Here is a 58931-nt window from a genome sequence, read left to right as displayed (position 1 = left end):
AACTATTGGAGCGACAAATAAAAACGAAAGTTTATAGTCTCTCTGTTTCAATTTATTTGAGCATTTTTATTAATGTAGTGACAAAAAGAATACATTTTTACATGTTTGGAAGCAATTTACCTTTATGCAATGATTTATAGCCGCATAAAATATATGTGACTCATTTTACACCACAAATTTAAAAGTTTTCTCTACTTTTTTAAACTCTGTGTCTAGTCAAATGGGTTCACATAAATTAAAACGGAGGGAGTATTACTTACTAATTTATAATTAAGTGATAAAAGTTTATAAAGAGGAGACATTTACATTCATTTATAATGGTGAATCCAACTATGAATTTGGAAGCATGTGATAGCTTTGTATGTGGGAAAAAGCAAACATTCATGTAATATTAGAAAGGCAAAGCGGCTAATGAACAGATGCATTGATGGCGTCGACTTTCACTTCGACAAGAGCGGCAAAGTGTTTTTTTGTTCATTTAGACACCCCAGGTTGGCAATACCTTCGATTAGACAATTTTTGCAGGTTGGCGTATCCCGCGTGTTATCGGTAAAAAAAACGCGCGTGTTTTTTTTAATCTATGTGGCGACCGACATTTTATTACTCACCACTTTTATATATATCATCTTCCCCACTTCAAAATTAAATCCAATTTACAGCTTTTTTAGCCCCTTTTCACGATCAATTTTTTTCCTAAATTCAAGCTAATATTTTGCTGCTATTGCTAATATTTTACGGTTCATCACGTTCGTTCTTCCATTGTTGTTACTATTATGTGAGATTATCCTACCTTTCATGGAGTTTTTTGATGAACATGCCCGATATTGTAGATGTGGTAATGAAGCATTATTGAAGACTCGACCCACTAAACCCGAATTCGCGATTTTATGTTGTAAAATACCAAAGGTAAACTTATATCTTCATTCATTCCTTATTTAATTATTTATTAGATGATTAATTGTTGGGTTGAAAATTGGTTTTGTAGAAAATGGGTGGTTGTGATTATTTTTTTGGATGGAAGATAGGCACCTACTTGTGACAAATAGGGTGATGCGGGGTTTGTTGAAGAAAGTGAAGGCTTTTGAAGAAAAGAATTGAGCAAGAAATATGCTCATTATGCCGCCATTGTTGTTGGTTTTGTGATGCTCGGGATATGGAAAATCAAGCCAAATTGTTAGATGGGCATGCAATACGTGCTTTCCTTAAGTAGTTGCCTTTTGCTAAGTTGTGTAGTTGTAATATTGTTAGGATTCTTGGAATGTAATTTGTTCTTGCATTGTTGTGACAATTTTGTATTTTAGCATGGTGAACTTTGGCCAACGATCATAGTGTAAACCGGCATTTTGAATGAAATGAAATGAAATGTTGTTTTGTCTATCCGTATTTTAACAATGCTGTTTTGAGCTACACGATTACCTGGCTTGCTTACACTTCCAATAAGTTTTATGCTACATATTATTCCTAACAAGGTAGGCTAATGTTATTTAACACCGACGACTATAATCACATTAGCACCTGTTGTTTAAACACTAACAACAGTAACGAAATAGTAGCTAATATATTAACATGCTCGAAAATGAGCTCGAAAGTTAGCATACGAGTAGCCAAAAGCAAACATTAAAAAATACGCAAATTGTTTTTTGCTAAATACAGTATCAGTGCCAAAATAACCATCGAAAAAAGAAATTGTTTGGTGCCATATTACATTGCCAATTAAGTACTACATCCCATCCCTAATCGCAGGTTCTTCTTCTTCTTGTTTGCCATACACTTGATTTGGGCACGATGGGACTCCTTGTTTTTCATCTCAATCCTCTGCTTTATAACCAAGGTCTATGCATTGGACTTGCGTCCTGTAAATTTGAACCGATTTCTAGAATCCTTTGGCTTGATGTTCTGGTTTGCATTTTAGCGAGAAAAAATGAAGCATAGTCGGTTTGTTACATGTAGTTGTGTTTTAGAGACAAAGTTAGAATTGACTTACATTTAGTATTTGAGTTCCACTTGTACTTGTGTATATGCCAAATCCGACATCGGTACTGCCTCTTGTGTCCCCTAACGTAGGTTCCTCTCTAGTTGCAACCTTAGCTCTCTTGTCCAAGAACTTGTCTTGTTCTGGAGGTAGTTGACTTGTTATTCCTCTTTGTAATAGGAATACTTGTGTATCCGTAGGCGGAAATTTTGGTGGCTTGAGCTTCTTAACTCTTTTGATTGGACCACCCTCTAACTCTAGTTGTATCATCACAAACTGCTGCGAAGGTGTGGTGCGCTTAAGCTTGTAGGTGCGGTTTGGCTGGTGTACGAAAGTGCTTGTAAACTTTGGCTAGGTGTCGCTGCTTTCGGCACTGCATATTTAAAGCAGTAACCAACTTAAAAACCCAAAATACATGATAAACAAGTTAACCAACGCAAAGAAAACTATTTTACCTTGCAATATTTCTTGTTATGTCCTTGTTGATGACACTTTGAACAAGTTATTTTCCCCCCTTTTCTGGACACTTTTCCATACCTCATCTTTTTTGGTTCATCTTTGCCTTTTGTTCTTTTCTTGGCTGCGGTGTTAGTTTAGGTGCGGAGGCTCAATCTTTGGATTGTTTGTTTCACATCTTCATATTTGGAATTGGTTGGATGAAATGACTATATGCCTTTAAGAATGTATCCTTCCTATACCAATGCTCCACAAAGTGTTGGCTCTAGTTCTACATGTGGTAGTATGCACAAAAAGCATGTTGGCATGGAATTCCTCTCGGTTGCCAAGTTCTACAACTACAACTCTTAGTACTTATGTTAGCGTATGCCTATACTCACCCTCTCCAATCTCAAATCCAACATCAGCATTCCAAAGAACACATGACCCCCTAGCCATTTCCTTATTATCCTCTAAGGTAAGTCTAGCCATAGGTGAAATCTCAGATATCCAAGTGTTGGCAAACTTAATCATATCACATTGTCTAGTCATTATCTTTCTCCTAATTTCCTCCAACATGGTTATAATTGATTTGTGTCTACAAGACAAGATTCATGAATTGAAGGTTTCACACATGTTATTCTCAACAACATCACACTTAGAATGCTCTTTTAAAGTATGCCCTCACCCATGATTTTTTACGGATAATGCAATAAATCAGCACAAATATCTTTACCAAGTTTGCTCATTTTATCAAGCTCGACTCTGAATTTCACTTCAAGGCGGCCTTAGAACATCTCCAAAATTGTTTTCTTCTCTCTTCGCCCTTCCATTCTTGATGCCAATTGGACCTGATGTGTCTTGCACGTCTCACATATGCTCGACGTCGGGTAACAATTCTTCTACAGACATGAAAACCCTTCAAAGAAAAGAAATTATTAAATAAACACTCAACGAAGAAAACGGTGAGAAATTAAACAAGTTACTATGTACATTACCTTTTGCGTATACCGCCGTCACAGAAGACCTTCTCCGGTACCCTTGTTGTAGATCCTCTTTTCAAGTAATTAATGAAAAAACTCCAACTATGCTTAGTTTCTGAGTCAACAACTGCCCAGGCTATAGGAAACATCGATTGTTTCCATTCGCCAAGCTAACACTAGCGATTCACCTTCTACAACACGCCTTTAGAAAACACCCATCAAAACCTATTATTCTCCTGCAACCTTCCATCACCCCTTCTTGATGCATCAGCCGGACATAGAAGTACACAAACAAATTCTTACTGGGACAACTTTCTCTGTCCATCCTCACCCCAAAGAACTACCGATTTGTCTGTTTTATCATAATGAATAGTCACACAATCTTGCAAACTCTAAATTCCAATCACCCATAGACTCTCTTAGTATCTGCGATTTTAGCTCGTAGCAAATTGTCCTACCAACATAAAGTCCTAACTTATCCCCGCACATGTCTTGTATTTCCCGTATTCTCGAATGGCCGCTTAATTATTTCATCCTTAAATCTAGCGACAAGCCATTTGGTGTTGCACATTTTGTTCTTGTTAGAAGTTGTACACTTGTGTACGGGATGGTAGCTCTTAATCATAAAGTCACCGAGAATCTCTATCTTGCGGCATAACACAACCACTTGCACTTTGTTTGTTTACCCTTACACCCAGCCCCTTACTTTACCGGAGTTGATTAGGCCTTAACTTAAGACTAACTTTGTATTCTGTGCATAATCGACCAATGCTTTCCTAAATACTTTTCATTTTCAAAAACCATACCAAGTTCAAAAATAGCAACTACACAAAGTTCGGATCATATACGACCTTTGTGCTCTTCCCTTTTCTTCCGTGGGTATTTCCACCCTGCGTAATCGCATCTAACTCATCATTACCGTCATCACTACCACAATACGGAATCCGTCAATATAATCCTCATCTCCACCTAATCTTCCCACATACCTAGCATTTATTTCTACCAATATCTTCAAAGCCTCTATCAACACCAACTTCACCTAATGGTATTTCTCATGTTAGTTATTTTTTTCTTTCTAGGATTGGGGTTCCTTTTACTCCTCTTTTCAGCTCTAAGGTTTCTCAATTCTTCATCAACATCTGAATCATCAAGATCTGGAAAATCTGATTCAGAACTACTAGCAACATCTGATTGATCCCCATTTGTTGCAGCCCCATTCAGATCTGTTTCAGACCATTCGGATCCGTTTCACCCCATTCAAATTTGTTTCACCCCATTTGGAATCTGTTTCACCCCTATTTAGATCTGTTTCACCCCTATTTGGATCTGTTTCAACCACATTTGGGTGGAAATGAGTTCACCCTCCTTTCGAGGTGTTTCAAAATTTCTCCTTTGGAAAATGTTTCACCTATGCCGGGAACATTTACATCGCATTTATACCCCTCCCACCCACGTGTGTTGCTTTAGCTTAACTGCCTACATGGGTCATTAATACAAATCATCACCCTGCGGCTCTACCAACAAACCAATTGGTTGTGGCAACTCATCCACCCTCATCAACGCCATGGACCACAAACACATCAAACTCATCCCCATGTTTTAAATCATTCACAAGCCATAGTAATTGTCTATCGAAGTAAGTCGAACAAAGGCACTATCATCAACCTTTTTGCGGTAGAATCCAAGGACGTTTCGTGTACCCAAGATCTCTATTTTGTATGCTTCCAACTCAACAAGACTAAAATGGTCTTTGTCGATAGCGACACAAGACCTCTAATTCCACTTTGTGCGTGGGACCCCTTTACGGTGGTCTTCCACCACCGTACCCCAGAAAACAAGTAAGAATATAGTCGTCCATTTTATTCCCTGACAACCCACAACACACAAGCAAGGGAAATACCCAAAAAAACCCTAACTTTGACACGAAATTCCCAAATAAACCTAGTAAACAAATAAAGTGATAACAACCGAGTTTGCATTCAAAACACCCTAATTTAAACACAATATAGCATACAAATACGAGAAAAGTTCGGTAGAACCTTAAATTTCTCAATCTACTTAAAATGAAGTTGAAACGAACAAAGTCCAAAAAAAGGTCGATTTCGACTAAACACCTGCAAATAAATGAAAATAATACCTTATGAGTGATTATTAACTAAGAATTAGCGAAAATGGAGAAGATATTGAGACGAAATCGACGAAAATTTTACCTCGATTTTCGTGGAAATCGCGATCGTTGCACACAGAAGTGTGCGTATGGAAATGGGTAATTTTGAGCCCTAATTTGGTCTTTAGTTGATTTGCCCGCGTGTGCGTGATGTGGCCAATTAAAATGAGTTGGCATATGAGTTGGCACATCATTAATTGAGTTGGCAAATGAGTTGGGGATGTAAATTGAGTTGGCAAAAATTTAAATGATTTGGCACAATGTAATTGGTCACTTAATCCACTTAGGATACAACTGATATACACGCGCTTGGGATTTAAAAAAATGCGGTGCAAAAATTGTCTAATTTGGAACGATTATTGCCAACCTGGGGTGTCTAAATGAAACAAGCTCCACTTTAGGTGCTCAAGTGAAAGAAGTGGACGACCACAGATGTCTGCCGATGGGTTTGGCCTATTAGAAACCATGAGAGTTATATGGGTGAATACTTACCCTTACTGAGATTTACACCAAAATATTGATGTCAGTCCTAGCAGTTAAAAGATTAAAGTGAAAAAATCATATCATTTAATCATGGTTAAGTGATAAATATGTATATATAAGAGTAAAAGGAGCATGTTTTGCGTTTCTGCTTTGGTGTGAACACCCGAAACGAATATGTTTATCCAAGCTATACGTGTTAAAACGTCAAAGAAGATTTGCATAGTTCTTTCTTGCACTAAAATAATTTGCAACAAGTATGGACAGGAAAATGGAACAAAAAAACCTGTTTTTAGAGGAAAGAGTGAGCCAGTGAGGCAACGAAAAAAAAAAAAAAAGGAAGAGCGAGGCAACCTAAAAATGGAAGTTGTCAAGTTACATAAAAAGGTTTGTTCGCCGTTGCCGGATCGAACCCGGGTTATCAGGTGAAGCGGAAATACTTACCACTATACTACAACGACATTCTTGCTGGGCATTCTCACAAGTGAGAGAAAACTGTAATCTAAATGTCAATCAATGGCGAAGCTAGAATTTCTACTGAGGGCGTTCAAAAATATAAAGAAGCAAACACACAAAGAAGCCAAGGGGGTTCAACATAGTATTATACATGCATAAAAAAATAATTTTAACATTATATATACAGTGTAATTTTTCACTGAAGGGGCTCCGGATAAACCCCTGGCCCCTTATTGGCTCCGCCCCTGATGCCAATGCGAAGCAACTTTTTACTACAGTAATTACGCACACGTTGATCTGAACTATTAGAGCAAATTCAGATTTCGTTGAATCAAATACGCCACTAGAATGCCACTTTTGGGAGAAGCGATAGGGGGCAAACAATGCCATTATAATGCAAACTGTCTTCTCCTGGATGGCTGTGATTGAGTTAATTAGACTTTGTAAGGACCCTAATATTTAATCGTCCAGTAGAAAGCTTTTCTTTCTTAGTGCAATTATAGAGAACCAAAATATGATGCAGACATCGAGTTTCTCAAACCATAACAAGTGACATAAATTCCTCTTTCCATAGTCCATGCTGATTTGAATGTGGAAAAGATACAAAGAAAATTACAGAATAAATACTCAAATATTTATGGGTCTCTCTCTTATGATTTAAGTTGTAATATCTACCAAGAATTGTATTTGAATCAGAAAAGGCTGGTGAAAAACATAATGGCCATGCCAAAAACAAATTGAATCTTGGAGAATGAAATGATTGAAGCTGTACTATCTTTGTTGTCAGATGTAAGATTAGACGTTGCAAATCCTCCTGAGAAAAGAAATAAGATATTTATTGAATTTCCTAGTTAGTTCCAACAAACAAACAAAAAAACTCAATATAAACACAAATAATTTTTCATCATGCGAATTTGTAAAATAACTCAAAAATTATTCACGCCACAAAACTATAGAACAACTATTGTAAAATGTAACTCTGTTCTTTTGACTTAGCATAACTATCTGTATTCTTCCTACTTAAGCTCGATAAAATACAAAATTCAGCATGTTTGGGAATCACAAATATTAGTTACTCTTGTTGTGTTAGAAACGTTTTTTTTCCTAGTTGAAAATACTTGACAAAATCTATAGTACTTCTAATTTTTCTCGAGTAATGTTTGCTTGTAAACAATTCTAAATGACATAGGGTATGAGTTGAGATAGTAAGTTCTTAAATGTATATTATACTTGTTGTTGTGTTATTTTTTTTTTTTTTTGGTGTGTGTGTTTATGTATAAATCTATTTATAATCATACAGATCGCTAAGCAGCTAAGGGAAAGTTTTGAAATTTAAGCATTAATTGGATTGATTGAAAACTCCATGGTTAATCCCACTTGTCACCTGCTTTTATTTAGATTTAAGTACTAAATACATTCTAGGGAGTGCTTTCTTCAATAATGAGTCTTACACAATGCGAATTCGAATTTTAAAATGGATACTAATCACTTGGTGAGAATTCAAGAGTTTACCAGGTGATGGAGCAGGACCCTCCTCACTTGCTAATGGAGCTCCCACTGGGACGCCGAGATCTTTAAAAAAAGGGGAAGGAAAAAAAAAAGGCAATTCATCATTTCCATTGTTCCATACTGGATATGATATTAAAAGGAAAACGTTAAATTAGAGACTCACAGAAAATTAAACGCGTCAAGTATATCACTTCATGACAGGTAAAATAGTGCTCTCCCAATTTCACTTTATTTGATCCATTTTTCGGTTTAGGTTTATATTTCCAAAATAGATATTCCACATCAGTAGGTTTCAGTATCTAACTTTGTTAGTCAAAACTTCTAATAAATCTTTCATTAAGCAATCTGGTTAAAGGCAACTCCAATCTAAAAAGTAGATCCCCCAAATTTCCCCAAATTAAATATAAGAAACAGAGAGTTAAAAATGGTACCTGAGCAAGTGCTAGCTGGTGGAAACTGCAACTTACAAGCAGAAGGTAGTTTAAGTGCCTTATCAACATCAATATTAAACCCAATTTTAGCACCAGATTGAGCTCTACCAAGCATATGACACAAACAAATAGGGTTACTATCTAACAATCCAGCAATTTCAGGACAACATCCTTTATCAGGTTTACTCAAATTACTTCCTCTTTCTACAAATGTTAAACAATCAGACATATTTACTAATACTCTCAAGCAATCTACTCCAGGACTTGGTGCTGGAGCTGATGGTGCTGGTGGTGACTCTTGTGCTTTGGAGAATAGTGAGAGAATGAGAAATGTGGTGGCTATTGTTGTGGTGATTGTGGTGGATGTGGCCATTGTTGTGAATTTGAAATTTGAGATGAATGTGTTAGCAGTGTGAAGTGGGAAAGTGAGTGAGTAGAGTTGTGAAAACAAAGGTATGATTGGTACAATAGAGGTAAAAGTGATGGCTTGCTTTTGGTAGCCCAAAAGTAAATTTGCCAACCTTTCTTCCATTGTATATACTAATATTATTTTCTTTTTAGTCTATTTAAAAAGTAATGATTCTTTTTTATACTTGGAAATAGTTTTAATTTTAATTTTTAAAATTATCATTTTATTTGTAATGACATGATCATATAGGCACATAAATGTCATAACGCATTTAATAACACAAAAATTTATAATCTCAAAATATCATGACATATTTTTAAAATCAAATAGTTATTCCAAAAGTCATGTACTCCCTCCATTTCAAAATACCCCTTAAGAAATTGCTCATTTCTAGAAAATTAGAAGTGTTTTTACCAACCTACCCCTAATTAATGCTTAGAAAAAGAAAAGTTATTTAATGATTCTTGATAATAAATAAGGGTAAGTTTGGAAGAATAAAATTAATTTTTTCTTGAAATCTTAAAGTGTCACTTATTTTGGAACAAAATAAAAAACCTAAAGGACACTTATTTTGGAATGGAGGGAGTATTATTTATTTCCTAATCTCTGTCTTCTATCACAAATTCACATAAAAAGAAACATAGGGAATGGAAGGGTGGATTTGAAAGAAAAAAAAGATCTCTTGTTTTTCTAAAGTGATGTATATTTTTGACTATTGCCAGAGTTAGAGGAGGAAGAGTATTCATTCGAAAATCTTTTGCCGAAAAGGTACGTTATATATAAGATTTTTTTTTATGTATATAAAGTAGATGATGTGAAACAACCCCTCTACTTTGAAAGGTACAAGGTAGAGGTAAGGTCCGGATATTCTTTATTCTCTCCAGATACCCACATTGTGGGATTTCACGTTGTTGTTGTATATATAGTAGATAATGTACCCAAAAAAAGTTTTCCCTTGTTTAATTTGTTTTGGACCTTCTTTTCTTTTTTTGCTAAATGATTCATTAAAGGATCAGAAGAAGTATTACGTAACTCTTAATGTTTGTCTTTTTCCATTTTCAATATCCCCGTGAGAGACAATATAAAAAGGCACTTGTTCACTTTCACACGTTTACTTAATTTCAGGCTGTTGTTTTCTTTCCGGGAAAGAATTCTTTAACTGAGAGTTTTATGTGGCATTCCGATTTGATTTTGGTTTAATTTTAAGAGAGAAAAAAAAAATACAACAAAAATAATTTTGGAGAAAAGCTAGACGTTTGAGTATGCTTTTGTGGATATAGACCCTTTTGAAGTGTATGTTTCCTATTTCAGTTTAACCTATAGACTATAGTTATGATTCTCTCTTTATAATACGTATAGTTAGCACTCTTTAAGTTTCTTCTGAATGCACACCTCTGCCTCGTTAAGGCATCATAAATTAATGTTACAACACCCTAGGAATTTTTTTTAAACTAAGGTTGGATCCGATTTTGAAAGGTGCTAGACGTAAAAGCTTTAGTCGTTAGCAAAGCAGCATCAGGTTCACTCTATTTACTTAGAAAACAGACTCTTGGTTTTTGCAAAGTGTTCATCAGTTACATAGTTTTATCTGCTAATACAAGAAATATTTCAGCCAATTTACCTAGGAAGCACTGCGGTGACTGGTGACTTTATAGATGTAAATCATCCGTTGCACTACACTTTGCTATGTGACATGAGAGATGTTGTTAGAAATTTGTGGTATCTCAAAAGGTACAACCTGATGACAAATTCTTCTATTCAATAGCCATTCAATTTTTCATTAGTAATGAATTTTAAATTCCATTGATTAGTCTTAAATGGGAGTTAATGAGAAAATTTTATCATTGTCTCTAACGTTTCCTCTAATTATTTTCATTTATTCCTTTCTCTTTATTGGCATTTGTCCGTTGTATCATTTAGTAGATTCGACCTCTCATTATATGGTTTCTCATCTATAAAATCCTATGGTGCTTTTTCACTTCTGAGACAGAGAAAAATATAGAGCCAACCATACTTCCTCTCATATATTATGTGTGCTGGTTTTTTTTTATTAAATCTTTGTTAGATTGTGGCTTCTAGTTTTGTACCAGAAGAGCTTGTTGAATCCTGAGATACACTCATACCGGATGAAATATCCTTAAAGATAGTGTCCTTGGACATGCCTCAAGCTTTCAAGAATTCCATCCAGTATTCGTGATCAAGTATTTTCCGTGGTCCAATAGATTCTGTTTTGTGTTTGCAAAGTTATCTAATTGAGCATCCATGTTGATCCTTCCACCCTTACCAATGTTTAGGAAATAAACATATTAATGAAATCCACGTAAATACAGAAAAAGAAAATCTCTAAACACTTTGGGGTCGTTTAGTGGCTTTAATTCTATATTAAAGCTGCATAACTAGTACTAACATGTTTGGTAGCATTTTAGTTGCCATTTATAAAATGCAGCAAACAGGTATAGCGTTTAGTTACTGATTTACAATCTTGCATAATTAATAAATGTATAAATTATGAGAGAATTTATGTGTATTATTTATAGAAGATGGAATGACTAATACATGTTATTTGCATCAGTAACATCAATACAATCACAACATACACATAACCACAAACCTTTAGAAAGCTCAAATCCTTAGAATCAACAACATCCAGCTTCAAAGCAGTACCATTATCCAAAAACCTCTAAAAGTTAATCATATGGTTTCTTCATCAATACTAACATCAATAAAGTAAAGCATAAACAGAACCACCCAAATAAACAAATGGTATTACTGCAGATATAACGAAAACAAAAGATAAATTATAGTGGTTACTAGTAAAGTTTAAGTGTGATATCGACTTTTGGGGTATAATTGAGGGGTCAATCTATGTCTTTTGCCTTTTATCTTTACTGACGTGATTATATACCCATACAAATGTCATGACATATTTAAAATCACAAGTTTTAAAAAGTTTATAGTCACACAAATATTCTAATATGTCTAAGATCATATTCACTCCGTTCATTGTCACTTGTTCACTATATGAAAAATAAATTTTCACTTTTACTTGTCCTCTTTAACAATTTTTTTTCTTATTTTATCCTTAACATTAATTACTCATTTCCAAATATTTCTTTTAGTCTATTGTGATTATAAATCAATTAATATGAGTATTATGGTACAATATATGATAAGAGGCGTACAAAATCAAAAGTAAATAAGTAAAAGTGAACGACATGAGTATTATGGTACAATATATGATAAGAGGCGTACAAAATCAAAAGTAAATAAGTAAAAGTGAACGACGGGAGTAAGTTTCAAAAGAAATTCTTTATTTATTTTCTAATCTCCATATTCAATCAGAACAGAGGGGGTATTGAAAGCTACCCCAATCCGTTTTATGTTCTTTCTTTATTATTACTATTATTTTGACACACTTTATGGAGTAGCAAAGGTGGATTTGAGAAAACCAATACTCGTAATATCTTTTTGGTTTTCTAAAGTGATAGTATATACTTTGAACCATTTTTTTGGCTGCTAGAATGACATATAAAAAGGATTAGAAGAAGTATTATGCAACTCTAGTGTTTGTTTTCCCATTTCGATATCCCCGTGAGAGACAAAACAAAACAGCACTTGTTCACTTTCACACATTAGCTTAATTTCAGACTCTTTTTTCTTTCCGGGAAAACAATAGTTTAACTAAGAATTTTATGTGGCATTCCGGTTTGATTTTGGTTTAATTTTTTGAAAAAAAAGAAAATCTATAGAAAAACAATTTTGGAGAAAAGCTATACCTTTGAGTATGCTTTTGTGAAAATATTTTTGAAGTGATCATATATATGTTTCCTATTTCAAGTCAACCTATAGTTATGATTCTCCCTAATAACATGTACTTGTACTCCAACTTTCCTTTTAAAAAAAATCACAACTCCGGCCTCGTTAAGGCATCATAAATTAATGTTACAACACCATTGGAATTTTCTTTAAACTAAGATTGGATCCGATTTTTAAGCTTAGTAATACAATTAAACCATCTTTAATTTAAAAAGTCCTTGAAATAAAAGCTTTAGTTTTTAGCAAAGCAACATCAGATTCTCTCTATTCACTTAGAAAGCACTGTATTGATTTTATAAATGTGTTCATCCATTACATAGTTTTATCTGGTAGTACAAGAAATATTTCAGCCAATTTACATAGGAAGCACTGTTGTGACTTTATAAATGTAATCATCCGTTGCACTGCTTTTTTGCTAGAAGATTCGAATCAAAGCTTTACTTGCCTGGGCATGAGTTTGAATGAATATATACATAGCATACAAATTATTAAATGTCCTTCTATGCCTGAATAAGCAACAAGAAGTTGGATGGGTGGTAAGCAGTCTTCATCATCATCGAGTCTTCTTTGATGTCCTCTGCGATAGGCTGTTTAAACTCGATGAGAAAAAGCCATGAAATTCTGAGATTATAGTGATCATTGGGTTGTTGATGATAACACAATGGTTAACTAGAATTCCCAATTGAATTAATTCCGGGGGGGGGGGGGGTGTATACTACCCATGTTGGTGTCTTGTGCATATGCAGGCAAGCTTCTTGCACACAAGGTGGCAGTGCTCGACCAATTGTCCAAGTGATCATTTGGCCTCATAGTCCATTCTGCTTGCCCCAATTAAGATATATCTAAAAATTAGTGAGCGAGAATCTAGAGAAGCCTGGAAGTTGAAGAGAAATGAGCCAAATAGTAGTTGAGATTCAAGAAATTGAAAAATGGCCTTTTAAAATCCGATCACATGTTGTTGTCTTAGTATAGGAAAATGTATTTTTCCATTTTTGCGATGTAATAGATTTTGGCATGAATGAACATGTAGTGTATGTTTGCTTTCAATTTGTTGAGAAGTTGGCTTTAAAGCTTATAATATTGTGGATGGTGCAAATATGCTATACATTCTAAAGATGAAGTATTACCCACGAGCAATATAATCTGAAGATGAAATATACATTCTAAAGATGAAGTATTACGCATGAGCAATTTGTTAAGAAGTTGGCTTTAGAGCTTTTAATATTGTAGATGGGGCCAAAAAAATATTGTAGATGGGGCAAATATGCTATACATTCTAAAGATGACATATTGAGCATTGAGCAATATAGTCTGAAGATGAAATATACATATCTTCATTAAGATATAAATAAAACTAAAGCTAGTTCGGACAAAATATATTTCATGATAAGTATTTCAATTCACAAAGAGTCAAGTCTCTTGAATCACCCCAAAGAAATTTCCACATTCACCAGCACCAAAAAATCAGCATTACTCAGATTTGCACCGGAACAGCACGAAAATTGCACCAAAACTGTAGCAGAAAAGCACCGAAACAGCACCAAAGCTGCATGAAAACAGCACCGGAAATGCACCAAAACAGTACTAGGAAAGCACCAAAACTGCACCGGAATTGTGTTTTAACTGATTGATTCAAAGCGTGGACAGTAGGCGTTCACTGATTGATGCAATCTCTTGCCGAGCTGCAATCTTCCGCTGTTCAATTTCCTTCTTCACTGTTTCAGCTGCCTCTACTTGGGTAGCAAGTTTTACTATCTCGGCTTGTGCACTCTTAAGGTACGCTTCACAATTTTTTTCATAGCGCTTCAAACGCTCTACATCATATTCAATACTAGCAACCACTTGTTTCTTCCTACGAATCTCTTCTTCTGCCTCATCAATTTCTCTCTTCAGAGGTTCCATTTTCTCCTTTCCCCTTTTCAGTTTTCGTAGGATAAGTTTGATATCCTGTTGAAGTTGATCAGCACGAATAACAGCCTCTTCATATTTGTTCTCTAATTCTGGAAAAGACGACATGTCTCCTTTTTTCTCTTCAATTTGCAAATTGTGTTTCTTAGAAATCAAATCCTTCACATCTCTGTAGAAACAACCGTAATCAGCACTGAGACATTTCAACATAGTGAAAGCGCCAATGGCAAGGTTAACCATATCCTCCACGTTAGCAGTGGTCTTAGAAGTGAGACGAGACACCAAAAAAGACTTGACACCAGTGATCATATTCTTTGATTGTTCGTTCATTTGGGGATAAGATTCATTGCTACTAGCAGTATGTGTTGGTTTTAGTGCCTCCAGTCTTGATAAAGGATTTAAGTTTAGTTTTCTTTCTCTCTCTTCTTCCTCTTCATCACCAGGAATTTCCAAGGGCCTATCACTGCTTGATCCCGGTGGTACTACAGTAGGTGGGGGAACTTGTTCCGGAGCAATTGTGGGAGCTGCTGGAGCTTTTGTTGAAGCTGTCACATTAACAACATAAGCACTTTAGTCTAGATACTGAAAGAAACAAACAGGGAAGATCAATGTATTTGAAGAAAAACTTACTGCAGACTTCCGGAGCAATTGTGCTCGTCGAAACTTGCCCAGGAGAATTTCCATTTAACACCCTTGGTGACACAAGAGGCGACGGAACTGCTGGATCTTTTCTGGGAGCTGTCACATTAACAACATAAGCACTCCAGTTAAAATTTCGAAGCAAACAAACAGGGAAGATGAATGTATATGAATAAAAACTTATTGCAGACTTCCAAACAGGGAAGAAAATAATGTTTGCAGTACATACATTAAGCAGTCTCATCCCAAAAAAGATGAGTACATTTGGATCCCTCAATCAATGGTATTTTTAGCACTAAATCTGGTTATTGCTTCCCTATCTGGAAAACAACTTTAACTGTATTCGGCGGCCTCGAACTTTGAATAAGATTAAGACCTTTATGTGGCTTCGAACATGTCACATTGTACCTGATGATGTTCGCAAAATATGCAATACAAGAGAAGAATCTGTTCTCCAAGTCCTAACACAACGTAAGAACGCAAAAGATTTCTTGAACAAGGTAAATATAACCACTAAGACAGTCTCCTTATTGACTATGGGAATAACCTTGACTCATATTATTGGATTAAGACTGAATGTGCTAGGGAAAACTGTGTTGAGGGTCTATCGGAAACAGCCTCTCCACCCCACAAAGGTATGGTTAAGGTCCACGTATGTCCTACCCTCCCCAGACCCCACTTGTGGGATTGCACTGAGTATGTTGTTGTTGCTGTTTGCTAGGGAAAATTGTGTTAATAATATTCTGAAATGGAAGGAACTCTTTCCTTTGGCAATCTGGCACTTGTTAGCTAGAAATGATAATACTTTCAACAGAATCAATGGACCTGCTACTTTAGATGTAGTAATTACTAGGGCTATTGAATTTAAAACGATGTATCACTTCAATACTGATAATTGTATGACTTCAATTAGATACAGTAAATGGGAGCCTCCTGATAAAAGATTCTATAAATTCATTACAGTTGGGGCCTCAATGGGAAATCCAGAAAGAGAGGCATTGGTAGAATTCATCAGAAGTGTAAAGAACAAACAATCTTCTAACTGACCAAGATGAAATAGTATAGTACCTAGAGAAGCCAAAGACAAACAAAAACGCTTACCACAAGAACGTTCTTTTTATTGGGGCAATAGCTCTGAAAAGTGAAAAGACAAATTGCCAATCTTTTCTTTCATCTCGGGACAAATACGACCGGGAGGAGCTAATTCAAACCCCTCCGGTTTAAAGATAGATCATAATCGTAACTGGATTATTGGATTTAACCAGACAATTCATCAGTATTTGTGACTTTAAATTAGTATTAAACTACTAGTATCTTTTCTATCCAAAAAAAAAAAAACTACTGCAAATCACTGAGACTTCCGAACAGGAGAAGAAAATGTATGTATTTGTAGGAAAACTTACTGCAAATCACACAGGCTTTCTTACCATATTTCTACTTTTTCTTCAACCCTCCAATTCTTTATTTTCTTTCTTTCTATTGTATTTTAGTAGTATGTGAGGACTGAGAGTTGATTTCAAAATAGGAATATTGTACACTTAATGGGATCAATTGCATAAAATATTTTCTTTTAACTTGTCATGCCACCTTGTTTTTCCTTTTCTTTTCTGTTTTCCTTTTCTTATTTTTACTTGCCATGCATACCAACGTAAGCACTTTAGTTTATATACTGAAAGAAACAAACAGGGAAGATCAATTTATTAGAAGAAAAACTTACTGCAGACTTCCGAAGCAATTGTGCTCGTCGAAACTTGCCCAGGAGAATTTCCATTTAACACCCTTGGTGACTCAAGAGGCGACGGAACTGCTGGATCTTTTCTGGGAGCTGTCACATTAACAACATAAGCACTCCAGTTAAAATTTCGAAGCAAAACAAACCGGGAAGATCAATGTATATGAATAAAAACTTACTGCAGACTTCCAAACAGGGAAGAAAATAATGTTTGCAGTACATATATTAAGCAATCTCATCCTAAAAAAGATATATGAATACATCTGGATCCCTCAATCAATGGTATTTTTAGCACTAAATCTGGTTATTGCAACTTTAACTATATTTGGAGATTTAGAACATTGAATAAGATTAAAACCTTTATGTGGCTTCGAACATGTCATAATAGATTATACCTATAAGCTCCTTCCCTTTTAAAAGAACACATTATACCTGATGATGTTTGCAAAATATGCACGCGAAAGATTTCTGGAAAAAGGTATAAAATAACCACTAGACAGTCTCCTATTAACTATGTGAATAACCCTGACTCATATTATTGGATTAAGATTGAATGTGCTAGGGAAAACTGTGTTTATAATATTCTGAAATGGGAGGAAATCTTTCCTTTTGCAATCTGCCACTAGAAATGTAAGCACATGAAAGATTTCATTTTGTTTAAGGGGGGGTCTCTTATATGAAAATGTTACCAATCTCAAAAAAAAAAAAATGAAAATGGGCATACTAAGGACCCTCTTGGCCATGAGAATTTTTCACTTTTTTTTGGATTTTTTTTTTCATTTTATTTGGAAAACACCTAAAACCTTGTTTTCACTTTTTTCACTTTCACTACATTCAAACAACCAAATATTTTTTGTAAAAACTATAACCAAACACAACTCCATCTTCAACTCCAACTTCAAAATTCCAAAAAAAGTGAAAAATATTTGGTTTTCATGGCCAAATGCCTACTAAGTTGGAAAAACCTACTGCAAAGGCCACAAGCTTTCAAGGAAGTCCTTTTCTTGTAATGACATTTGAATGTTGGAGATAATAAGCTTGTAGCTGGTTGTTGTAGTTGTAGAGAATTTCTTCTAGCCAAACTTAACCTTGTTGCTACCATCTTTCTCTTCCTAAAACTCTTTCTTTCTAGTTGTTTTGTAATTGTGAGATATGAGTGAAGACTATTTCAAAACCATAGTTAATGAACTCTACTTGAAACATAGAAAAGGCTGAGGCTCTAGGCTGCAAAAGCTTCATTTTGCCAATTTAGGCAAATATTTTGTCTTATTTGAATCAAATATGCTAGTACTAATTTTGTGAAAAAAACAGCTTTTCATCAGTGTGACAGAAAAGAGAACGTTATGATGGTAAAATTGCATTTGATTTCCTCTGCTTTGGTGATTACTCTATTGACAAACTTTTTTTTTTTTTTTTTTTTTTTGTAAAGAAATATAGGTTCTTAACAATATTTTCATGGATTCTACAGTAGGGATTTTAAGAGTCATTGTTCATGTGGTGACAACTAATGGGCTTTACATTATTAATAAGACATAGTTGTAGAAAGTACTGAAATTGGGAGAAGAATATCATAACATGTTTACGACCACAATATCATAACATGTTTAAAACCACAAATTTAAAAAAAATTATAATCGTACAAATATCATGACATATTTAAAAATATAATTTTCAAAGTCTTTCTTCTTTATTTTGTAATCTTCGTGTTCAGTCAAACATATTCATATAAGATGGAATGGAGCAAGTAATAGAAAGCTACTCCATTCCCTTTTATTGTTCTTTTTCTTTTTTTAATGTTTGACACACCATATGGAGTAGTAAAAGTGGATTTGACCAAAAAGAAAAACCTTTTGGTTTTCTAAAGTGATATAGGAGTATACTGTATATTCTAGATCAATTTTTTTCTGCTAAAATGACATATAAAAAGGATCAAAAATTTATTGTGTGAGTCTAGTGTTAGTTTTTTCCATTTTCAGTATCCCCGTGAGAGACAAAAAATAAGGCACTTGTTCACTTTCACATATTTGCTTAATTTCAGACTGTTGTTTTCTTTTTGGGGAAACAATACTTTAAAGAGTTTTATGTGACATTCCGATTTGATTTTAATTTAATTTTTAGAAAAGATCTTTTAAGAAGAAAAATAATTTTGGAGGAAAGCTATACGTTTGAGTATGCTTTTGTGGAAATATTTTTGAAGCGATCACATATGTGTTTCCTATTGCTCTACGGCATCAAATGAATATCCAAGCAATTCCAACGCCCGTTCATTTTTCACCCTTGCCATATTCAAACTGCACTTCTGCAAGCTAAAATAAAATATAAAGAAAGAATTAAAAATTGAAAAAAACCGTCTCTATCTATCAATTATCAATCATAAAACTATTAGAAGCATCAATGTTTTCAAAGATGTGATGGACAGGAGAATCTTAAGCAATAGTACAATCAATAAGTTTCAGTTTTTAGCAAAGCAAAACATCAGGTTCACTCTATTCAGTCAGAAAATACTGTTGAATTTATAAATGTGCTCATCAGTTACATATTTTTATCTGCTAATACAAGAAATATTCCAGTCAATTATATAGGAAGCACTGGGGTGACTCCATAAACGTAATCATCGGTTGCACGGTTCTTTGCTCTGTGAGATGAGATGTGTATGGTCCAATATGTTCTGTTTTGAATTTCAATCACAAGTTTAAACAAAAAGATTTGCTGCTTTCTGATAGCTGGAAATCATACATATATTTTAGGAGATTTGAGTGGACTTCCTTGTATCTGTAATGGTCTATTAACACCAGAAGCTACTTATGTAATAAAGCTACTAATACAGGCTCAATTCCAGTTTAATAATTGTCCGTGATGTTACTGTGCTGGGGAGGTAGCAGGTGTCCCATGGAATTCAAATGTGTGCAATTAGTCCGGACGCCATTGATAATAATCGGTCATGACGTTGTTGTGAGTGGTGATAGGATTTGGAAGAAGTTTCAACGGGACAAAGTTCAGTTTTCTACATGTAATATCTGTGCTGGTTGCATGATAGATCCAAAGTAAACACTTTTCAGTTTTCAGCATCACTTAATCAAATATCCAACACCAGTAACTGAATGTTTGTCGACTGAAAGAAGTTAAGGCAGATTAAAAGAAAAGGGGGGATGAGGACTGTCAATGCAGAATTTGATGAAATGTAATGTCACAAGAAGGAGCTCAAAATTCGACAGTAATATAAAAGCAATGAAACCTAGTTATGAGTCTTGCAGACTGCTCGGGATATATTTCGAGCAGACTGTAAGACATGGGTGTACCCCTATCTTGCCTGTCTTTATCAAATCTGTAAATTTACAGCAAAAAAATAACTGTGCTCATTTAGGGGGAAAATCCACAAAACAACTTCTCTGCCTTGGTTCATCAAATCAGAACTAGCATTTACGAAATCATGGTGTTAAAGCAACACTAGATTCTGCATCCCCTATAAATTCCTGAAATAGCATTTCAAGTCAAATTCGGCAAGATACTAATCATCTACTTTCTCAATATGCCAGCACAACTTTGAAATCAAAATCTGATAGCCAACATCAGTTTTTTTAAAACAAGTAAAACTTTTGACAGCCAACATCAGAAAATTAACAGAAATACTGTTATGTCCTAAATCGATCAGAAATTAAAAGTAGACAAGCCTTTGTAGTGCCAGACTAAAGAGATCAAATAAGAGAAATGAGCGAAAGAGTTGTAAAGGATACAGGCTGTACCTTCAATTTTAATGTCAATATAAATGAGAAAGAGGAGAAATGACGGTCTATGGAAGCTTTGAACAACAACAAAAAAGGGTATTTCATACATGATTAGGTATTGCCAAAATAGAATTACTCTGAGGATCAATGACAAACTGCAGTCACTTCTAGGCCTTCACCCTCCAAGTCATCTTACGCCTGTTGTACCAGCTGTTTCTATCACCATCCGTTTGGTTCTTCTTTTCTTCAAATGAGCACTGATCACCACGTCTGCCTTTACCATTACGCCTTCTCATTCTATTCTCTAACCTTAAACCTCTTAGATCTTGGACTCGCCGCTCGATCTCCAAAGCTTGAGAGAAGTTCCAGATCCTGACAATACCTTCTTCACCAGCACACACAATACGGTTAGATCCAACATCCACCGCAAACAAATTAGTCCCAAACCCATGCAGCATTCTTTGTGGTGGTTCGACGTTGTTAACTAGATTGTCAGCTTTAGAATAATTATTCAGCGTGGAATTCCGGTTTGTTCTCAACAGCTTTCTCACATCAATAAGGGAAAGTTTTCCATCACTTGAAGCTGAAACAAGCCAAGGGAACTCAAATGCAAGAGAATAAACAGAACTTGAGTGAGGATTCCAAGTTGCAACCCGCCTGACATGATACCTAGTATTTTCAAAGATCTCAAACATGTGAATGGCTCCATCTTCCCCACCAGTGAATAGAAGCTTCCCGGTGTGGCTTCGCGCCAAAGAGTAAGTATAACCAGCATGAGCATTGTTGATGACAGCAAGTTTTGACCCATGATTCGTATCCCAAATATAAAGATCCGAGCCTGCTGTGCTCGCCACTGTTGTATCATGGGGGGCCAGATTCCAAACCCAGTCATTGTGTATCAAAACTTTCAAACACTCCAAAGAAGATCGATCCCAAACACGAACACTCATGTCCCATGAACCACTATACATCCTATTGAAATCCAACGCAAGGCATGTTATCGGCCCTTCATGTTCCCAAACTTCGAATTCCATATTCTGGTTCTGCGGTGGTGCTCTAAGATCAAACAAATGAGGATTTCCTTCATTCGCTTTCCAACCATGTATGAATCCACTAGTACCCCCAGCCACTAATAGCCTAGAATCAGCTGCAACTGCACGGATAGTGCAGCCAAGAGGTCGAGATGATGTAATCGACAACCCTTCTTCCAAGTCCCACATTCTCACTATTTGATCATACCCTGAAGTAAACACAAGTTTCTTCGAAGATAAAACAAAAACTGCTCTAACATCCTCAGTATGACCATACAACGTATCAATAGTATAACGTCCCATGAACGTTTTACTACGAAACTCTTTCTCCACAAAAAGCTCCTTCCATGACTTCTCGTCCGAATGCTCAGCCTGCAATATTGGCTGGCCCCACCTCTCACAATAGAACTCCTTCCACACATGGTGTTCAGACGCAATACGATACAATAACGTACTAGCACACGAAATAATACCTAGCTCTTTCGGTTCTAAACAATTAAGTATCTCCGAAATCAATGCCGGTGGAAGATCATTGATCGACCGACAATCCGGAAAAACCTCATTAACGGTAACCAGCTCTTCGTATTTCGAATTCACAATACTACCTTTAACATCTAATTTATACAAATAATTTCCTTTCTCGGATACTAATGTCGAATTATCTCGATTCTTAGAGGGTTCAATTGAACAATTTTTCAAATTCTCAGTAACTTTTTGGCATTCAAATGCCATAAAAATGGTTCCCTAAAACTATAAACTGAAGAGTAGTGCCCTAAAGCAACTATAAATGCAAACTACTTGTTTCAAGGCAACCTAAAACTCAACAATACTGTAATTAAGCTCAAATAGCAAAAACCTAAAAACAATTGAACTCAAAAAAAAAAAAAACGAATTGTCATTCAAAAACTGAAAATTGGAGAAAGACCCAAAAATTCAAATACAAACCCTAATTAAATTTCACCAACAGATGAAAAAAAAAATGTTCTCTATAATCCGAAAAGGAAATAAAAAAAAGTATCTGAAGAGATAGCAAAAAGAAGATAAAGGGGAAAATAAATGAAGAATTGAATAGAGTATATACCTAAGTTGTTATACAGTACCTAAAGAAGAGCGATTCGTTTTGCAAATTGGTATGTATGAATTTAGGGATTTGAATATTTGGGGAGAGACTTACGAAATGATTGTTGAGGAAGAGAGTGACACAGACATCGAGATCTACGGTGTCTGAGTCACTGAGGGTGACAAGAACTAGGGAAACGGACGGTGGAGATGACTCGGTGAATGGTTATGAGAGTGCGTGATAGTTTTGTCGGTTAAATTTCACACCTAATCACATACGTAGATTTTTTTACATCTATTTTATCACTTGAAAATCACGACACTAGTAGTACTATGGTAACCAAATAGTCACAACATTAAAAAAATAGTATAAATTTTTATGGGCTTTTTATTATTTTTTTCACCTTTTTTAAACAAATAACCATAAAAAATTTGACAAAAAAAGATTCACCAATAAGCTTTTGACACTTTACTATCATTTTTTGAAGGGGTGGCAAAACCAAACCCATCTCGTCCAACCCGTCCGGTGTTTCTACGAGTTGAGTAATGACCCGTTTGTTGAGTTGACCCAACGGATTGAACCCAAAATAAACCTTCAATCAATTGGATTAAAACAGGACAAAGTTGTGTAACCAGCCGGATCAAAATGTAACCCAACCTAAACAAGCAAGAATATTTTTTAAAAAAAATTGTACGTTTGAAATCCAATAGAAGAATATTGATATTAATATTATAAAAATATTAAATTGGTCTGTAACAACGCATATGTTACGACATTACTTGAGCAAATATTCTGGAATGACTGAAGCAGGTTTAACTTATCATGATTTGATTTTTCTAACTATAACCACAAGCTGAGCTGAACTGTGGGGTACTGGGTAGGCATGGTACTGTATATACCGAATAACATATCGAAATAGAAATTTTTAATATCGCGGTTTCGATATTACGGTATTTGGTATTGTATTTGCTATGCATTTTAATATTATTTGATATTCGGTATTTATAAAAAGAATACCGAGATACCGTACCAAAGTTTATACTACATGTACAATTCATATATATTATACTTAATACTATTAAATACATAGACTAGTTTTTTTTCAAAAAAACACATCTCATTCAAGTTAGATTTTGGATGTCACTTTGAATGGAATTTTTGTGTAAAATTGTACAAGACTAAGGATTATCTTAATTTTGTTTAACTTTGTAACTTGTTTCTATCGTGATTCAAATGTTATTTTTGTGTAATTGAATAACGAAGAAAATTGCTTGTACTTTCTTTTGAATATGTCTACATGTGTAAGGTGTTAGTTTAATATAATTGAGACGTTACTTGAAAAGTCGAAGTCATAATCCTTTATTATATGAGTATATATGTGAGTTGAAGTCAAACAAACTATGGTTACCGGATTACCGTACTGAAAAATACCGAAATCGAACTTCGAAATACCGAACCATACCGTATTATTTTGATATGATAGTAGTATAGTATTTTTAGAAACCAAAAATCGAAGTTACCGAACCGAAGTTTCAAATGTCGTACGATACCGCATCATATCCACCCCTATGTTGAAGTCTAGAGTTTGATGTTAGTAAAAATAGGACATCTATATTTAATTAAAAGACCAGATATCTGTGCTAATATATACATTAAAACCCGTCTATTAAACGGCCTCTTTCCTTATTCTATTTAATGTTTTCTTCACCTTTTTTTTTTTTTTCCCTTTATAATGGGGAAGACATAGCAGACAAATACTTTTCAGCTATATTGCACCTTAGAGTGCCATTTATAAAAGTTGTGATATGTTTAAGGAGAGGAGAGGTTGGATAATGAATCATTATTTGGCCTATCTTGATCCAACCCATTCTGACCCAAGCAAATGTGGACGGGTTGGGTCTTGACCCAATAATTAATGTGACTTGTTTTAACCCGCCCATTTGTCACCCCTTATTTTTCTACATTACTTCTTTTATAAACTTTGTTTGGCTGTAAAATCGTAATGTTCAAAAAAATATACACCTAATATATAGAAAATACTCTAATTGGGCCATAAGTTCTTATATTTAGGATATCATTATTATATAGTACTATTAATATAACTCTTTCATCACCAAAGATTGCGGTGGATTATGATAATTATCCCTCCGTCTTTAGTCAAACGTCTTAGATTCGAGCTCTCAACATAGAGTTGTCTAATAGAGAACGTTCGCCCAAAGGTAGACTTATAACTTTTTGATAGCTTTTAATTATTTTTTTGTCACTAATAATTTTATTAAGGACAAAGGAGCAAATATACCCTTTGCGATTTAGAACAAATATACCTCTCGTTACAAAAGTGGTATATATACTCCTGTCATTACAAAATGGTGCAAATATACCCTTTTCGCTGACGGGATTTTTTTTTTTAAATCATTTAGATTATTGTTAATTAAATATAATGCCACGTGACTTTAAAAAAAAGTCTAACCATTTTTTTTTTAGTAGACATACTTTTCTAAAGCCACATAGTAATTTTTTTCCTCATGGGTCGGGTCTGATTCGTTTAAAAAAATGGGTAGCTTATTTTTTTAAAGTCACAGAGATATTTTTTAAACGAACCGGACCCGACTCACCAGAAAAAAATTACTATGTGGCTTTAGAAAAATATGTCTACTAAAAAAAAAATAGATAGACTTTTTTTTTAAAGTCACATGGCATTTTTTTAAAATTAAAAAATAACCTAAATGATTTTTTTTAAAAGCCCTTTAGCGAAAAGGATATATTTGCACCATTTTGTAACGGCAGGGGTATATATACATCACTTTTATAATGAGGGGTATATTTGCTCTAAATCGCAAAGTTGAGAAGTATATTTGCACCTTTGCCCTTCTATTAATCACCAATAGAGAAAAGAATACAAAACCTTAGCCCAGCTGGCTAATAGAGGGTAAGTCTCAAAGAGCAAAAACGGTTAATCCAAAGCTATGCTAATTAAACACTATACATAGCATAACATCAAAACATGCAATGTGGCTTGGGACTAAATTCCTAATTCCAAGTGAAGCTCGAATGTTGCACATATAGGTAACCTCTCTTGCAATGCAGTCCCATCCAGTAGCTCATTTGTCATAGATTTTCTTGTTTCTTTCCAGCCAGATCCTATATACAACTTCAGCATACAACAATCTAAACACTCTAGTTGTCTAGGATTTTTCTTTAGCATTTCCAACAGCCCATTGCAGGTGGAGAGCCCAATTTCCAGATTGGAAATTACCTCTCTGTGCCCAACTAATAACTTTTGTCCGCATCTTCTTGCATACTGACATTCAACAAAGAGGTGATCTCTAAATTCAGGAGAGTTTTGGCATAAAGTGCAAGTAGGATCCATGTCTAAACCCCACTTGGCCAATTTATCAGTAGTCAGCAGTTTGCATTGCTGCTATGTGACGAGGAGGTTAGGGGTTCAAGTTGTGCAAACAACCTCTTGCAGAAATGCAGGGCAAGGTTGCGTACAATAAAACCTTATGGTCCAGCGCTTCCCCAGACCTCGCGCATAGCGAAAGCTTAGTGCACCGATTGCCAGCAGTTTGCATTGTAGAATAAGCCACATAGTGAACCTGGGTTTTGGCCTTGCATCATTCCTGAATATAGCTTTTACTTTAGAATCGCTACTTTTTGATATTGATTGCTTAGCTAATATCTTTGTAATATGTTATTACTAATTTTAAATACAAAAGGCTGGGTAAGACACAAAGGGTGCTTGAGCAATGAGCACCCAGTGCCTCAGTTTATATCCGTTGTTATATTCGACACAATTCTGGATTGATCTAGTTCAAAATAGATTGAGTTAAACAATCCAAGAAAGTGGCATTCTTTCAGGTAAATATTTGCACAAAAAGCCCAACTCACCTACAAATTGTGCTAGAAAATCAGGATTTCCAAGTACGAAGTTTTACTTGGGTTTATCTAACTTGTGCCTTGTCATATTTACCGGGAGTTTAGTTATCACTCTACATAGGAATTTAATACTACTTTCAACCAAAAAAAAATTAATACAACTAGTAGAAATTTGCTTTTCTAATTTCAAGAGACGACTGAAAAGGAGGGTCACCTCCATACGCTAGTTTCGCCCCATAAGGCACACGCTAGCTTTTTCTATATTTAGCAAATATACAGAAAATGACACAGTATACGTGGGTAAAGGGAGTCAGACAAATCACAAATAGCATCTGATCCTCTTCATTGTGGAGACAAGTCATGGAGTCTTCTACCCAGAAATGAAGCTAATATTTGAATTTTATGAATTCTGAGTATCAAAAGTTTTAATATAATTCATTCGAATCAATCGTTCGTGCTTTTTTAATGAATTTTAAATATTTATACCAAATTCAAGCTAAAATTATTAGGTTCACACTCTATATATCTGCTTGTGTTTCTAGAATATTACTTTTTAATGTTTGTGATTTGTTTTAAATATACCCATCGTTAACTTATTGACTCAAAATATGACTTGAATTCATGGACATATTTTAATGATCATCTCCTTCCATTATTAGTATTATCGTAATGTACGTAATAAAAAATATATAACAGCCTAAAATATACAAAGGGGCAGAAGACTGCTCAATTTTTCAACTGAATATAACGTTAGGACGATATACAAATTTCCATACCAAATTAAATAATTAGAAACCTAAAATATTCGGCAACTTCAAATTTCAAATTTTCGTACCAATTCAAATATAATTAGTAACCTAAATTATTCGGTGACTTCAAATTTCAATTTTTCAAACTTCAGTTCACAATATTTCACACATTCTAAACGTGTCTATATGTCTGCCGTATACATAATTAATCAAATTAATTTACTGTATCATAATAGATGTTTACCGAGTAAATTAATCAATTTAATTATGAGAATTACAAATTAAAGTGAGAATATATATCATTTAATCATGTTAACTAATGAAAATTTATATGCAAGTTTATATGTTTTGTATTCATTTTACTTGATGTAAATATCATGTGCAGATTAAAAAAATCCCCCTAAAAAGTCTTTAATGTAACATTTTAAATAATGCAGCATGGGAGAAGGTCTTAAGTATATCCCGCGAATTTACAAATCGTTGCAAAGATGGTCTCAATAAATTTTTTCTTTCTTTCTTTTTGGACTATTTCTTTGATTAAAAAATAAGTTTTCTTCCACCCACTCCAAATGGTCTTTCACGTAAGATGACCATACTACTTTGTTCGTTTTCACATTGAACATCTTTTTTCTCCCACTACTTATTATATTTAAAAAAAAAAAAAAAAAAAAAAACAGGATTTCAAAATTTTGTTCCTTTAAAGGGAAGTATCTAAAGACTTCTAACTTTTAGTGTTAGGATAGAATAGAAAAAGAATATCCAAAAAAAAGGTAAAAAGGGTCCCTAAAAGTTTCTATTTTGCCTAATGCATGATTTTTTTTCTTTTCCAAATAGTTAGAACAATATGCTCTTGGGAGACATGAACCACAATCAACCTCTCTTTTAAGACTTCTAACATGGTCGATTCTAGATAGAGCACGTAGAGGGTTTTTTTTTGCCCCAACCTTCCCCGTTACTCCCTCGCTCCGCCGTTGCGACAACCGTCCAAATCATTTGATAGCCTTTTCCTTAGACAGTGGCCGAACGCCCCTCTCCTTTTTTGGACTCGGAGTCTCAAAGCAGAACCTTCCCTTTTCTTCTCTACCAAATAAAAAGAAAGTTGATATTGAGACTCCTATATGTGATATGTCCCTCTAAAATTGTTGCTTTGCATTAAAAAAAAGGATAGAGTCTGGTGCCTGAAGAATACCGTATTTATGTTGGGCTCGAGAAAGAGTCATACCTCTTGGAATTGTGATGCAAACAAGTATCCTAAAACAAAAATTAGTCATTAATTTTAAGACTCGAACCATAACTTAGAGGTCATGCGGAGATAAACTTTGCTCCATAGCTCCAGTCTAATTGTTCTGCAAAAAATAGATAGTCTAGTACACAAAGCATTTCGCATTAACAGGTTCTAGGAAAAGGCCACACCTAGGGTGTGATGATAGCCTAATCTAATTGTCGCTTTGCATAAAAAGAGAAAAAATATTTGTCAAGTGAAACATCAATTTAGGATGCCAAAATGAGAAATGGGTGAAATTCATTTGAGAAGATAAGAGGAATTACAATTCTTATAAAAACAGAAAAAAGACATCCATTTTTAACCCATTGATATAAAGGAAAAAATATACATCATCTCTGGTCTGGCCTTGTTTAGACCAGTACCAAAACCTCTAGCAACAATAGTAAAACATATGTGGAGAATAGTACAAATATAGGAAAGGACACTTATTAATTAATGTAAGAGACTTAAACTGGACTATCTAATTAATTATATATTCCTCTGACTATGTTCCCCTGGTGGGGTAAGTTTGGTGTGACTAAAGGGATTATTAAACTTTCCTTTTTTAAATCAAAAATCAAACACACTCCTCACTTAAATTCTTCTGTTCACAGTAATAATTGCTTAATTGAACTCATTCCTCGTATTAAATAATTCTACCCTTCTAAGCGCCACTCTTTAATTAATAGGACTACTATATTAAACTCACCACTCATCCTCCATCAAACATTCCAAAATTAATTAAACAGATCTTTCATTAACACTCTGGCAAATTTAAATTTACTTTAACGTAACTGTTATTTTGCAAAACTTAACTTCTATTATATCTTTTGTAATTCATAATAATATATTTATTTTAATAATATTTATATTTATATTTATTATTAATAATATATAATAATTCAGCTTTTCCTTTTTGCATTTGTTTTATTTGTGTTTTGCTTTAGACTCTTAGTTGCTTTTGCTTTATTAATAATAATAATAAAAAAAAAGGCTTTTATGCCTTTTGATTTTAAAAAATATACATTTATATAAAACTTTATTTTTGATTCAGTTATAAATCTTTAAAATAATAAAACTTCATGAAAGACAAACACGTGAAATTTACTCTTATATAGAGTACTTTCAACACCAATTAATAAGTTAGAGGTTTGAGCCGTATGCAAGTTAAATTGACAAATTTTACATTAATATATACATTAAATATTTGAAACGTGTGAAAGAGAAGTGGATACACAATTAATTCTCTCTCGAATGGAAGAAGAAAGAGAATTCATAAACGACGAAATTCTTGAATTGAGCAATTTTTAATATGGCAGTCTGATTATTTTTTCTCTAGTGAGTGCCACTTTATTGTCATGTTGTGGGTCCCATAATTACTTCAAGTATCTTAATCATTTAGTCATAAATAAATGATTAAACCCAAATGCATACTATAAATAAATAAAAGATAATAAAGGAGTAGTAATATTCTTTTAAACCTCACATAGATAATTAATTCATTAATCATGAATATAAATGATTAAACCCCAGCACATACTATAAATGAATAAATAATAAATAATTTAATAACAAAACCCCCACATGTTAAAAACTCTCAAATGTGTATGATGTATTAAAATGCCATTTGAATTTTGTGGTTATAATCTTGTCAATGCTTGAATTGCCAACTTACTAAATTTAAAAAATAACATCTTTTAAGACATACTGGAAATGAAAGTAAGACATTTAAATTGGTATAAATGAATAATACCAATTCTTTTAAACCACACTGGGATCAATTAATCCATTAGTCATGAATATAAATGATTAAACCCCACCGCACACTATAAATGAATAATAAAAATTTAATAACAAAACTCCCACATGTTAAAAACTCTCATATTAAAATGTCATGTAAAACACAAAAAATGAAAGTAAGACACTTAAATTGGGACGGAAAGAGTAATATTCTTTTAGATCCTACAGAGATTAATTAATTTATTAATCATGAATAAAAATGATTAAACCCCACCACATGTACTATAAATAAATAAATTTAATAACAAAACCCCCACATGTTAAAACTCTCATGTTGTTTTCTCTCTCTCTAGAAAAATTTGAGTCTATAAATGTCAAAATCACTCCATCTTCACAAAGTGCCATTGCCCATTGCTACGCGTAGTTGTTGAACAAAGAGAGAGAGAGAGAGAAAAATAAAATGGTGGAAAAAGTATAAAGAGAAAAAAGATGCCAATAAAACAAGCCAAAAAAAAAATATGATTGCAGAAAAAAGAAACTCTCTTTTGCTTCATTCTTTTTCCTTTGTTTTTCTCCTTTTAATGTTGTTTTTGTGTTAGCATTTCCTCATATTTCTCTTCTATCTTCCCTCTTCTTTTGCCATCTATTTTCATTTATTTTTTTCCTCACTTTTTTGAAATTCCATAATCAGCTGACACATTTATAAATCTCTCTCTCTCCTTTTTTTTTTGTTTTTTTTGTTTTGTTTTCATTTCTGTTAAACAAAAATCTAGAAAAATAAGTGGATCTTGAACCGACCCATCAGCAGGGTTTCAAAAAAAAAAAAAAAAGTTTCTTTTTTGCCCCTTTAACCCCATTTGTTTGAAGTTGGACATGTTGGGATTCACATTTTAGCTTGTGGGTGTAGGATTTTTGGTGAAGAATTTGAGGTTTATATTTGTATGATCCATATTTAGGGTTTGGATTTGAGGTTATTTTGGTATATTGGGTTTGGGTTTAAGACATTTTTTGTTTTTGTTTTTGTGGGTTCAATTAGATTGAATCCTATTTTAGAGTTTTTCTGAGTTTTGAAGGAACTGTTTGGTGGTCCACTTTAGTTCAAGAGAGTCCTTGGGCAACTTCACCAGCTTTCTTCATTTTCAGGTAAAATTATATGCAAAAATAATGTTATGATAATTTTATATAACTTTGATAATTTTGTTTCAGCTTGTTGTGTGTTATTATTGAGGTTTTAGTCATGTTAGGGCTTGTTAGTTGCTAAATGCTAAGCATTTATTTATCATGATACTTGAATTGTTTTTTTGGAAATGTATCATGATTTGATTTGGTCTTTAAGTTATAAAAGTTTTAGTATTGATTTGAGGGTTGGGGGATGCTTATGAAGTCTCTCTATTGTTAAATTATTTGAGGCATTTCGCGCATTCGATTTGACATTTTGAGTCTTTCTAGGTTGAGGCTATGTTGAGTGATCCAATAATTTGTGCATTTTGAGCTTTTTCTATTTATTATTTGTCGTAATGTTTTTTATACTCATAAATAGTTTGTGAACAAGCTCCAATTGGTAGACGAGGTTCCTCTATGAGCTATTGATTTCCTTTTCGGCAAAATCATCGAGTTTGTTGGTCGATTTGAAGCTAAATGAGTGGTTGATGTTCTTGGGGATTTCTTTTGTGTTGTTCAATTGCTATACGGCTTACAAAGTATATTTTTACTTGAGTTTCGGACAAATCATTACTTTTTCATTCAGCTGGATGTTGAGCTAGTGTTTTCTTTGTACGAGTATGAATATGGGATTAAGGGTAGTTCATTGATTGGTTTGTAGACTCGCACCCAAGAGTGTGGCCTAGTGGTCAATGAAGTGGGTTGAGAACCATGAGGTCTCAGGTTAAAATCTCAGTAGCGACAAAACCATTAGGTGATTTCTTCCCATCCGTCCTAGCCTTGTGGATAGAGTTACCAACAGGTGGGGGAGGTGGCAGGTATCTCGGGGAATTAGTCGAGGTGCATGTAAGCTAGCCCGGACACCGCAATTATTTTAAAAAAAAAAAAAAAGAACCTGAACCCTCTCCTCGCCGTGTTTCCTTCATTTTGTTTCAAGAAGTTATTATGTCACGTTATTTGGTAGTTAGATGTGACAAGGTGATGTGATGGGTTTTTAAAAGTTTGTGTTCAGAAATCGTATCATGATATTTGACTGGTCTCAAAATGACTAATCCTTTTATTGAGTTGAGAGGTAGGGGCTTCATTATTAGTGTTGCTGAAGTCTCTAAACTGTTAATATTGGAAGTTCCTTTTACATTAATTTTTAGAGCAGCACTAATTTGTGCCATTTGCGCATGTTGTAGTTATTAAATTTGACATTTCAAACTTTTGAGGCTGATAAACTGGGAATTTTGAGTTTCTTCTATCCCTCCATCCCAATTTATGTGGCACCTTTCGGATTTCGAGAGTCAAATGAGTTTTTCTTTGAGCACAATTTTTTCATATGCTTTTAAATATTTTGAATTTTTAATTAATGTAATCTATAGTAATTTTCACTTAGTTTCAAAATATGTAAATTTTACATAAGATTTTATGTGCATTTCACTGTAAAAATTAAGAAGTTTGACTCTCGAAATCCTAACGGTGCCACATAAATTGGGACCCGGGGGGGGGGGGTATAGTGGAACCGACAGTGCTTAATGGTGTAAAAGGTTTTCCTATGTACAATTGATTTCCTTGTCAGCAAAATGATTGAGTTCATGAGCTGGCTGGAAGCTAATTAATTGGTCAATATTCTTAGCGGTTTCTTTAGTTTTATAAGTTATGCTTATTTGAGTTTTTGTCAAAAACTTCCTTTTTCTCCCAACCTGGATGTTGAGCTTATTATTTTCTTTTTTTGGAGTATGAGATTGAGGTATAGTTGATTGATTGATTTGTTGATAAATAAGATAAACCCTTTTTCTCCTGTGTTTTCTTCATTTTATCCCAATAAGTGATTATGTCGACTTTTTTCCCTTAGATATGTGAACATTTTATTGAAACAAAAAAGGGCACAAAGATTGTGCTATGAATTACATAGGGATCCTTACAAGTGCACCAGTTTTTTATTATGTCACTTCAATTGGTTGTTGTGATAAGGTGATCTGATGGGTTTTCAGAAGTTTGGTACCGTGGGAATGTTAGAATTTTGAATTCAACGCAGAAGGAAGAAAAGGGCTTCAAGGTAAAAGAGGAAAGTGTTTCTGATTTCAACAATGGAGAAAAGGGAAAGAGGCTATCGGAGGAAAACATTTCCAACACTTTGGTTGTATCGAATACCAACTGGGCTGATAACAGTTGGGCTTATTTTGGTCAAATCTGGACCATCGAAAGTTGACAAACAGAGTATAGCCACACGATTGAAGAAATCAACAACTGTACAAAATAAGCCCACTTATTATCAGCCCAGTTGGTATTCGATACAACCAAAGTGTTGGGAATGTTTTCCTCCAATAGCCTCTTTCCCTTTTCTCCATTGTTGAAATCAGAAACACTTTCCTCTATTTCCTTGAAGCCCTTTTTTTCCTTCCGAGTTGAATTCATAATTCTAACAAGGAAATTTCAGAATAGGTTATTTGTATCGTCATAATTTTTTTTTTCCCATCTTTGTAACTATTATTTAAGAATCTCAATCTTGGTTCTAAAATTGGCAGTTTCTTTATTATTCATTTTTATAGTAAGCTCAACTGGCTCTGTCATGAATGATATCACTCCTTTTGGACGAGTTGCCCTTATTACTCCCTTGTCCTAGTAACAAACTATTTTATATCCCTTACATTCGCCGTCACACACTGTTGTTTATACTTCTTCAACCTTTTAGGATATGAGTATGACAAGTGAAAGCGATGACAGGATGACATCACAAGTTGGTGTGGATTCGCCATCTGTCGATGAAGCTTGTGGTGGAGGAAACACCGGAGGAGGCCTACCACTTAAAAAAGGCCCCTGGACTTCTGCAGAAGATGCAATTTTAGTGGATTACGTCACGAAACATGGTGAGGGGAACTGGAATGCTGTTCAAAAGCACTCAGGACTTGCTCGGTGTGGTAAAAGTTGCCGTTTGCGGTGGGCCAATCACCTGAGACCAGATTTAAAGAAAGGTGCATTCACTCCCGAGGAAGAGCGGCGCATAATTGAACTGCATGCTAAAATGGGAAACAAATGGGCACGAATGGCTGCTGAGGTTCGTATCATCTCAAAATCTGATCTGTTGTTTCCGTCTATATATGCAAATGTCTTACTTCTCCTCAAATATTAATTTTATAAATCCAAAATGTGATCAGTTATTATTATTATTATTTTTTTTTTTGAAAAGGTAAATATTTTATTAACAAATGGGGAAATCCCCATATACAAGCCGTATACCAAAAGGATCAGATGTTATTTTGTTAGATAAATTATTCTCTAGAATTTGGTTAAACTGACAGTTCAAGATAAATTTTGTTAAAAGTAGCAACTTTTTTATGTTTAACTTTCTGCCTTACCTATATGATTACCATTCATATACTCAAATCAATCTATGAAATTTTTGAGTTAAAAAACAGGCATGAAAAAAATCTTATGTAAAGCTTTTTTTTTTATTTTTTTTTTATTTTTTAGAGAGGATTCTTGCCTTTAATTGATTTAACACATTGATATCATCTAGAGGGCTGTTAAAAGTTCATTCGTTAAGTTGGTGAATTGTGCTAGTTTAAAAGCCTTATCTGCCCCCTTAAATGATCTAAACACCAGTTTTGATCACGCTTCTGGGAAATGATTGCCCATCCTTTCACTTTTAAATTTCTATTTCATTGAGTTCAATTATGTGTTTTAGCTGGATGTTATACCTGCCATTCATTGTCAAAATCTATTTTGGATTGATAATCACTATTAACACTTTCCAAACAACCTTTAATAGTCGTTGATTATTATTCTTCTTTTTGGGAGAAGCAATTACAAGCTTTCAAGTGTGATGTCTAGGAACCTTGCTTACCTTTCAAAAAAAAAAAAATTTATAGGAACCAAAACTTGAATGAAGTTTTCAAGTGTGATGTTTAGGAACCTTGCTTATTGCAAGTTTTAAGTGTGATTTCAAGGAGTCTTGCTTATTGCTAGTTTTTCAAGTGTGATGTCTAGGAACCTTGCTTAATGCCAGCTTATAGAAAAGTAACTTTTGTTTTGTGAGAAGCAGTTAGCGTTCTTTCAATCTGTTTCTAATTGTGTGCTATCTGCCTGTCCTTAAGTTTTCGGTGTGATGACTAGGAGCCTTTCTTGTTGCAAGTTTTTATCACTAGACATTCTTATCTTTTCCCTTTTGTATTCTTCTGTTTGTTATTAAGCTCTCTGAACTTTCTTATCTTTCGTTTTGCTATTTGTCGTCAATTATTGGGCAGTTATCATGTATGAAGTTATGTTTGTTCCTCAATGATACTTGGTTGTAAAGGTATAAGTCTGTAATCTGGTAATGATATTAACATCCTCTTTGGAAGGTAGTAGAACACAAGCTGGTCAACTGTACTTTTTCAAGAAACCGGTCTTGATGGTTGGTCCATCTGGTCGGACCGAGATAGTGAATCTTGTTATGCCTGATTATTGATTGAAAATGGGCGACTTAGGTCGGATTGTGTGATTCCCATCTGGTTTTCATTAAGCTCTTGCTCCATCATTTATAAATACAAAAACCCTTTCTCAATCTTCATCTCAATTTGCTAAGCAGAAGAGAGCTGCACAGCCTCCTGCTGCCTCTCCTGAAAGGAATGTTCCAAGGCAACTTTGTTTAGGCGTCGGCCATTTTTTTTGGTAACTATGTGTTGGCCCTTTTGTTTGTTCTTTATTTCCTTATTTTTCTGTTTGCAACATGTGCAAAAAAGTGAATATATTTTATACTTTTGTAAATCAACTATGCCTCAACCCCTGATAGTGGGGACAATGATATTTTTGCAACTAGTCGAAAGTGGACTTATCCATAACTTTAGTTGACATTTAGGAGCTACATATGTCTAGATATCGCGAGGGTATGTGCCTCTTATGATATGTTATGAAATCTCTATTTTTTCCAATGTATTGGATTTTATATTTGACGACAGCTGTGGGTTCTGCTTTAGATCCTGATCAGGACATCAAATTAAAAATACCATGATATTTGTTCATATGTCCATTTGAGAAGTTCATTGCACTGTTGATGAAGTGGCATACTTGTAGTTTTAAGACCTATTGTGTATTGGCCTTGTTACTCTTTCTGTTGGAAGTACGGCCAGTACTTTCTGATTAGCTGTCTGCTGTAGTATCCTCTAGCATCTCCTTAACTCTTGGTTTTGTCATCATTCTTAACATTGAGTGGTGAAAATGTGACTAGTCATGGCATGGTGATAAGTGTTATGATATGAATGTAGAGCTTAACAATGTTAATCATTAGAAGTTTATGAAACCAAGATGTAAAAGTGTCTGGCACATTGAGATTCATCATATTATAAGTGTCTTCTCTGCCTTAAACATTTCAAGTAATATTTATATAATTCTATGTTACACTTGGCAGTAATCTCTTGACTTGGATAGGAACTATCTTGATCCAGTGAGTAAAAAAGGCAGGGTATAACATAGAGAAAGGGAAGGTACTCATAGTGAATGCTACATTGCTGGGACCCCGTGATAAATCTCTTTTCACTCTTTCTGAGGCTTTTTGTAATGTTCCAAGTCCATTATTCCATCATATGGTGCACATGATGTTGCTTTAGGTGGTTTTCTGCAATGTGTTAACCGGATATAAATAGTGCTTTGTGCTTGGTGGAACTTGTGGGTATGTACATATTTGAATAATGTTCTTCTTGGACTAGAAATGTGGATTTCCCTTCTTTTATCGTACATTTAGCTCGATATCTTTTATGATTTCAGATGACTTTCTAACCTCATCATGCCTCGAATTGGAAATATTGTGGTATACCTAATACCATTCATTATTCCAGTTTAACTTCTAATGGCCCTATTCTACTCCTTTTCAGTTGCCTGGGCGCACAGATAATGAGATAAAGAACTACTGGAATACCAGAATAAAGAGACGACAGCGTGCAGGCTTGCCAATTTACCCACCAGATATTTGTTTTCAGGCGATTAGCGAAAACAATCAAAATGAGGAGTTGGGTACATTCTCCTCTGCAGATTCACAATATCCTGATTTCTTACCGATGAACAATTTTGAGATCCCCGCTGTCGAATTCAAAAAGTTGGAATTCAATCAGCAGTTGTGTCCACCAGCACTTCTTGTTGATATTCCCACTTTTGATATTCCTGCAAGAAGCCTGTTGGCACAGGGTCTTAATTCTGCCTACTACAGTCGGTCATTCCTCTCAACGATGCATCCAGCCAAGCGTATACGAGGCTCAGAATCTCTGTTCTCTGGTTTAAATGGCGATTGTTCTCCGTCAAAAAATGATGATTCTTTTCCGACCTGCCATCAATATCAGGATGATGGTTCTTTGCTTGCTCAGTCCTTGGGATTTTCTTCTTCATATGATCATCACCCCTCATCATTGGGTGTAATTCCTGGCAGCCATGCCCCTATAAATGGCAACACCTCTTCTTCAGAGCCCTCATGGGCAAAGAAGCTCGAGCTCCCTTCACTCCAAAGTCAGATGGCAAGTTGGGGCTTACCTTCTTCCCCTCTTCCTTCACTTGAGTCCGTCGACACCTTGATTCAGTCCCCTCCAACTGAATCACCTAGAAACAGCGGTCTGTTGGACGCTGTACTTTATGAATCACAAACTATGAGAGCTTCGAAGAGTATCTTGCACCACGAGAATTCTGGTGATGTGGTTGATAATGATCTCCACGAGACAGGATGGGAGGAAACATATGGTGATCCAATCTCTCCTTTAGGTCATTCTGCTACATCAGTGTTTAGTGAATACACCCCTACTAGTGGAAGCTCATCCGAGGAGCCCCAGTTACTGACAATGCCAGGTGAGACTGATAATAATTACATTAACTTCTCCTAATTGTGTTAACAGTTGAAAGCATATAGTTATGTAATTTTTGATTGTTTTATGGTGATGAAGCTTGCAAGGTTAAGCAGGAGAAGTTTGATTTCGGACCCTATGATGGGAAGGGCGATGCATCAAACCCGATCTTTTCCAGGCCTGATTACTTGCTTGAATCCAATTGTTTTGGTCATATGCAAAATGCTGTAAGAACCATCTGGCACTGAAAGATGCATTTGGCTCCGATTTTTTGATGATTACACTTGGTTAGCCGCACCATCAGGTCAAGGCTGCTGTGGACATGGTTCTAGTGCATGGGATGCCATGTCCACCATCCAGTCAATAAGCTCAACAAGATTATGGTTACTTTGAATGCCTTGCAAACATTTTTGCGATGCAAACTTTGGTTATTAAACGACTATAGAAGACAATGTAATATTTTTCATGTTAGATTGTGTTGAGTTGTGAGTGTCTTTTAGATATTGAAACAAGAAACACTGCTTGTATGCGGGCATTGAATTGCCTGCCTTTCAAATTCCACTGTTTGAACGCAAATGCAACACATTTCCTTTGTGCTGGGACCAAGTGACATTAATTAGAGTTGAAGTATTGCTCCCTTTTTCTCCAGTTGAATTTTGTACTTTTTATTTTTATATTAGACATATGATAGAGGGCTATAATAAGAAGCACCGAGCACGAGGATAAAATAGGAGAATGTCGCTTTTAGATACTGTAGTTTATATGTCATCATGAGCAGGCCTTAATGATTGAATGTGGTAGAATGTTACAAGGAAGACCTATCAGATGACATGAAGTTGTCTTAATGAAGACTTAACTAAGAATGGTCTGCAATGGAAACAAAGGGTTCATGAAGGCAATGATGGCAAGCAGAGACTAATCATAGATTGAGCAAAGGCCTTAAATCATATCATAGACAATGCAGTTCTTATCATCCACTTATAGCTTAAGAATCGCTCTGAACTATTCCCTTCATATTTACATATTATATATTTGCCTTGGAATTTATTAAAAAAAATCGTTTCAAGTTGTAGGGTGGTGAAATAGTCTTAAAATACTTTTGTGGAAATCATGGATTTGACATTACCAAAAAAAATGTACCTACTTTTATCATCCTTCGAAATTTTATATTATTCTTTATAGAGTGAGTTTAAGAAGATGAATCATTTTTATTTTATTGAACAACTTGTAAATATTAATAAAAGAATGTGAGAACTCTAGAAATTAAAAATGAAAATTATGCTTGTTTTTGCTTTTCTCTTTTTAGACAAGAGTAACAAATGTAGAGCCAATGGTTTTTGTAAAACAAACTTAGAAATAGTAAAATCCAAGAAGTTTCGCTATTTTATTTTAGGATGATCAAAATTTCTTGTCAATTTAAGTACTAATGTATCGGAACGTTGAGCATTAAATCTAAACATTTAACATTTTTGTGATTTCTGACGTAGTAATGCCCACAAGTTGATTGGTGACCTTTTCAATTTCATTAAGAAAATACACACACATATGTACAAGGAATAATCTTTGGATATTCTTTGCCTCCTTTTTCTTTAAGGCACATAGAGAAAAAGGCAACCTAGAAATCAGAATGCTTTTGGTAAGTCCTTTGCAAAGTCTTCACGTAAGTCCCTGCATTACTATGGGCAAAGGGAGACACTGTGGGTGTCATTCATTTAACGTATACTCACAATTCCTAACGTCATCTTGTCTTTTGGGATGACCAATGTAAACCCTTTCACGTCATCACAAAAAGCTTTACATTTATATCATTTCAGTTTATCTGATCCTATTTGATTGAGCACATAAAAAGTATAACTTTCAAAATTTATGGTTCTAAACATACCTTTACATTTTTTGTTAAAAAAAATAAAATCTTATTATTTATGTAGCTATAAAAACTTATCATGTAAGTGTGAAATGAAATATTCAAGTTTATGATCAGTTTGCAAGCATGCCGAGTTCTTTATCCTTATTTGATGTTACACCTAATTGTTAGTAGAGTTGATAGAATAACATGTAAGTTGATTTACTCGCAAAGCTGGGATTTTCGATGTAATGAGATACTCATTTCTGCAAAAAGTAAACCAGACACCTTCTATGAAAACAAGACTTGTACATTGGATTGATGAACTTATGATCAATACACTTTTCTTTCCTCTCTTAGTTCTTCCCTTTCTAAATTCTCAAATTGCTTCTTCCAGTCCAATGAGGTTTCCCTGCTTAAGTTTTTCAATATTCTGGTATCAGCGCATTAGATTTTAACGGGCTCGCACATACACATTATGTCAAAAGAATACATGACAATCTACAAAAGTCTAGAAATGCAAGGGAGTGCATGCAGAAACTAACAGGTGATGTGGCTCAGCGTTCCAATAAATTCAGCTCACAAATTTAAAAGAGCGGTTACACATTGGGATCTCGATTTACGATTCATGAAAAAGTGAATTTCAGCATCCAAACAAATAAGATATTCACTACAAACGGATAAAAACATAAGTGCTCCTTGGCAGTGTAGGTTTATGGTGGTTCTGTTCACAAGTAAATTTGGACGTAGACAACATCAGACACTGTCCACAGAACACATAATATTATATATTTTACGTGACCTTCAGTGTAACAACTTCCCATATAAACAGGTTCGACCGATGCCCTCCCACACGTTGCCTCCCTTCTCTTGCGATGCATGCGGTGGATCAGAAAAACCAATGAAGTGGGGAATATTCCAATCCACACTTTGCTTCTTACATTTCACATAAGTTGGAACATTTTGCTTACTATATCGAAGCAGGAATGAAGTGTTACTGCTGCCAATTGTATTGTTGTTGATTGCGATTCACATTTGAGCCACGTCCAGTACCAGAAGACCCATATGGGGCACCGTGAGGATAATTTGGGCGGGGACCACCGCCGCCTGGCATCCCTCCTGAACCATATTGGGTACCCCTTCCTCCTTGAGGTGGATATCGACCACTGCCATAAGCTCCACCTTGGCCACGAGTAGGGTGACCGTATCCTCCAGAAGGATTTCCACCAGCTGGATATCTGCCTGGTCCTGCTGGAGGTCCATGCGGCTTTGCATAGTGGTGGCTAGGTCCGCCAGCAGCCTGAGGATGGGATGCATGCATTGGGGGATTTGGCCCTGGTCTCATTGGGTGTCCTTGCCCCGACTGCTGAACCGGTGGAAGCCGACCATGCTGCTGCTGGTGATGCAGTTTCTGACGTTTAGCTGCTTCGTCGTGCTGCCTCTGCTGCTGACGCTTTTTCTTTGTCTGGAACTCATGTGAAGCTTCATAGGTTGGCAAACTGCTCAAGCAAATAAGTCCTAATTAACAAAGTTGCTCACCTAGAACATATACGGAATTCATAGAGTATCTCTTTTTTGATAATTTTAAGGGAAAAAAATACCTCTTTGGATCGCATGGTAATGGATCAGTCCAGAAATACTCGGCATCAAGTGCATCCTTGGCTGATATTCTCTTGACAAGATAAAAAGTAAATGCAAGTCAGTCAGGACATTGACATCATTCATAAGAACTAATCCTTAATTGGCAAGGGAACAGATATGGTTTAGGAACATAATTGACTTAGATCAAACATCCCGAAAAGATCAAATAACCTTTAAGAATGATATTAAATTAACACTTGACTAAATTCTCCCAAAGTATGGTAACTCTGATAAATTTCTTATACAGCAGTAAATCGTTAAGTACATTGGAGAATTGCAGTGAATTAAACAAGCAAAAGAATATATGTGACTTTTTGTTTGCTCGTATTTTCCCCCCAAACAAAGTTTAAAAGCAGTGACAACATATACTAGAAAACACGATGAACATGGACACGGGATGCTAGCTTTGGTCTAAAAAGTAAAAAGCACCATGACTCATGAACATCTGTATAAACCTTTTCAAATATGAGTTTGAACATTGTCCAGTACTTAGAACAAGCATAAGCATGCCATACATGCCAGAGAAACTGATACCTGAGATGGGTCAAGGGTCAGCATCTTGTCAAGCAACTCCAAAGCATGTCGATCAAAGCTAAAGCCAGAGGCACAACAGTATAAATACACAAACATCTATTTAACACCAATAACTATGCTGCGGAACTAGAGTAAATATAGCACATCATGTATAGTTTACTTACTGTCTGAAAACCTCCCTTAGACGTCTTTTCATTGGCTTTGATGGTTTGAAACTGTTATACCATGGAATCTTGGAAACTCCAGGCCAATTAACCTCATCTGGAGCGCCACACAACTCAAAAATCTTGTTCAGCTGCTCTGGCTGAAATCAATGTAAAAGAGGCACCTCAACACACTAGAAATTCGACACAACCTAAAGTCACATTCACAAATGCTTCTAAGTAGGTTATTCGGGAAAAAGAAAATTGTTAAAAATACACAAAACATCAAAAACAAGTCAAGTTCGTGCCTTAAAGCTTCATAGGTGACAAGAAAGTTTGAAAAACCTAATTAATTTGGATTATGCAGATACTGCAGTTTGTGTTTTTTTAATCCTAGGCAAACAGGTGTATAATGAAGATCTTTACCTTCCCTATAGAAAAAGAAGAAGTGTAGAATGAAGATCTTTAAATCTTGTCATAAACTGGTGAACCACAGCTCAGATATAAAAGAACTCTGACGGTGAATATTTAAATCTAGTGATGCAACAAATTAGGTGCAGAAGCAAACAGTTGTCTAGAACAGTCTTGACTCACGAAGATTAATCAGGCATACCATCAGCCAAAAAAAAAAAGGGTTGAACATTAGGCAAATATCACCATCACAATTCTTTTCAAGCGGAAGCTGTTACTATTATTCTTTAGACTATAGAGTCTTTCTAAGGCCAAGAATACTGAAGGTGAGTGCATTTTAGTTAGACTAATAGCTTACATCTTCACTACTTTCGAAACATTTAGGACATTTAACCGACAGAAAACATCAGCTACCTCATCCTTCCCTGGAAAGATTGGTTTTCCATGAAGCAGCTCAGCAAAGATGCAACCAACCGACCACATATCAACAGCTGGACCATACTTTGTGGTCCCAAGAAGCAGCTCAGGTGGTCTGTTTGATATACCACAAGTCACCACTCACACAAGAAGAGAATTTAAAATGAAATCCAGCTTACCCCCGAAGAATTGGTATTCCACAAATCATACCTGTACCATAAAGTAATCACACGATTTGTAAGATTTGCATTGTGATCATTTGAGAAGGATCGAGCAAGCCCAAAATCGGCAAGCTTCAAATTGCCTTTATTGTCAATGAGAAGATTGGAACCTACAAGGAAAAGAAGAAGCCTTTATCACCACACCTAGAGAATTTGAAATTACAAAATCAGATTGAATATCCTTAAGCAAACCTTTAATATCACGATGAAGTACTTGATTCACATGACAATAGTGAAGTCCTGTCAAAAGCTGCCTCATATAACACTGCAAAAGAGAAAGTGAATATCAACACCGACTGACTCTCTTCTTTCAAGCATCTAATTTTGCTCAAACACGTTCTTGCCAAATTATGCTACCTTAATCTGCGGCACTGAAAATCTCATTCCAGGACGATCAGCAAGCCCAGTCAAATCATGGTCCATGTACTCAAAAACCATGTAGATTCCACCCTTATACTTGTTACCATCTGCAAATGAAGTCATATGTTTACTTCATATGTGACAAACTCAATTAGATCAGAAGTGATGTCCGGCCCCGGAGTTTTTGTGTGTGTGTGTGGGGGGGGGGGGGGTGGGGGGGAGTAAAAGCGCCATATTAAACTAAAACTGAAGGTAGAAACACTTGCCTGGCCTCCCTTGCTCATCCTTCTCACGACCTGCAACAACAACAGGACTGTTCACCACAAAATAAAGAACAACCAAAAAAACGGACACAATAATTACTAAACTTTCACAAAACTTTTTGGACCTTTTTATAATGTAAAATCTGATATCAAAAGGACCTTGTTTGCCATTTAGTTCCGTTCGATAGTTGAATGTAGTTTGCATATTGACAAAAATCACAGTCAATGCAGGCAAACACTAATAGGCTAGCCTTGGAAAACATAAGAAATGTTTAATAAGATAAAGAAATTCTTGCTGGCGATGCAATTGCAAGGGCATAAACTTTTGTATGGTTTTTTTCATTAGTGAAGAAAAAAACACAAAGAAGGGCATGTAAAAAGAAAAAAGGACACATAACTTTTGTATGTGGTTTTTAAGATCATGTAAATAAGGGCCCGTTAGTAAATAGTAAAAATGACACAAGATGTAGCATGTGTATTACTTAAATCTTACCTGGAGATGTTACAATCTCTTTCAGGTCAATCACATTTTCATGGTGCAGCTTCTTTAAGATTTTAATTTCACGTATAGCAGTTATTGGAAACTGCATAAGAAAGTTAAGAAAAGCTTCAGAGAGAAGAGTTTGAAAGAACCAACAAAATGCAAATCATATAAAAAATAAAGAAGCTTACCCCTTCTCTTTCGTTGTCCATGCGTATCTTCTTCAAAGCAACAATCTCCCCTGTTCTAATTTCTTTTGCCATGTACACTTGACTGCAAGGTAAAAGATATGCCAGATTAACAGTTGTACATCTAAATATCTAATGAACAAATTGTTGAGCACCAGTTCAGGTAATCATCCTTTTTCTACAGTTACAGTTCAAACTAAAAAATGGATAAACTACCTACTCCCTCCATCTAAAATCTAACAACCATGTTTGCAATTTGATTTGTATTAAAATCATATCCACTTTCAGAAGCACAGTTTAGCACATCAAATTTACATATTCCCACCTATATACAGTTGTCAATAACAAACTTCTCTTCCGGAACATTCAAAAGAAAATTTATGACCCCTACGTGTTTTCCGATTTAACATAAACAAAAACATATATCAATTTTCCTCTTAATAAATATGCAGATTTAGAAAAGAATTCACTATAGCGTGGGATAGAGGCCATGAAAGCAGATATGGGACAGAGAGCATACAGTTCAGTTAGAAATTCTCGATAATACAAATATTCAAAATCTTCCAAGTACTTTTTGAATATGCGAATAATTTTCATTTATAAAATATCACTCCCAGTAGAATCCATTAGACCTAATTAAACCAAACACTTGAACTGGCATGCTAAATGTTGGTACCCCTAATCTGACTTATACCTAAGATTCTTCCTGCTGAGTCATTTGGATTCCAATTGGTTTTGAGTGTTCTCATTGGTAGTGTTTCGGTAAGTGAATATCAACATCAGTTTTATGTAGCTGAAACCTTCCATTCTTGGGTTAGAAGAGTGTAAAATGTGAGGCAACCTCAGTTTCTATAAGCGCATGCGATATTTCATACTCCCTACTCCTTATTAAGGACATAATATTACTTTAGTGAGATAAATAGGAAATAAAAGGAGCTGGAAAGGGTTTGTCACCATCTATCCTCGATTCTACTTTTTATTGTTAAAGTAGCAACAACAAAAAGAAAAAAGGATCTGCTTTTCGTGTTAAGAAAACGCAAATTGAATTAACTAAAAAAATGTCCTAATTTAAATTTGCTTTTTCTTTTTGTGGTTGAAATATTGTTCATTGAGTCTGCTCCCAATCTTACATCTAGTGTTGTGTTCCCAAAGAATACAAAAGCTATAAGCTATAAGGGAAACAATCCCAGCATGTATATGGTGGTCAGTATGAAAATGAAGGAATTAAAGATGTTTTGGAAGAAAAAAAGGAGAGTGTATGAGTTGAAGAATAGAATTTCTCTTTCCGCATTTTGGTGTAAGTTGCAAAATGGATATGATGTAGTTAATTTAAAATAGCTTCTGAGTTACCTCTACACTTATTTATAAAAAAAGATGGTCTCCTCTTTCGATTAAGTACCAAAAGCTGAGAACTTTGAGCTGAAATTTTTGTCTTCGACACTATAAGACAAAAACTGAGACCATTAAGCTAAATTTTCTTTGTCCACGACTCTATAAGCTAAAATACTGCTTTACAAACTTTTGAGCTCAAAAACACCAAACCTCTTCCATTTGCTAAAGAGCTACGTTTTTCACATAGGGTTTTAAATTTTGCAAAAATTCTCTAGTACAAGCGATGAAATAGTGAATGCACAGGACCTCAGGTGTATAATTAAGGTCGATTAAAACCATATGCATTTATTCCTTTCTATTTGGACCCATTTCATTCCAATACTACAATAGTATGTGTTTTAGACCAAAAAAATGACAACTTTAACACACACACACACACAGAGACACTACATGTGGAAGAAACAATTCAAAATAGAACAACTGACCAATAAGTGCCCTCACCAATCTGTGTTTTAAACAAAAAAAGAAAAATGACAAACTTTAACACACACACACACTACATGTAGAAGAAATTCAAAATAGAACTGACCCATAAGTGCCCTAACCAATCTCTGTGTTTTAAACAAAAAAATGACAACTTTAACACACACACTACATGTAGAAGAAACAATTCAAAAAACAGAAGAACTCAACTGACCCATAAGTGTCATCACCAATCTGCTCAATAGTATGTACATTAAAAAAAAAAATGACAACTTCATCACAACAACACACATACTGTATGTAGAAGAAATAATTCTAAATAGAACTGACCTATAAGTGCCTTCACCAATTTGCTCAATAGTATGTGTTTTAAACAAAACAAAAATGTCCACTTTAACACAACACACACACACACACACTCTACATGTAGAAGAAATAAATCAAAATAGAAGAACTAACCCATAAGTGCCTTCACCAATCTGCTCAATAATGTGTTTTAAACAAAAAAACTGACAACTTTAATACAACACACACACACTACGTGTAGAAGAAATAATTCAAAAAAGAAGAACTGACCCATTAGTCCCTTCACCAATCTGCTCAATAGTATGTGCTTTAAACAAAAAAAAAAAATGACAACTTTCACACAACAATTCACACACACTACATGTAGAAGAAATAAATCGAAATAGAACAACTGACCAACAAGTGCCCTCACCAATCTATGTGCTTTAAACCAAAAAAAAAAATAAAAAAAATGACAACTTTAACCCAAACACTACATGTAGAAGAAATAATTCAAGAAAGAAGAACTAACCCATAAATGCCTTCACCAATCTGCTCAATATTTTTTTTTTAAACAAAAAAAAAAGAGACAACTTTAACACAGACGCTACATGTAGAAGAAATAATTCAAGAAAGATAAGTACCTTCACAATCTCTGTGTTTGAAACAAAAAAATGACAACTTTAACACACACAGACACTACATATAGAAGAAATAATTGAAAACAAAAGAACTGACCCATTAGTCCCTTCACCAATCTGCTCAATAATGTGTTTTAAGCAAAAAAAAAAAATGACAACTTTAACACAACACCAAATAATTGAAAAAAAAAAAGAACTGACCCATAAGTGCCTTCACCAATCTGTTCTAATTTCTCGAAACAATCAACAGTTCTAGAACCCCATGTTGGAGCTTCTGTTAGGTTAAGCTGTTCTGGTCCAGCTATTGCCATCTCTTACTGATCTTCAAATTGAACCTTTTCTTGATTCAATTCCTCTAAAATAACCTATGATCCAGCTAGAAAATACTAGGGTTTTGATTAAATTAAAGGATGATGAAATCAAGAATTGGGGATTAAGAGAAAAGGAAGCAGTTTGGAGACTGGTGGAGTGACTCTAAATTCAAGAAAGGGTAATTATGGAATCTCAAAAACGGGAAAAGAAAGAAGGCACAATTGACATTTGGGACTAAAGAGGAGCAGTGACTGGTGAATGCCATATTTATTTCGTAGTACTAGTAAATACACTTTTATATAGTTAGGTGTATATTTTTTATTAGCAATACTGCAAATACCATGATTTTTTCAATCAAAATGCAAACATCACGATTTTCTTGAGCCGAGGGTCTATTGGAAAGAGCCTACAAGGCCTGTTACATATTACCCTCCACGGACTTCACCTGAGAGATTATAATTTGCTTGACCCAAGCTAAAGGGTTTTAACTATTTACCTTTAGCAAATCGAGAAGCAAAGGGCAAATACACCGAAATTAGTTAAAAAAGGGGGGGAGGGGGGGTTTGTATTACGATTTTGATTTTGTTCAGCTACTACTGAAAGTCTTTGCTAAAATTTCGGAAATCTTAAGAACGTATGAACTTTATTCGAGTCAGAAGGTAAATTCTGATAAATCGACAGTATTTTTTAGTAGAAATATTACTGAGGAAGAAAAGAATAATATTATAGCAGAGATAGGACAAATAGGGACAATTTGGGGCTATATCTAGGCCTACCCGCGATAGTTGGGAGATCATAAAAGAAGATGCTAGAGTTTATTAAAGAACGAATCAAATCTAAGATAAAGGGATGAAAAGGTAACATCTTAAGTCTTGCGGGCAAAGAAGTAATGCTTAAATCGGTGCTTTCAGCTATTCCTTCATATGCGTTCTCATGTTTTCAATTTCCTTATAACTTATGTAATGAGATTATTACTATCTTTTCTAATTTCTGGTGGGGACGAAACGAGGAGAAAAGGAAAATGCATTATGAAAAATGGCAGAAAATTTGTGAGGCCAAATCTAAAGGTGGTCTTGGGTTTAGAGATTTAATTTTTTTTAACAAGGCTCTGTTGGCTAAGCTTGCGTGGAGAATTTTAACTCAAGAAGATTCTCTCCTTCATAAGATGCTAAAAAATAAATATTTCCAGAACACCTCGTTTTTTAGTGTGGGATGTCCCCCGTCTAGCTCTTGGATTTGGAAAAGCATTATCTGGGGGAGAGTTCTATTGAAACAAGGAATTAGATGGAGAGTAGGAAATGGGGAAAATATTAAAGTTTGGACTGATCCGTGGATTCCTAACTCAAATGGTTTTAAACCCCGACAAGGGCAACCACAAGCAAATTTACAGCTGAGGGTCCAAGAACTTATTGATCATCAAAATCATATATGGAATATTCATGACCTTCGTCATTATTTTTGTCCTAATGATATCAATTCTATTTTGTCCATCCCTATATCTATTACTGGAGCGTCTGATAAACTTATTTGGCACTATACGAATTCAGGTAAGTACGAGGTAAGATCTAGTTACCATCTAGCGAAAGATCTTGCTAATTGTAATGATGTTGGTACTGATAGGCCTCAAGCTAGTTATCAATCTTGTCCAAAATCTTTTTGGAACTTTTTGTGGTCAATGAATATAAAAAACAAATACAAACATTTTCTTAGAAAATGTGTTCTAAATGTCCTACCTGTTAATGCTAATATCTCTAAGTGATTGCATCATATTTGTGAGGTTTGCAAGGTCTGTGGATTAGAAAGAGAAACGGTTGACCATATGTTTTTTAGTTGTCCGAAAGCTCAATTAATATGGAAGTTGGCTCCTATTAACTGGCCTAATTTAGAAAATACTACGAACTTTACAAAATGGTGGAATGATTTGTTTTGTAATACACGTCAGTACCTAGATTTCATTGAGCTAATGAGATTAAGTGTTTCTTTTTTATGGAAAATGTGGAAAGCTAGAAATTCTTTATGTTTTCATGGTGAGATATATGAACCTACTGATATTATAAATAAGGCTTTATTTGATTTACATGAATATGACAATGCTTTGCATACTGCATCTGTTTTGACTTGTATACCTAATAGGAATCAGGACGGATATATTACTATGCCACAAGATGGAGTTGTTATTTTTTACAGATGCAGGTTTACATGTAGAAAAAGGAAAAGAAAGCATTGGAATGGCGGCTATGGATAGCTGTGGTCATTTGCTTCATGCCTTTGGTACCCCTATTCAATTTGTTGGGAAGGCCATAACCGCTGGAGCACTAGCAATTCAGGAGGCATTGGAGGGAGCGCTACATCATAGTTGATCAAAAGTTCACATACTATCAGACGCAAAGAATGTGGTACAAATGTTATAAAAGAAGATGACAATATCTTGGGAAATAGATACCACCTGCGAGGATATATGGTGACTGATGAAATATTTTGAAGAGATCCAACTTGTACATATTCCCCGCACATGGAATGTGCTAGCTCATAATTTAGCTAAATTCTCTATTTCCCTTTCATATAGAGTTTCTTGGGATTCTGCTTTCCCATGTTGGGTTGTAAATGACGCAATGGCGTCTTACGAACAGTTGAAGCATATTATGCAGTAATACAATGCAATTGTTTACCGGAAAAAAAAAGTATTACGATTTTGAAATCCATGACTTGTGTTTTAACAGTAAGAAAGCGATGAGCATGGTTTCTAATCTCGCTTTTTGCCCAGCTTAATTTTGGACATAAAAGTTGGTAGTGAGGTTTCTTGTAAATTAGTCGAACCTATAACAAATTCAATACTTTATTTGTCATCACGGTTTCGGGTTAAGATTAGCAATTAAAGTATGATAAATATCTGACAGAGACAAAAAGTGTGTACTTTTAACAAATTTAAAGGACCAAAACTATTTAAATAATTTTTAAGGAACTATTTTGAACCTGCTAAAAAGATAAGGGACTATTTTTATCATTTTCTCTGCCAAAAATTGTCAACTTCTACTCTGAATCAGAAAGATAAGCTCCAAAACTGCAGTTTCAACAACTAGCCGCTTCATTCAACAGGTAAGTTTTCAAAGATTCAATCTTTTTGTAAATCCCTTAAAGGGTAATTTTCTTTATTCTTGATTAACAATAGTATATCATGAAACAAATGAAAGTGATAGGAATAGTCATCATTTGCGAGTTTTCTTTCTGTTCTTGGTATGGAAGTAATAAAACTCAACTCATTACCTTATTAATATATATTTTCAGAACTGATTAAATTTCTAAATATCTCAAATCCTTGCATTTGAAATCAATTCAACAAAATTTTCCTATAGTCTCAATCAGTTTAGTCTGGAGTTGACTTTAGGCTAATTGGTTAAAGATTATTAATATCTCAAATTGTAACTGATACTCTCTTCCCAATTTATATGTGCACCTTTTAGATTTCGAGAGTCAAAAGAGTTTTTCTTTGACCGCGATTTTTTCATATGCCTTCCAGATATTCTAAATTGTCAATTATTGTGATTTAAAGTTCTTTTGCATAGTTTTCAAATATGTAAATTTTTATTTTAAAAAACTTAAAGATTCCATGTTTGAATTTACGGTCAATATTTAAAAGTTTGACTCTCAAAGTTCGAACTATGCCACATAAATTGAGATAGAGGGAGTAATTATTTTGTCTACCAAGGTTATTCTATTAATGAATGATTAGAAAGTGAACTGCAATTTGTTGAATTTAGCAGTTCATGAAGCAGTGTTTGAGATTATAATCCAATATCATAAGCTGAAGTTGATTGTTTAGAGGTATAGTTGGACAATTATAGCCTATGGTAACCGATAAAACTCTTATGAAACTCAATCTACTGGTACATCCTGTCTAATCCCTTGTCTTTTAATTTGATCCTACAAATCTAGTTAAATTTTTCCGGCGATAAAGTTTCTATAAACTGGAAAGAAGGAAAAATGAGGCGGACAGTTACTTGAAGAAATGTGTGAATGTTAGTTATTTCTAGTTCTCTTAAGTAAAACTTTTTGGACCGAGGTGAGTGTAATTGGAGCTACAGGCATAACGAGGATTCATATTGCCGCCCCAAATTGTTTAGAATTAAGGAATAGTTGTTTTTGTTGTTGTCTCATAAATAAAACTTTTTCTTTATTACATTGCCTTAAGGAAGCAAAGTGAAGTTTTGAACTGTTGTTTGGATTACAGGTGATTCAAATGGCTGACGAGGAGCGAGATCTAATTGAGATCTTGGAAAAGAATAACCCAATGGACATCAACAAATATATTAGTTATGTTCGTTCTCCCAAATGTGGAGCTATAGCAACATTTGCAGGTACAACACGTGATACATTTGACGGTAAAGAAGTCTTAGAGCTACAGTATGAAGCATATGTTCCAATGGCAATACGTTGTCTGAAATCCCTTTGTTCTTCTGCCCGAGCATCATGGGATATCCACTCGATAGCAGTTGCCCACTGCTTGGGTACTGTTCCTGTTGGAGAGACTAGTGTATTTGTTGCGATCTCGTCTGTCCATCGAGCAGATGGATTGGATGCTTGCAAGTTTCTGATTGATGAGCTTAAAGCATCAGTTCCGATATGGAAGAAGGAGGTATATACAAATGGAGAGGTGTGGAAAGAGAATAAAGAGTTTATAGATAGGATGCCAGAACTTGTGAAGACATCAGAGGATCAAGCTGGCGCTTGCTCTGGTAAAAAGAAAGTGGAGGCACATGAGAGAAAGAGTTGCTGTGGGACAAAGGTTAAAGTCAATGACGAAAATGCAGATTCTTGTAGGTAGTTCTGAAGCACATGTTGTTATATTTCATACAAACCCCTTCATGTCTAAACAAACCCGAAAAATAATAAATGGTAATTCATTCTTCTTTCGATTTCCTTGTCCATTCTTGCTCTCACGTGCAATGTTTTTGTTTGTTTATAGCTTAATCATTGTTAATGTCTTTCAAATGATTTTTCTCAATACCCTTTCTTTATTTTTCATGATACAGTATCATGCCATGTTGCAGAGTAACTTTAGATCAACTGTCATCACTGCTTTCATTTTGTGGTGTAAAAATCATTCTTAGTCTTCTTTCACTCATATTTTCTTAGTATTTGTTTATGACCAAATCTTTCCTAATGTCCTAATCAGTTTCTGAAGTTCTTTTTCCCTGTTTTCCGTGACACGACAACAGCAGTTAGCTGATATTTTATATCTTAAGCTCCAATTTGTTTTCGTCTAATCTCATAATATGTATGCATAGCCAAATCATTCGTAATGTACTCCAAGTCAGCTTATCAAGTTCTTTTTTGCTATTTTCCGTGACACAATATAATACTCATATAAGCGGCAAATTTAGATAATCTGTTTTCTGTCATTGCTTTATTTTGTGGTGTAAAAACCACAAATTCTTTTAGTATGTAAAAACATATTTTTGTACTCCAAATCAGTTTCCACAAATTTTCATAGACAAATCATTCTTAATGTTCTTCTATCTACTTTCTTGAGTCCTTTTTGCCTATTTCCCCACAACACAACAATAGCAATTATCGAACAATTCATACATTAAGCTCCAATTTATTTTGCCTGAGAGGGCTTATGTATAGAGTCAAAACCATTGGTAACAGTATGAAATACTATTATATTAGACCATAATTTATACCGAACTGCTTCTTTTTAGTATCATGATTGGGCGACTTCATTTGAGGAATGTTAATCATAAAGTTTAAGAAGGCTACCACGTATGAAGAGCTTAATATGGTAGTTGCTGTTTTCAAGATTACTGCATATATATATTCATGAAAGAGAATAAAGAGAGCTTGGCTATGAAAATGTGGACTGCCCATGTAGGTCTAATTGAAGTAGTAGATATTTGATTTCAAACCCTCTCTGCAGAAACTGGCTGAAAATGAGTCATTTCATTTTTGTCATATTTCTCAATGTTCCCTTCAGTGAAAACTCCTCTAAATGGAAGATACATCAAATAATTCTGAATTTATATATCTTTCTTATTGAATGCAACAATATTTTTCTCAATGAAGTGCAATTCAGAAAGAATAAAAGTATCACTCAAGATTCAAATATTCACACAACCACACATATTACAAAAGGCATGACTTTACTAGTAAGTAAGTCATATAAAAGTATGATTTTTCAGACTTCAGAACAGAGATCAGAAAGCTGACATGATCTCACTCACACATTCACAATCTTGCTTCCAGAACTTCCTATATCTGGAGGGGGCTAATTGATCTCTTGCAGGGGCCAAGAGGGCAACAGCACCTCTGTCTGGACTAGAAAACTTCCTATAAACTGCCTTCAGCTTGTTTTCAGCAGCACCTGAGTGGAAACTAACTAATTGCTTTGCACATTCCCTGTTTCCGAAAATACACAACACAATTAGTACATAAACCTGTGGAGTTAGCACCAATCCTAAATCACAAGTGTTTAAACATGAATTAAACAGTTATTTTTTTATTTTTATTTTTTACATTAGCTGTTCTTCTGAGTAGCCGGTGTGGTGCTTCAGAGTGTCGGTCCATCGAGGACTCTTGTTTAGAGTAGCACGGGCAGCATAAACAGCAGAAGCAGCAAGCTTTGATGGGCAGTAGGATATCACTGTCATGTAGTTCATCAGCCCGAGCTCAGCCAAGAAAAATGTCATGTTCTCCATCTATAGAACAACAAAGAAAACGTGTATCAGCTAAACCGGCTGCCTTTATTTGGAACCTTTAGTAGCTAATTCACACTGAGAATAGTTCAAATACCTCCTGATCAGATGGACCAGCAGCTTTAATGTAACGAACCAGAAAGACATATGGCGTTGGAACAGTTAAATACCACTCCAGCTTTTCCAAGATTGTTTTCTCCATTACAAGTATCTGGTCCCTGACATAAGCATTGTCTGTTATTGTTAGGAAGTCATTAACCTGCACCATATGTAGCAGAGAATCAGAGATTATTATGATAAATTTCAACTGAACAGATTTAAACATTTTCAGAATACTTCATATTGTATACCTCTGGAGCCCAAATCTCTTCATATTTACAGGCAATAAGCATTGAGCTGATGCAAAGTAACTGAAGTTCCCTTCTAGGGAGAGTCTCCTCCGAGAAGAACCGGTCCATTATGTTAACTGTGAGGTAGAGGCTTTCAGGCCTCAACTCAAACCTTTTGTGTGCTTCTATCAGCCAGTCGACAAGAATTGCTCTCACCCTGGCATTGATCTCTGGTTGTGAATCCATGTAATCACCCGGTCGATGCTCATCCTGAATCAGTCACATCATCAAAATAACACGAATTTTATCCACCATATTAAAGTAACTAAACTGTACACACTATGACGGTAAAGTTACTCCAACATCCTTGCAAAGATGATATTCACCATACCTCTGTGAGCTTATAAAACTTGTAAAGATCCTCAACATATTCGACAGCAGCCAAGTGATTATCAACATCAGCAGTATCAATATCAGCAATCTGTAGTTTCGGTTTGTTGGAGACTCCACAAGCAGCCTGAAAGATAATTGGTCAATTACACTACATGCTAATCTTGCTTACTACATTTTCAGCTAAGGGAAGAGGTAAAAAACAACAACCTTGCTTCGTGCAGTTAGGATAGAAGTTAGAGTCTTTTCACTCTTCTTTACTTTTCTTTCATTCAATGGGATCTCTTCAATTGTTTTTGCATCCTCATCAGGGCGTATAACACTAATTATATCAGCTTTTGCTTTGACAGAATCCTTTTTAATAGCTTCTGCTTTTGTTGGAACACCAACAGCTTTCCTTGCTGCAACTCCTTTAGTTACTTCTACAAGAGGCTTCTTCTACAAACAAACCAAAATAATAAGCTGATTGGACAACTTTTGGAAAAAGTATTTTTCTTTTCTTTTCAAGAACTGAGTATATAAACCATCTCAGACCTATACTTAAAATCAGGAAAATACTAATAGGAAAACTTTTTTGAGAACTATTATTCACACAGATAATGATGAAATTACCTTGTTCTTCTGCACTGGTTCTTGTTCCTTAGCTATTAACTGGGAAGCAAACCTCCTGAATGTTGAAAATTCTCATATTAGTTACACATGCACATACAAGATAAAACCAAAAAGCATAAAGTTCATTAGAGTAACTTAATTCTACCTAGCGACGGGGCGAGAAACCTTAGTTTGAGGCTTTGCTCCAACAGCAGGAACAGTAACAAGGTTTCCAATATCTCCCAAAGCACGCCTATTTCTTCCATCTGCTTGTCCATTCTTCTTCTTAACCTCTCCCCCTCCTACTACTAAAAAGTTCAAACTCACATATTAGTAAAGAATATAAACTCACTGATTATATACAAAACAAGAAAAACCTTGGCCAAGAAAATGAATTCTCTGGCTAATGACGAGAGGCTGATGGCAATGAACGAAAGTAAAAAAGTTAAAAGACACGAAGAAAAAATGGTGACAGATGTTACTAAATGAGATCATATCCAAAAGAAATTGTCATATGAGATCACCGCAAGAGAATGTAAAAATCTGTATGAATTTTGTGTAGCATAAGAATGTCCTTTTAAACAAGAATTATAGCAATATAAGGCAAGAAAAGATGCAGAGTCATACATGCAAAAAAGTGAAACACAAAAGAATTCAACAAATCAGACATTTTCTACTAGTATTATAAATAATGTTGGCAGGCTAAAAAAGTATCAACTACTCCATGCCTCACACGAAATTAACATTTTTGTTTTCTTCTTTCTTGACATGCACGTTAAACATTCCATATTTTCAAGCTCAGAGAGGTCTGATTCTAGAAATCCATCCCTTACATAACTATCCTTAAAAAATCTATACATGATGAGGAAAAAGAGCTGACATGGGATTTCATGGGATTAGTCACCACTTGTGTTTGAAATGCGGATAAACGAGAAGAACAAAGTAAATTCAACAAACACCTAGTTTGAATCAGCTGTACAAATTCTCATTGCTCCTATTCATCAAATATTGTTCTTGAAACAAAAACCAGAATATTGGACTTAAATAAGTGTACTAATATAAGTATTGAGTAGCTTTACACTGATTGTCAACCTTTGATAATCTTCCTTGTTTATTCGGACTTGGAATAGCAATGTGAACAAGTTTACATTACCATTGATTGATCAAGAAAATATGAAATTTTACATGAATCATAAAAAAAAGGACAGACAGTTTTCACAACTCTCTAGAATTTCATTAACAGTGATCAAGAATCTAAACAAATAGATCATATCAACAGGTATTAACCGAATAAAAAACACCCAAGAAAGATTGATACTCATTGTTATCAATCAACACTTCAATTTTTTGTGGGGATACTGAGTATTCACAAATAACTATTTGCATTAACAAAAAACCGCAAATTCTTTCAATACTAATCCAAGAAAATGAAAAACCAACAACAAACAACTAGTAATGAGTCCCCAAAGTGATTCCACATGAAAAAAAATATTGACAATAGGACATGCATCAAATAGAAGAAAGGGGATGGCAAAAAGACTATTTTTTTCGTCACCTTTGGGTAAAATCTTTGGAACTACGTCTCTGGAAGCCATTTCAAGCAAGTGAAGTTTCTTGGTTTTCTATTTCTGATAATCTTTTTTTTTTTCTATATGAATTTTGGGGTGATCACAGATTGTGAATGCAAATAGAAGGGTTAATATTTGGTTGAGTTTTATAGTGCGCGTAATGTGTCTCTTTCTTTATAACGGTCAAATTTTCATATGTGGTAATAGGTTGGTTTACGCAAAAGTCCTTTGTTTAGGCAAGTATAATCTTTGAAACTGAAAAAATATTGAACTGTCATCTAATATCTAAAAAAAACTTAGATCATGATCTAATATTTTCTTGGAAGATTTTTTAATTTGTTCAAAAGAATTTTTTTAGACAGTAGTCTAAAAGATGTGTAATTTATTGTTAATTTATTTTTTAAATTTAATATGACTAATTTGCTCTTTTTTTAAAAAAAAAAAATCTATTTAATTACTTCTAAAAATTTCCTCAAAGAATTTAATAAATTATTTGAAGCTCTTTGCAAAGAATAAAGGAGTTTCACATTGCTACAAACGAAATTGTAATTTAATCTCAAAAGTCTTATATACACTTCACCTTGCATCATGAAAACTATAGCAATGCAGTGCCATGGAAGCTTAATCTGGTGCGATGGTGCTTGAATACAGAGGCGGATTCAGGATTTAAATTTTATGGGTTCAATCTATAGATTTTTAGCATTGAACCCATTATATTTTTAAAGTTAGGGGTTCATATCTACTATTTATTACAATTTTAATAATTTTTTACACATAACTTTAGGCTCCGTATCCAAAGTTTGGGGTTCAGTTGAACCCCAACCTTATAGGCTACATACGCCTCTGGTTGAATATCCAGTATGCAGTTTCCCATGCTCAATATTGAGATGCCGAACAACATGATTCTAATACTATTGAAAAAAAAAAAAAGATTTTGAGCTTACCTTAACTTATTCAAAAAAATACCTTAACTTGAAAAATACAATTCCCATGAATTTTAATGCATCCAGTTCGCATACAATGGTTAATAATGGGAACTATTCTTCACCTTATGGACTTTTCTAAATCTTATGACAATGACTTTTAACGTTAATAGCAGTGGATTTACGAACACTGCCAATACTTCTAACAGTGGGGATGTGGTTCCACCAATTCCTTTGAAACCCATCGTTTATGTGCATGGGGAACCAACAATTCAATATTCTATGGAAGAAATTAATCATATGATCATTCAGGAGGAATTACAATTTGCAGTTATTGGTAAGTTTACGTACGGAGTGCCCGACATGCAATTTCTACGTACTAATCTTGCTAGGCAGTGTGAATTAAAATCAGAAGCTACAATTGGTTTCCTGTGTAATAGACACATTTTAATTGTGTGTAAGTTGTTTGAAGATTACGTAACTCTCATGTCGAAACCTGCGTTTTGGATTAAAGAATCACAATGGTACTATCCAATGCAAACACTC

General features: G+C 34.7%; 7 protein-coding genes across 14 annotated transcripts; 2 read left to right on the top strand and 5 right to left on the bottom strand.

The window, feature by feature from the left end:
• Positions 1 to 7024: 7024 nt before the first annotated feature.
• Positions 7025 to 8950, bottom strand: LOC132052636 (non-specific lipid transfer protein GPI-anchored 2-like). 2 transcript variants are annotated; one of them, XM_059444262.1, is made up of 3 exons: positions 8434 to 8950; positions 8006 to 8065; positions 7025 to 7304 (listed from the first exon to the last, which is right to left on the bottom strand). In XM_059444262.1, exons 1-3 carry the CDS (start codon positions 8804 to 8806, stop codon positions 7186 to 7188), a joined length of 552 nt encoding a protein of 183 aa, XP_059300245.1. In that variant the 5' UTR covers positions 8807 to 8950; the 3' UTR covers positions 7025 to 7185. The 2 variants fall into 2 exon arrangements, with proteins under 2 accessions (XP_059300245.1, XP_059300244.1); XM_059444261.1 differs by having other exon boundaries at positions 7025 to 7307; positions 8434 to 8947.
• Positions 8951 to 13865: 4915 nt separating this feature from the next.
• LOC132052635 (uncharacterized) lies at positions 13866 to 18312 on the bottom strand. Of its 2 annotated transcripts, XM_059444259.1 has the most exons (3): positions 17907 to 18306; positions 15197 to 15304; positions 13868 to 15111 (listed from the first exon to the last, which is right to left on the bottom strand). In XM_059444259.1, exons 1-3 carry the CDS (start codon positions 18037 to 18039, stop codon positions 14291 to 14293), a joined length of 1062 nt encoding a protein of 353 aa, XP_059300242.1. In that variant the 5' UTR covers positions 18040 to 18306; the 3' UTR covers positions 13868 to 14290. The 2 variants fall into 2 exon arrangements, with proteins under 2 accessions (XP_059300243.1, XP_059300242.1); XM_059444260.1 differs by lacking the exon at positions 15197 to 15304 and having other exon boundaries at positions 13866 to 15111; positions 17907 to 18312.
• Positions 18313 to 20609: 2297 nt separating this feature from the next.
• Positions 20610 to 23048, bottom strand: LOC132052634 (F-box/WD-40 repeat-containing protein At5g21040-like). The gene has a single exon (XM_059444257.1). The coding sequence runs from the start codon at positions 22423 to 22425 to the stop codon at positions 20830 to 20832; it is 1596 nt and encodes a 531-aa protein (XP_059300240.1). The 5' UTR covers positions 22426 to 23048; the 3' UTR covers positions 20610 to 20829.
• A 7832-nt stretch (positions 23049 to 30880) lies between these two features.
• On the top strand, positions 30881 to 38985 carry LOC132052633 (transcription factor GAMYB-like). 2 transcript variants are annotated; one of them, XM_059444256.1, is made up of 4 exons: positions 30881 to 31528; positions 34259 to 34589; positions 37384 to 38341; positions 38437 to 38985. In XM_059444256.1, exons 2-4 carry the CDS (start codon positions 34260 to 34262, stop codon positions 38583 to 38585), a joined length of 1437 nt encoding a protein of 478 aa, XP_059300239.1. In that variant the 5' UTR covers positions 30881 to 31528; position 34259; the 3' UTR covers positions 38586 to 38985. The 2 variants fall into 2 exon arrangements, with proteins under 2 accessions (XP_059300239.1, XP_059300238.1); XM_059444255.1 differs by having other exon boundaries at positions 34227 to 34589.
• A 1727-nt stretch (positions 38986 to 40712) lies between these two features.
• LOC132052632 (cyclin-dependent kinase C-2-like) lies at positions 40713 to 48145 on the bottom strand. The gene is made up of 12 exons (XM_059444254.1): positions 47782 to 48145; positions 44843 to 44924; positions 44664 to 44754; positions 44155 to 44203; positions 43905 to 44037; positions 43740 to 43812; positions 43537 to 43657; positions 43324 to 43441; positions 42520 to 42659; positions 42356 to 42413; positions 41782 to 41852; positions 40713 to 41679 (listed from the first exon to the last, which is right to left on the bottom strand). The coding sequence occupies exons 1-12, from the start codon at positions 47889 to 47891 to the stop codon at positions 41175 to 41177; spliced, it is 1551 nt and encodes a 516-aa protein (XP_059300237.1). The 5' UTR covers positions 47892 to 48145; the 3' UTR covers positions 40713 to 41174.
• Positions 48146 to 50832: 2687 nt separating this feature from the next.
• Positions 50833 to 54530, top strand: LOC132052630 (molybdopterin synthase catalytic subunit). Of its 3 annotated transcripts, none has more exons than XR_009414013.1 (3): positions 50833 to 50988; positions 52121 to 52785; positions 54411 to 54530. XR_009414013.1 is itself a non-coding variant. In XM_059444253.1 (2 exons), exon 2 carries the CDS (start codon positions 52130 to 52132, stop codon positions 52712 to 52714), a length of 585 nt encoding a protein of 194 aa, XP_059300236.1. In that variant the 5' UTR covers positions 50833 to 50988; positions 52121 to 52129; the 3' UTR covers positions 52715 to 52803. The 3 variants fall into 3 exon arrangements, 1 of the variants encoding a protein (XP_059300236.1); XR_009414012.1 differs by lacking the exon at positions 54411 to 54530 and adding an exon at positions 53622 to 53765; XM_059444253.1 differs by lacking the exon at positions 54411 to 54530 and having other exon boundaries at positions 52121 to 52803.
• Positions 53867 to 57694, bottom strand: LOC132052629 (G2/mitotic-specific cyclin S13-7-like). Of its 3 annotated transcripts, none has more exons than XM_059444250.1 (9): positions 57450 to 57694; positions 56061 to 56202; positions 55916 to 55970; positions 55514 to 55741; positions 55305 to 55430; positions 54935 to 55183; positions 54682 to 54843; positions 54406 to 54587; positions 53867 to 54288 (listed from the first exon to the last, which is right to left on the bottom strand). In XM_059444250.1, exons 1-9 carry the CDS (start codon positions 57487 to 57489, stop codon positions 54087 to 54089), a joined length of 1386 nt encoding a protein of 461 aa, XP_059300233.1. In that variant the 5' UTR covers positions 57490 to 57694; the 3' UTR covers positions 53867 to 54086. The 3 variants fall into 3 exon arrangements, with proteins under 3 accessions (XP_059300233.1, XP_059300234.1, XP_059300235.1); XM_059444251.1 differs by having other exon boundaries at positions 55514 to 55738; XM_059444252.1 differs by having other exon boundaries at positions 56061 to 56196.
• Between the last annotated feature and the right edge of the window lie 1237 nt (positions 57695 to 58931).

The sequence above is a fragment of the Lycium ferocissimum genome, chromosome 4 (genome assembly GCF_029784015.1).
Source record: "Lycium ferocissimum isolate CSIRO_LF1 chromosome 4, AGI_CSIRO_Lferr_CH_V1, whole genome shotgun sequence".
Taxonomy (NCBI): Eukaryota; Viridiplantae; Streptophyta; class Magnoliopsida; order Solanales; family Solanaceae; genus Lycium; species Lycium ferocissimum.
The sequence above is the reverse complement of the archived record's forward strand: the minus strand, read 5'-3'. Positions and strand labels throughout refer to the sequence as shown.

Coding starts and splice junctions, on each gene's coding strand:
- LOC132052636 (XM_059444261.1), bottom strand. CDS start 8,806: ATGGCCACATCCACCACAATCACCACAACAATAGCCACCACATTTCTC. Junction 8,066..8,433: donor ACCAGCTAGCACTTGCTCAG/GTACCATTTTTA, acceptor CTTTTTTTAAAG/ATCTCGGCGTCCCAGTGGGA. Junction 7,308..8,005: donor GGGTCCTGCTCCATCACCTG/GTAAACTCTTGA, acceptor TTCTTTTCTCAG/GAGGATTTGCAACGTCTAAT.
- LOC132052635 (XM_059444259.1), bottom strand. CDS start 18,039: ATGGTAGCAACAAGGTTAAGTTTGGCTAGAAGAAATTCTCTACAACTA. Junction 15,305..17,906: donor GAAAGCTTGTGGCCTTTGCA/GTAGGTTTTTCC, acceptor TTAATGTGACAG/CTCCCAGAAAAGATCCAGCA. Junction 15,112..15,196: donor AATTGCTCCGGAAGTCTGCA/GTAAGTTTTTCT, acceptor TTAATGTGACAG/CTTCAACAAAAGCTCCAGCA.
- LOC132052634 (XM_059444257.1), bottom strand. CDS start 22,425: ATGGCATTTGAATGCCAAAAAGTTACTGAGAATTTGAAAAATTGTTCA.
- LOC132052633 (XM_059444255.1), top strand. CDS start 34,230: ATGAGTATGACAAGTGAAAGCGATGACAGGATGACATCACAAGTTGGT. Junction 34,590..37,383: donor GGGCACGAATGGCTGCTGAG/GTTCGTATCATC, acceptor ACTCCTTTTCAG/TTGCCTGGGCGCACAGATAA. Junction 38,342..38,436: donor CCAGTTACTGACAATGCCAG/GTGAGACTGATA, acceptor ATGGTGATGAAG/CTTGCAAGGTTAAGCAGGAG.
- LOC132052632 (XM_059444254.1), bottom strand. CDS start 47,891: ATGGCAATAGCTGGACCAGAACAGCTTAACCTAACAGAAGCTCCAACA. Junction 44,204..44,663: donor AGAGATTGTAACATCTCCAG/GTAAGATTTAAG, acceptor TTGTTGTTGCAG/GTCGTGAGAAGGATGAGCAA. Junction 41,680..41,781: donor TTACCATGCGATCCAAAGAG/GTATTTTTTTCC, acceptor TTGCTTGAGCAG/TTTGCCAACCTATGAAGCTT.
- LOC132052630 (XM_059444253.1), top strand. CDS start 52,130: ATGGCTGACGAGGAGCGAGATCTAATTGAGATCTTGGAAAAGAATAAC.
- LOC132052629 (XM_059444250.1), bottom strand. CDS start 57,489: ATGGCTTCCAGAGACGTAGTTCCAAAGATTTTACCCAAAG. Junction 55,431..55,513: donor TCCTAACTGCACGAAGCAAG/GTTGTTGTTTTT, acceptor ATTATCTTTCAG/GCTGCTTGTGGAGTCTCCAA. Junction 54,588..54,681: donor CTGGTCCATCTGATCAGGAG/GTATTTGAACTA, acceptor GTTGTTCTATAG/ATGGAGAACATGACATTTTT.